The following is a 60,948-nucleotide window of genomic DNA, read 5'->3' as shown; positions in this document are numbered from 1 at the left end:
TTTGGCAGTAGCCTAAAGGCTTTCCTTGGAAGTCTGAAATATTTTTTGTAGCAGCAAATAATATTCAATGTAGAAATAATGATAATCACCCAAACATCATAACTAATAGTGTGCTTGATTTTGCATTGGAACCTGCTGGAGTCGTCACATTCTTTTTAATATAGGCTCTGAAATGTGTAAAGCCCAGTTCAGACCAAAGATTCACCTTGCAACGACTTGCAACTCGCAACTATGGAGTTAGATTCATGCCAAAACCCCGCACACACGCGAAACGTGTTTTGCTCACGCAAAACGTGTTTTGCTCACGCATAACGATTCACACGCACACAAAACGTGTTTTACTCACGCAAAATGATTCACACACACGCTCAGTGTGGTTTGCAAATACAAAACATCATTCACAAACTAATGCATTTTGCTTCAGAAACAAATACAGTATGTTTTACACAAAGTACAAAAAAATATCCTTCAAGTACACAAAACAATTCTACAAGTACGGAACACGAAAGCTGCGCGTGGATCGGAATGCATTTGCGCACGGATCGGATTGCATTTGCGCACGGATCAGCAAGGCGGAAAATTAGTGCCAAAAGTCACGTGATAAATAAATGTCCTGTGATTCATACTACACAGCAGCAGGTGGCGGTGTTGAGTCAGTTTAAGGCCGCCAGGACGATCTTTTTTCTCCCCAAAATCTTTATTTGATGCTTGAGTTGAAACATTCGTTTTGGAGCACAAAAAACGCATATAGACGCTTTCTTCAGTTGGCTGTTTTTAGCCGATTCTATCAAAACGCTATAAACTTGGAACAATGGGGGCAGTGGTTATGGTAAAAACTAAATCGCTATTTTAAACCATTTAAAATGCTAGAAGTAGCCCGACACTTCTGTGGTAGTACAATAAGGGTCTTAAGATATAAAACGAGGCATTGAGAACTTTATAAGTGTACAGATTGTTTATTAAAAAGTACATTTTATACACACAATACCATCAGTAGATCACCCGTCGACGCCATTTTGTTTTTAAGACTCGATAAGTAGATTGGCGAACACAGAGCTTGCGTGTTGCTGACGGATGTCACAATCTCTGGGTTCGTCAATTCAGATTCCGTGACAAAGGGGCGGCAAGTCGCATAGTATGGAGTTGAATCCACACACGTTTGGCCGGCATCAAATAAAGATTTTGGGGAGAAAAAAGATCGTCCTGGCGGCCTTAAACTGACTCAACACCGCCACCAATCACAGGACATTTATTTATCACGTGACTTTTGGCACTAATTTTCCGCCTTGCTGATCCGTGCGCAAATGCAATCCGATCCGAGCTTTCGTGTTCCGTACTTGTAGAATGGTTTTGTGTACTTGAAGGATTTTTTTTTGTACTGTGTAAAACATACTGTATTTGTTTCTGAAGCAAAATGCATTAGTTTGTGAATGATGTTTTGTATTTGCAAACCACACTGAGCGTGTGTGTGAATCATTTTGCGCGAGTAAAACACGTTTGGATTGGATTGGATTCACTTTATTGTCATTGTGCAGACACTGCAGAGAACAACAAAATGAGGTTTTGTGACCAACCGGAAGTGCAAAGGAGCAGTAAAGTGCAGCTTGTACATGAATTATCAGAGAATTATCGGAGCAGCATAGTTACAATAAGTGCAGTAATCCGCCCATCACCCATCACTGACCCAATCCAGCACTGAAATCCTAGTTCACTCATTTGTCACATCACGCATAGACTACTGCAACGCCCTCCTCACCGGACTCCCCACCAAACTCATCAACAGACTGCAGATCATTCAGAACTCAGCCGCCCGGATCATCACCCGCACCAAATCATCTGACCACATCACCCCTGTCCTCATTCAACTTCACTGGCTCCCAGTACACTACCGCATCCAATACAAAACCCTACTCCTCACCTACAAAGCTCTCCACAACCTAGCCCCCAGTTATCTCTGCGACCTCCTCCAAGAATACACTCCCTCCCGCTCCCTCCGCTCAACCTCTGCTGGGCCCCGTTTCCCGAAAGCATCGTTAGCCTAAGTGGATCGTGAAGTGCGTCGTAAGGGCATCGTAGAGTTTTCACCGCGTTTCCCGAAAGCATCGTGGGGAACGAACGTCTTGAAAACGCTCGTAGCTAACGAGTACTCCAGGGGTGCTCGTAGGACGCTAAGAGCATCGTCAGCTATAGCCTCAGTGGCGACACCATCGGACATTCCGTCTATTGGATGCGTTTTATTAAAACGCATTGCGCCTTTATGTTCTTAGTTTGGTAATTAATAAAGATTATTAATTTATTTATTAATAAAGATGTTAAAATGGCCAAAATAAAACGGGACAGTCCAGAAAATGTTTGCGCAGGCAGGGCACTCAAAATGTGTGAGAGAAAGTGGGGGGATTTGTGCAGACTGACATAGGCTACTCATAAAACGTAGCATAAAATAATGTAAAAAATTAAATTAAATTAAAAAAAATTAAAATAAAGAAATAAAATAAATTATAAAAAACAAGCAAAGGAGCAGGCAAAAGGCTGGGATATGGTGGGGATTGGTCACGTTGACGGGAATGTTTAGTGACATGTGGGAGGGTGGAGGGGGTTAAAAAAAAGTCTCAATCACTCTTCGACGCGCATGAAAACCAGCCGCGTAGTTATGAGGGAGGCCGTCCTCACACCGATCTTCCTCGTCGTCATCGTCCTCAGCGTCCTCCGGTTCAAGCAATGCCACCCCAGCCTTAGCTGCAATGTTGTGCAACATAGCCGTCACACATATCACGGCGCATGACTTGGCCGGCGAAAACTGGAGCCCTCCGCCTGACTTGTGAAGGCATCTAATATAGCGCAACTTCCACCTCCCGATCGTGCGCTCAACGATGCACCGGGCCAGACGGTGGGCTTCGTTGTATTCCTCATCAATACATACCTTACCCTATTTCCGGAGGGGCTTTTATAGCCAATCAAATTATCAATCAAGGAAACCCTTATGCGGAATCAGATTAAGTCGGCTCTCTTTGCTGCGCAAAGCATGTTTCAGAAATCAGCCCATTAAGATAAATGTAGTTGTCACACAAGCAATTTTTAATTTTTTGTCATATGGAATTATTTCAGGGGGGAAAATGCCGTGAAACGCACAGTGCATTCAGGATTAGGACTGATATATATGTCGGTTTAAGCCCAATCAATTGTGTTTTAATGTCTTGCTATAGCATTCATCTAATTGCAGTCTATTTTTTTCGGAGGCTACTCTGCTGTTGTCCTTGATGGGGATTTATTTTAACCCTTTTTAACACAATTTTCCTGCGACATTCCTGCGTCTCCCCCTCCTACGGAGCCCATTTCAGCACCGTGTCAGTAGACAGTTACAATCCTACGACGTCGTGAGTGCAGCGAATGCGCGTTCACGTTAAGAGGAGTTTCGGGAAACGCTCCAAAGAAATTGACGATGGATCGCAAGATCCATCGTGAGAATGATCGTACGAGCGTGGATCCATCGTTATCGGGAAACGGGGCCCTGGACTACTATGTATCCCCACATCACGACTCACCTCAATGGGTGCCCGGTCATTCAGCTGTTCAGCACCCAGGCTCTGGAACTCCCTCCCCCCACACATAAAACAGTCAGACACCATTACAACCTTCAAGTCACAACTCAAAACTCACCTGTTCAAACTCGCACACAACGTCTCACTGATCACTGTTTTGATTGTTTTTTTGTTTTGTTTTGGTTTTATTTATTTCTTATTGCTTATGTTTATTTATTTATTTATTTATTTATTTTTTCCACAATGTCTTGTTTTTTAAAAAATGTATGATGACTATATGCTCTGTAAGGTGACCTTGGGTGTTTTGAAAGGCGCCTCTAAATTAAATGTATTATTATTATTATTTAGTAAATATAAATAAATATAGGTAACCCTTCCTTTTACAGTCCCCTAATTACTAGGTATTTACCCGGTACATACATGGTAAATTATAGTGTATTACTGGGTAATTACCACTGGTAATAAGAAGGTAAATACAGAGGTAGTTACCCGGTAAATACATGGTAAATCATAGTGTATTACTAGGTAATTACCACTGGTAATAAGAAGGTAAATACAGAGGAATTATCCGGTAAATTATAGTGTATTACTGTGTATTTACCACTGGTAATAAGAAGGTAAATACAGAGGAATTACAGCTGATGTACCAAGTAAAACCTCCACTATTACCCATCAACTCAACTAAGTAGCGTGTAGTTGTAACTGTTTTAGGTTCGTAATAACTCCGACATTGTGTTCTTCCTAGGAAATTAGGCAACCAATTCTTAGAAACACCTATTATCCAAGGTTTATGTTGGTAACAGCCCACATTTAATGATGTACTATCTAGAAATTAGCATAGTACTTCCCAATAAAATACTTTTTCTTAGTTATTATTCATAGCTACACCCATTTAGAAAGGGTTTATTCGATTTACCACTATGGAATTACTTACCTGGTAACAACATCTGCAGGAATCTGTTTTCCTCTAGTGTCATGGTACATCTTCTTAAATACTGGGTACGAATCAGTTTGGTTCCATGGTATTACCAGGTTCTTACCATATCATTTATAATAGATATATTCCATTATCCATGCAGTCAACACAAACATGTACCATGTACGTTCTGCGACATTACCAAGTAAAACACGACAATTTACCCAGTAAGTAAGCTGAAATTGTACTGTAAAAGGAAGCCTTGTTTGTTTCCATGGTATTACCAGGTTCTTACCATATAATTTATAATAGATACATTCCATTGTCCATGCAGTCAACACAAACTTGTACCATGTACGTTCTGCGACGTTACCAAGTAAAACACGACAATTTACCCAGTAATTAAGCTGAAACTGTACTGTAAAAGGAAGCCTTGTTTGTTTCCATGGTATTACCATGTTCTTACCATATAATAATAATAATAATAATACATTTAATTTAGAGGCGCCTTTCAAAACACCCAAGGTCACCTATATATATATAATTTGTAATACGATATTCCCTTTTCCATCTAGTCAACACAAACTTTTACCATGTACGTTCTGCGACGTTACCAAGTAAAACACGACAATTTACCCAGTAATTAAGCTGAAACTGTACTGTAAAAGGAAGCCTCGCTTGTTTCCATGGTATTACCAGGTTCTTACCACATAATTTGTAATCCATTATTCCCTTTTCCATGCAGTAAACACAAACTTGTACCATGTACGTTCTGCGACGTTACCAAGTAAAACACGACAATTTACCCAGTAATTAAGCTGAAACTGTACTGTAAAAGGAAGCCTCGTTTGTTTCCATGGTATTACCATGTTCTTACCATATAATTTGTAATACGTTATTCCCTTTTCCATCTAGTCAACACAAACTTCTACCATGTACGTTCTGCGACGTTACCAAGTAAAACACGCCAATTTACCCAGTAATTAAGCTGAAACTGTACTGTAAAAGGAAGCCTCGTTTGTTTCCATGGTATTACCATGTTCTTACCATATAATTTGTAATACATTATTCCCTTTTCCATCTAGTCAACACAAACTTTTACCATGTACGTTCTGCAACGTTACCAAGTAAAACACGACAATTTACCCAGTAATTAAGCTGAAACTGTACTGTAAAAGGAAGCCTTGTTTGTTTCCATGGTATTATCAGGTTCTTACCATATAATTTGCAATACATTATTCCCTTTTCCATGCAGTCAACACAAACTTGTACCATGTACGTTCTGCGACGTTACCAAGTAAAACACGACAATTTACCCAGTAAGTTAGCTGAAACTCAACTGTAAAAGGAAGCCTCGTTTGTTTCCATGGTATTACCAGGTTCTTACCATATAATTTGTAATACATTATTCCCTTTTCCATGCAATCAACACAAACCATATATGTTCTGCAACATCGTTCACCAGTAGTGAAGCACTTTAATTGTCGTTATAAAATCCCAAACCAGTGTTGATGAAAGGCATATTAAAATTAAACAAAATCAAAGGCTTAGCTTTCAAACAATGCATATCTCACAAACAGGCACTGAACACTTAAGAAATCGGACAAAAAAAGAGCCGTCCACATCAACTCAATTTAAATGTTACTGATGGTGTTTTCATAAAACACATGACAGTGTTATTGCAAGTGACCACAAGGAAGACTGCTTCAAACTCTACAATTTGAATAAGTGGTGAATGCCATGCAGAAATCTGCCTATGGGAGCATCTTTGTGGTCATTCGCAAACCAATGAGTCCACTCGATGAATGAGAGATGACTCTTTAGTGTCTTCTCTGTGAGGTATCCCTGCAGTCTCCACATCTGGGATTTGAAGGCTCACCAAGACCTGACCAGGTACCTCCAAATCTCCCCTTCCATACTGTAATAAAGAATCAGAAGACAAGAAAATAAACATTAGGACTGTCAATTAATGAACATTTCTAGAACATGTATAACTCAAAGATTATTTTGTTTATTAGTTAAAAAAGGATGCTGGTCCTCTGGCCATTGTGTTTGGTCATATTGAAAAGAGAAAAAGGCATACCCATAAATACTGTTAATAGGACGGGAGGGGACAGGCTGTTAGCTCCGGTTAGCCCTTTAGCATCGAGCTAGCGGAGCTTCTGTCATTCAAATAACTCGGACATGTTGTTTAAAACCTATAACACCCAATTTATTAAATCATCCGGATTTAATCGGGACTCTCTCCCGTACAGTTAATAGGACGGGAAGAGACAGGCTCTGTTAGCCCCGGTTAGCGCGATGCTAAAGAGCAGCTCTACAGGAGCATGCCACCTCAACAGGTGCAAGTTAGCCTCCGGTTTGATATTCGGTTTACCACCCAATCGGATTCATCAACATAAGTGCAATACATTACGGGCTTAGTATGTTGAGGACGGTTTAGGACACCGTATCGGGAAAATCACAAACACATGTTGGCGCCATCAATGTCTGTGTAACGACGTCATTTACGTTCTGGCTGCTACCTGTTTTAGGGACCGTCAACAAATTACACTCACCGACTGGTGGCAGAGACGTTACCATGGAATTGTTTCAGGAAATTAATCACACAAATATATTGCAATATAGTTAATCATAATGAAGTTAATAGTTTAATATTCGACAAAAATCGACTAAACTATATTTGAAATTATTAATTGCATTCCGTTTAACAATAATGCAATATATTAGCAAAGTTACCTGCAGTAAGTAGCAGCCCACCATTGGCAACTACTACTACAATCAGGTGACAAAATGTTTTTTTTAGTGATGTTTATATTATTTTATATGATTTATTTCCAGAAACAATTCCATGGTAACGTCCTTGCCACCAGTCAGTGAGTGTAACTTGTTGACGGTCCCTAAAACAGGTAGCAGGCAGCCAGAACGTAAATGACGTTGTTGCACAGACATCAATGGCGACAACATGTGTTTGAGAAGATTTTCTTGATGCACCTTCCTCAACATACTAAGCCCGTAATGTATTGCACTTATGTTGATGAAGCCGATTGGGTGGTAAACCGAATATCTGGCGAATATCAAACCGGAGGCTAACTTGCACCTGTTGAGGTGGCATGCTCCGGTAGAGCTGCTCTTTAGCATCGCGCTAACCGGGGCTAACAGAGCCTGTCTCTTCCCGTCCTATTAACTGTACTTATGGGAGAGAGCCCGATTAAATCCGGATATTTTAATAAATTGGGTTTTATAGGTTTTAAACAACATGTCCGAGTTATTTGAATGACAGAAGCTCCGCTAGCTCGATGCTAAAGTGCTAACCGGAGCTAACAGCCTGTCCCCTCCCGTCCTATTAACTGTATTTATGGCTATGCCTTTTTCTCTTTTCAATATGACCAAACACAATGGCCAGAGGACCAGCATCCTTTTTTAACTGATAAACAAAATAATCTTTGAGTTCTACATGTTCTAGAAATGTTCATTAATTGACAGTCCTAATGTTTATTTTCTTGTCTTCTGATTCTTTATTACAGTATGGAAGGTGAGATTTGGAGGTACCTGGTCAGGTCTTGGTGAGCCTTCAAATCCCAGATTTGGAGACTGCAGGGATACCTCACAGAGAAGACACTAAAGAGTCATCTCTCATTCATCGAGTGGACTCATTGGTTTGCGAATGACCACAAAGATGCTCCCATAGGCAGATTGCTGCATGGCATTCACCGCTTATTCAAATTGAAGAGGTTGAAGCAGTCTTCCTTGTGGTCACTTGCCATAACAATGTCATGTGTTTTATGAAAACACCATCAGTAACATTTAAATTGAGTTGATGTGGACGGCTCTTTTTTTTGTCAGATTTCTTCAGTGTTCAGTGCCTGTTTGTGAGATATGCATTGTTTTAAAGATAAGCCTTTGATTTTGTTTAATTTTAATATGCCTTTCATCAACAGTGGTTTGGGGTTTTATAACAACAATTAAAGTGCTTAACTACTGGTGAACGATGTTGCAGAACATATATGGTTTGTGTTGATTGCATGGAAAAGGGAATAATGTATTACAAATTATATGGTAAGAACCTGGTAATACCATGGAAACAAACGAGGCTTCCTTTTACAGTACAGTTTCAGCTTAATTACTGGGTAAATTGTCGTGTTTTACTTGGTAACGTTGCAGAACGTACATGGTACAAGTTTGTGTTGACTGCATGGAAAAGGGAATAAGGTATTACAAATTATATGGTAAGAACCTGGTAATACCATGGAAACAAACAAGGCTTCCTTTTACAGTACAGTTTCAGCTTAATTACTGGGTAAATTGTCGTGTTTTACTTGGTAACGTTGCAGAACGTACATGGTAAAAGTTTGTGTTGACTAGATGGAAAAGGGAATAATGTATTACAAATTATATGGTAAGAACATGGTAATACCATGGAAACAAACGAGGCTTCCTTTTACAGTACAGTTTCAGCTTAATTACTGGGTAAATTGTCGTGTTTTACTTGGTAACGTCGCAGAACGTACATGGTACAAGTTTGTGTTGACTGCATGGAAAAGGGAATAATGGATTACAAATTATGTGGTAAGAACCTGGTAATACCATGGAAACAAGCGAGGCTTCCTTTTACAGTACAGTTTCAGCTTAATTACTGGGTAAATTGTCGTGTTTTACTTGGTAACGTCTCAGAACGTACATGGTACAAGTTTGTGTTGACTGCATGGAAAAGGGAATAATGTATTGCAAATTATATGGTAAGAACCTGGTAATACCATGGAAACAAACAAGGCTTCCTTTTACAGTACAGTTTCAGCTTAATTACTGGGTAAATTGTCGTGTTTTACTTGGTAACGTTGCAGAACGTACATGGTAAAAGTTTGTGTTGACTAGATGGAAAAGGGAATAATGTTTTACAAATTATATGGTAAGAACATGGTAATACCATGGAAACAAACGAGGCTTCCTTTTACAGTACAGTTTCAGCTTAATTACTGGGTAAATTGTCGTGTTTTACTTGGTAACGTCGCAGAACGTACATGGTACAAGTTTGTGTTGACTGCATGGAAAAGGGAATAATGGATTACAAATTATGTGGTAAGAACCTGGTAATACCATGGAAACAAGCGAGGCTTCCTTTTACAGTACAGTTTCAGCTTAATTACTGGGTAAATTGTCGTGTTTTACTTGGTAACGTCGCAGAACGTACATGGTACAAGTTTGTGTTGACTGCATGGAAAAGGGAATAATGTATTGCAAATTATATGGTAAGAACCTGGTAATACCATGGAAACAAACAAGGCTTCCTTTTACAGTACAGTTTCAGCTTAATTACTGGGTAAATTGTCGTGTTTTACTTGGTAACGTTGCAGAACGTACATGGTAAAAGTTTGTGTTGACTAGATGGAAAAGGGAATAATGTATTACAAATTATATGGTAAGAACATGGTAATACCATGGAAACAAGCGAGGCTTCCATTTACAGTACAGTTTCAGCTTAATTACTGGGTAAATTGTCGTGTTTTACTTGGTAACGTCGCAGAACGTACATGGTACAAGTTTGTGTTGACTGCATGGACAATGGAATGTATCTATTATAATTATATGGTAAGAACCTGGTAATACCATGGAAACAAACGAGGCTTCCTTTTACAGTACAATTTCAGCTTACTTACTGGGTAAATTGTCGTGTTTTACTTGGTAATGTCGCAGAACGTACATGGTACATGTTTGTGTTGACTGCATGGATAATGGGATATATCTATTATAAATGATATGGTAAGAACCTGGTAATACCATGGAAACAAACTGATTCGTACCCAGTATTTAAGAAGATGTACCATGACACTAGAGGAAAACAGATTCCTGCAGATGTTGTTACCAGGTAAGTAATTCCATAGTGGTAAATCGAATAAACCCTTTCTAAGAAAAAGTATTTTATTGGGAAGTACTATGCTAATTTCTAGATAGTACATCATTAAATTTGGGCTGTTACCAACATAAACCTTGGATAATAGGTGTTTCTAAGAATTGGTTGCCTAATTTCCTAGGAAGAACACAATGTCGGAGTTATTACGAACCTAAAACAGTTAACTACACGCTACTTAGTTGAGTTGATGGGTAATAGTGGAGGTTTTACTTGGTACATCAGCTGTAATTCCTCTGTATTTACCTTCTTATTACCAGTGGTAAATACACAGTAATACACTATAATTTACCGGATAATTCCTCAGTATTTACCTTCTTATTACCAGTGGTAATTAACCAGTAATACACTATGATTTACCATGTATTTACCGGGTAACTACCTCTGTATTTACCTTCTTATTACCAGTGGTAATTACCCAGTAATACACTATAATTTACCATGTATGTACCGGGTAAATACCTAGTAATTAGGGGACTGTAAAAGGAAGGGTTACCTAAATATAAATATAGTAATATAAATATTCAAGTAGAGGGATAATTGTTCAGTCAACTAGCATGGATATAAATATAAATATAAATAAAAATAGAGTACTATGGAGGTTGATACAGGGGATATGTAAATTCAAGTAGAGGGATAATTGTTCAGTCAACTAGCATGGATTAGTGCAATGAATGGGGGGGGGTAGAGTTTAGGAGGGTGACAGCCGCAGGGAAAAAGCTTCCCCTAAACCTGAGGGGAGGAGGGTGAACAGTCTGTGGTTGGGGTGAGAACAGTCCTTGCAGATGCCACGCGCCTTTCGCAGGCATCGCTTGTGCTGGACAGCCTCGATGGATGGGAGTGAGGAACCGATGATGCGTTGCGCAGTTTTCACCACCCTCTGCAGGGCTTTCCGGTCAGAGACAGAGCAGTTGCCATACCATACTGTGACACAGTTGGTAAGGATGCTCTCAATGATGCTGCGGTAGAAGTTCACCAGGATCTGAGGAGACAGATGGGCCTTTTTTAATTTCCTCAAGAAGAAGAGACGCTGGTGAGCCTTCTTGATCAGCTTAGAGGTGTTGAGGGTCCAAGAGAGGTCCTCTGAGATGTGGACACCTAGGAACCTATAGCTGGTGACGCGCTCAACCTCTGTCCCGTTGATACGGATGGGGGTGTGTGTGCCACCTCTAGACTTCCTGAAGTCAACGATGAGCTCTTTCGTCTTCTTAGTGTTGAGAGCCAGGTTGTTGTTGGCGCACCATGCAGTTAGGTGTTGGACCTCCTCCCTATAGGCCGTCTCATCGTTGTTGCTGATGAGACCAATCACCGTAGTGTCGTCTGCAAACTTGACAATCGTATTGGAACCATGTATAGTTGTGCAGTCGTAGGTGAAGAGGGAGTAGAGGAGGGGGCTCAGCACACAGCCCTGTGGAACGCCCGTGTTCAGGGTGAGGGTTGAGGAAGTGTGTTCATCCAACCTGACAGAATGTGGTCTGTTGGTTAGGAAGTCCTGTATCCAGGTGCAGAGGGAGGTGTTGATTCCCAGCTCAGTAAGCTTGGTGATCAGTTTGGAGGGGATGATGGTGTTGAACGCTGAGCTGAAGTCAATAAACAGCATTCTGACATAGGTGTTGCTGTTGTCAAGGTGGGAGAGGGCGGAGTGGAGTGCCGTGGAGATGGCATCCTCTGTGCTCCTGTTCTGGCGGTAGGCGAATTGGAAAGGGTCCAGTGTGGGTGGCAGGCAGGTTTTGAGGTGAGCCAGGACTAGCCTCTCGAAGCACTTTGAGATGATGGGGGTAAGTGCAACTGGGCGGAAGTCATTCAGGCTTGCTGCAGTGGAGTGTTTTGGCACCGGCACGATGGAGGAGGTTTTGAGGCAAACGGGGACAACTGCTTGGGCTAGTGACAGGTTGAAAATGTCAGTCCAGACCTCAGTCAGCTGCACAGCACAGGCCCTGAGAACCCGTCCGGGGATACCATCAGGCCCAGCAGCCTTCCGTGCATTAGTCCTGCTCATTGCTGCACACACGTCAATGGGGGAGAGAGTGAGGGGCTGGTGGTCTGCAGGGAGCACAGCCTTGATGGCCACCTCCCTGTTTTCCCTATCAAAGCGTCCATAAAAGTGGTTAAACGCATGCATGTTTTGTGTGAGTGTGAATCGTTATGCGTGAGCAAAACACGTTTTGCGTGTGTGCGGGGTTTTGGCATGAATCTAACTCCATACGCAACTCCTTGCGACGCCTTGCGACGAGACAGGCTGCAACGTTCTAAAACAGGGCAGTTCACACTGGCTGCAACGCGCTGCAACGGTAGGTGGTTTCCCTAGCAACTGTGAACGCAAGTTCACAAGTTGATCTGGCTGCCTTTCGTGTTTTCACGAAGAATTTATAAAAAAAATTGCGGAGATTTTCTAGGTGGGTCCACGGTACAACGAAATGAAATCCGACCTTATTAATATCCCCCCCCACGATAGTATGAGTTCGAATCCCGTAATGTATCATATTTTAAGCATTCGTTTTTCATTTATTTCGGCTTAAAACGGTTCTTCGTGACAAGTTTCTTCCAATTACACTCCAAATACGAATGAGATGGGAATGTTTTTGACATTTTATTGAAAGACAAATCAAAGAGGCATTCGCAAGGACAGCTACGTGTCTGCCCCGATTTCCAACAGCTGGCGTAGCCACGACAACAAACGACGCATTCGGCTAATGGTCACCAGTTAACACGGTCACGAGTTGAACTTAATAATAATAATAAATGAAATTTATATAGCGCTTAATATGGTACTCTAAGACGCTTTAAAACACCACACCAAGTGCCACTGCAATGTCGCCACATGCTTTCTTCTTGCTGTCCCTGTTGCTATACCCACTGCCAACGTCGTAAAGGACAGGTTGCTCCTCCAGCAAGCAAATTAAACTCTCCTCCCTCCCCTCGGACCAGAAGTCTGCCATCTTAGGATATTTGGCTGGAGTGGACAGTACGGTACCGGGACGGAGTAAGGCCGTGACGTACAAGTTGTTCTGTGCTGTGATTGGCTGAAGAGAAATAGTTAAATCGCCGCGTTCTAAAACTGGACCTTGCGATTTGACATGTTCCATCTCTGGCGACTCCTTGCAACTCCTTGCGACGCCTTGCAACTCCTTGCAACGGCTTGCAACGACCCGTTCACACCGCCCCTGCGACGTTCTAAAACCGTCTCGTTGCAAGCCGTTGCAAGGTGAATCTTTGGTCTGAACTGGGCTTTAGAAAACAATTTAGATCATTTTGTAATTTTTTAATTCGTATTGATGCATGGAATGAATTGAATGAGTTGCAATAAACTTGAATCAGGGATTGCTACTTTATTCCTCTTGCAATTCATTAATTTCGTCTTTATTTAAAAAGAAAAGCAAGTATGACACACCCCTTATTGAACTGCAAATAACTATCTGCTATGAATTTATCAGTTTTAAACAACTATTTACATAATGTGCATCAAATTATTTGTATTTATACAATACTCTTATATTTAATAATTAAGCAATCTGATGGTACAGCCCTTGAATCTGTGAGAGAGAGAGAGCAAGAGGGAGGGAGGGAGGGAGGGAGGGAGAGTGAGAGGACAGGTTTTTCTAGTTCCATGAGAGGAAAGGTTTCGCTCGCTTACGTAGCCTCTGGGATCAGATTCAAGGTTTCATTCAACCCAAGCTGTCAACCCAAGGAGCAACAGGTAGGTTTTAATATTTTTTTCTTTATCGCTAAGAAGAAATGTGTATATTGCCATCTTTGAAAATGTCTATATATGATATATTTATATATATGCGTCTAAATTAAGCAACATAGTACAAAACTATTATCATTGCATGTATTGATGCATTTTTCTGTTCACTCTCCACTTTGTTGACATTTGTGGGAAATGGCTCTGCGTCCACATATATATTGTGGACTTCAGCTGTAGACTGTCTTATCTTGTTTCAGTAAATGTAGCACCCAGTGACATAAGGACCCCATTATTATTCACATGAATACAGGGCACGGTCCAGTCCGATCGCTCTACATTCATCGAAATGTTTTGGAAATATTACATGACATGCAATTAAACCAATCTACAATAAATTCACATAAGACAAATTACATGTCATCGAAACCTTTCCCAATGAGAAAAGATTGCAAAGTTTTCAGTTTCAGTCTAGGTCTTTGTAGAGTAGGCTTGCATAGTACAGACCAATATTAAGAACCGGTATGTTTTGTTTGAAGAACAATGAAGCTTAAGAGAAAGAAAAGTGACACCAGAGGGGTATTCGTCAATGACCGGTTTTATCACATAACCGGGTAAGTTAACCCAGGGTTTTCCGTTCCAAAATAAACACGGTATGTTAGTTACTATAGAAACATATGCTCTGAATCAAACCTGAGAGGTATTCCACAAAGCCGGTTAACTGGGTAAGTTAAACAAGGGTTTGCGGTAACCCTAGGTTTTCTATTCCAAAATGACCTCACGGTATGTTAGTTACTATAGAAACATATGCTCTGAATCAAACCTGGTCGGAGCAGGTATTGCGCAGGTTAAGTTTTGAACATAACCCGGTTTTGGGGATTTAAACCTGCGTTCACCGCAGATTTCATGTGTTCACAATGGCATGCCCTTTTGATGAGAGGCCTGATGATATCGGCGTGCAAATTATTCGTGCAATCCACCAGGAGCGATTAATAAGACCACGGCTCGACATCTTGGCATATCGGATGACTTTTTGCTGGAGAGATATAGATTCTCGCGCAAGTCTTTAATATATTTAAATAGCCTTCTCGAGCCTTACAAAGCCAACACTACCAATCGGGTCCTGTCCTCAGTTCACTCCAGACTATTTGCAGCCCTCTGTTTTTTTGCAAATGGTAGTTTTATCTATAGTGTTGGAGATGCTGAGCACATCTCAGTCCTTCTAGATGACCCATCCACGTCCGGACCAAGATTTTCATCGGCCTCCTATCATACAAAGAGCAATATTGGCTGACCTATGCCGAGAGGCGCTTACAACAGAAAGTATAAAATAGTCCTAACGGACATACGTCCACTGGAGAATGTTCGATCGTAGCCGGCGGCTCCATTACAAGCACTAGCCGCCATTATTTTACTACTTATTAAATATAATCATTGAAACAGTCAAAGTAAAGCTTACACACTGCATAATTGTCAAGCTTGACAAACATAATATTGATTCTCAAAATGAAGAGGTGTGCCTCTGGTGTGCAGGGATGAAAACGCAAAAAAGAAGATGAAAAGAAAGCCCAGTATAGAGGTAAGTGACCTCAACCATTGTAGTGTCAAACTAAATAGTATTGTGCATCACCTAATATTGCCACTCAGCTATCGCTTGCGACTGTTAACCTACTTTGCTAAATTGCTACGTATCACTAGCTGACATAACTTCACTGATAACCTACATGATTGTAAATGTAAAATGACCAGTGTTTTTTTAATTGGCCAGATGCACTCAGGCAATATTTGCAGAGCCCAGCACCTGCAGGAGAAAGGACACCTGATCCTTCATGTTCACCTCTCTCTGAACTTTGTGAGTACAACTAGTACTATTGTTGATGTTTTTGCCATTAGGAAGTCTAAACGAGTGTAATTCTTTATTTTTGTATAGATGATTTATTTTTGAGATTTTGAGTATTACAGAATACATAAAGTGAAATTGAAACATTCTGTGAAATAAGGTACTAACAAAGTACCTTATTTCACAGAAATAACAGCCTGGCTTTTGTTCCAAATAAATTGTGAGAGTGAGCTATGAAGAGAATGGAAAAAGGTTTTAGGGAGGAAAATAGGTATACATTTGAAAAGATACAAGAACTTGGGCAGTAGATTCATTTTAATACAATTTATTCGACCAGCAAGAGACAGAGGCAAGAGTGACCACCGGTGGGTGTCTAGGGACAGCCTGGCTAAAAGAGGGGAAAAAGTTACATTTGAAATAGTTCGCTTTGGTTCCACAGACAGATATTTAAACTGCTCCAGAGACGTTCTGAATGGTAACTTTGCGAGGGCCTAGGCTGTGGCTGCCGCATTAACTGGCATAAGTTCACTTTTATGCAGATTTAATTTATAACTTGAGTTATGTCTTTCAATACTGTAAGTACAAGGGGGATAGATATATCTGGACTAGAGAAAAAGACCAAGAGGTCATCGGCGTACAGGAGTACTCTATGTTCAATGCCACCTCTTGAGATACCCAGCATCTGACTGGACCTGAGGGCTTCTGCTAGGGGATCAATGGCAATGGCAAACAGTAATGGAGAGAATAGGCAGCCCTGTCGGGTTCCACGTTCGAGGGAGAAATATTCAGAGTAGTCATTATTTGTGCAGACACAGGCAAGAGGGGATGGATACAAAAGCTTAATCCATGATATCAATATATTACCAAAGCCAAAACGTTTCAATGTGTAAGAGAGGGCTACTCCACACTTTGCAGCGATTCATTAAACATGTTGAGTAGCAGTGGAGACAGTGTATCTGCAAACGTTTTAAAAAATTTGGCAGGGAAACCGTCAGGCCAGGGCATTTCCCTGTCTGCATAAACATTGAAGCACTCCTAAGTTTGTTTATTGAAAATGGTACATCCAGACTAGATGCCACTTCAGAGTTGATGGAAGGGATATCTAAGGAACTAAAATAGTGTTTGTACTGTGTTTTGTCATCTGGGCTATCAGAAGAGTATAATGAAGCATACAAATCTCTGAACTTATTGTTAATCAATTGAGGGTTTGTAGCGGTATCGTATTCACTGTGTGTTGTATGGTGCGTGCCCCCTTTAAGGGAAGGGGGCGTGGCACCCACCTGGTGTTACAACGCAGGTCTTAAGGAACGCACCTCTGGCTGTGCGGGTTCTGTGTTTTGGGAAATAAATCCTTCTCGTGTTTTTCACCGGCAATCAAGTCTCCGTCTCCATTTCATTGCGATCTCCTACATTGGTGACCCTGACAGTTTCCGGACGTTTTACCGGATTACTGTTCTATGCGCTGGAAGAGCGAGGACGCGCAGATCGGAGATTGGGCTATGGAGTTCGATTCGGCGGAAGGTTCCGTGGCTGCTGCTCCGGTGATGGCAGTCTCCCTGAAGCTCCCGGAGTTTTGGGAACGGCAGCCGCGGGTCTGGTTCGCGCAAGCGGAGGCGCAATTCGCGCTGAAGGGGATTACTGCGGATGAAACCAAGTTTTATTATGTAGTCTCCGCGCTTGGTGGCTCGACGGCGGCCAGAGCGATGTATATTCTCGAGGACCCCCCGGCCCGTGGGAAGTATGCATTGCTAAAGGGGTTCCTGATGGAGACGTTCTGTTTGTCGGAGGCTGAACGGGGCGAGCAGCTTCTGGCATTGAATGGCCTCGGGGACTCCAAACCATCGGAGCTCATGGATCACATGCTCAATCTCCTGGGGAGTAATAGGCCTTGTTTTTTGTTTCGGGCTTTATTTATGCAGCAGCTGCCAGTGCGTGTTAGGGCAGCTCTAGCCAACAGCGACACCACGGACTTTCGGGCTCTGGCTAGGGAGGCGGATCGTTTTTTCGCCGCCGGGCGCGAGCGCTGCACGGCCGTATTGGCTCACACCACTGGCGACCTGGAGATGACGGACACCATCGCTGTGGCTGCGGCAACACGACGACAGCCACAGCAGTCTGCAGGCCTGTGCTATTTCCACGCCCTGTATGGACCCAAAGCTAGGAGGTGCCGCCCCCCGTGCAGTTTCGTGGCATCGGGAAATGCACGGGCCGGCACTCGCTAGCTGCCGTGTGTGTCGGCCGTTCTGGGGGTCTGTTATTCATCACAGATACAGGCTCTGGGCGACGGTTCCTGTGTGACACGGGGGCCCAGGTGAGCGTTCTGCCCGCGTCACGCATTGACAGAATAGGGGGCGGCCACGGCCCCGCCCTGGAGGCCGCCAACGGCAGCCCCATCCGCACCTTTGGGACTAGGACTGTTAATTTATGTTTCGGGGGTCAGCGTTTCGGCTGGGATTTTGTCGGCGCGGAGGTGTCCACACCCCTCCTCGGCGCCGATTTCCTCTGCGCCAATGGCCTTTTGGTGGATGTGATGAACCGGCGCTTGATAAGTGCTGAGACTTTTAGCTCCCTGACATGTGAGCTCAGTGGCTCGGGCACGACGAAGCTGTCGGGCGCACTCTCACCCTCCGATGTGTTTTCCCCCCTCCTCGCGGAATTCCCGGAGCTTACGGAGCCCACGTTCTCAGCTGCCGCCACCAAGCACGGAGTGGAGCATCACATCGCGACCACTGGCCCGCCGGTCTACGCCAGGGCCCGGCGCCTCGACTCTGCTAAGCTCGCCGTTGCTAGGTCTGAGTTTGACACCCTGGAGCGTCTTGGAATTGTCCGGCGATCGGACAGCCCCTGGGCTTCCCCGCTCCACATCGTCTCGAAGCCTGGTGGTGGGTGGCGTCCATGTGGGGATTACCGCCGGCTCAATGACATTACGGTGCCCGACCGCTATCCGATTCCCCACATCCAGGACTTTTCTGCCCGCCTGGCCGGTGCGGTAGTGTTCTCCAAGGTGGACCTCGTTCGGGGCTATCACCAGGTGCCCGTCCAGCCGCAGGACGTCCCGAAGACGGCGGTGATCACTCCGTTTGGACTATTTGAGTTTTTACGGATGCCGTTCGGCCTGAAGAACGCAGCCCAGGCCTTTCAGCGCCTGATGGACACCGTGCTGCGGGACCTGCCATTCCTGTTCGTTTACCTGGATGACATTCTGATCGCCAGCGCCTCCACGGCCGAGCACATGAAGCATCTGCGAACACTCTTCGAGCGGCTCAGCCAGCATGGCCTGATTGTCAATCCAGCCAAGTGCCAATTCGGCCGGATCGCCATTGACTTCCTGGGCCACCGCATCACCAAGGAGGGAGCTGTTCCCCTGCCCTCGAAGGTGGCTGCAGTGGCGGACTTCCAGCGCCCTCTTACAGTTCGGGCCCTGCAGGAGTTTTTGGGGATGGTGAACTTTTACCACCGTTTTGTTCCCCGTGCGGCCCGGCTCATGCGGCCCCTGTATGAGGCACTCAAGGGTAAGACAACGAAGCATATTATTGACTGGACCGCTGAGAGAGAGGCGGCCTTTGGGGACACTAAACGGGCAATGGCCGAGGCGACTATGCTGGCGCATCCTTTGCCTGCGGCGCTGATTGCCCTGACCACCGACACTTCGGACTATGCTGTTGGTGCCGTGCATGAGCAGTTGGTGAACGGCGTCTGGCAGCCGCTGGCATTCTTCAGCCGGCAGCTCCGCCCCTGCGAACGGAAATATAGCACCTTCGATAGAGAGCTCCTCGGCCTTTACCTCGCCATTAGGCATTTCCGTTTCCTGTTGGAGGCTCGGCCATTCTCCGTTTTCGTGGACCACAAGCCATTGACGTTCGCGATGGCGAAGGTTTCGGAGCCGTGGTCTGCCCGTCAGCAGCGCCAGCTGGCCTACATCTCCGAGTTTACCACGGACATCCGCCATGTGGCGGGTAAGGACAATCACGTGGCTGATTGCCTCTCCCGGGCCATCGCAGGAGCTGTCCACCTGGGAATCGACTACACCAGCATGGCAGGTGATCAGGCCTCCGACCCGGAGGTCCAGGCTCTGAGGACAGCTGTCACGGGACTCAGGTTGGAGGACATCAAGTACGACAACGTCGGTGCCACGCTCCTGTGTGACGTCTCCACTGGACAGCCAAGGCCGGTCGTGCCCGGCAGTTGGAGGCGTCAGGTTTTCGATGCCGTGCACGGCCTTGCCCATCCTGGGCGGAGGACATCACAGCAGCTGGTGGCCGGGAAGTTTGTCTGGCATGGCCTTAAGAAGGACATTCGGGACTGGGCTCGGGCCTGTGTGGTTTGCCAGCGAGCCAAGGTGCATCGGCATGTGACTGCTCCGCTGGCGCATTTTTCAGTGCCGGAGCGGCGGTTCGACCACGTGCATGTGGACCTGGTGGGGCCCCTGCCGCCCTCTCAAGGGTTCAGCTACCTCCTAACGATGGTGGACAGGACCACCCGCTGGCCGGAGGCTGTCCCGCTGGCATCCACTACGACCTCTGACGTGGCCCGGGCGTTCATAGGCACCTGGGTCGCCCGATTTGGCCCCCCTTCTGATGTCTCCTCTGACAGGGGACCTCAGTTCACTTCCGAGCTGTGGAATGCGGTCGCCGGGGGCCTGGGTGTGCGGCTCCATCGAACAACCGCTTATCACCCACAGGCTAATGGGTTGTGTGAGCGGTTTCATCGCTCCTTGAAAGCTGCACTCCGGGCCAGCCTTACGGATGACGGTGGGGTCGATAGGCTCCCCTGGGTCATGTTGGGCCTCCGGACTGCCCCTAAGGAGGACCTGCGGGCTTCGTCGGCCGAGCTGGTTTACGGACAGCCACTACGGGTTCCTGGGGATTTCATCCCCACCGCCACTGCTCCCTGGTCGGCAGCCCAGGAGCGGACCTCGCTCCAGGACAGGGTCCGGGGTTTCACGCCGGTGCCCACCTCGCAGCACGGCCTCCCGAAGGCTTGTGTGCCGCCCAGCCTGCGGACGGCGGGGTATGTGTTCATCCGCCATGATGCCCATCGGGGCCCTTTCCGTCCTCCCTACGACGGTCCCTTTCGCGTCCTGGAGGCCGGTGACAAGGCCTTCTTGGTAGACATCGGGGGCAGGCCTGACTACATTTCGGTCGATCGCCTCAAGCCAGCCCACCTGGATCTGGACCAGCCCGTGGGGTTGGCTCTGCCCCCGCGGCGGGGTCGTCCTCCGGTTTCCAAGCCACACCGCCTCATGACTCCTGCACTGCCTGCTGTGGCCCCCTCGGCCCCCGCACCGGTTCCGCTGAGTCGTTTCGGGCGGGTGCTCAGGGCTCCTTCCCGTTGGCCTTGACTGTTCGGGAGTGTGAATTCTGGGGGGGCGTCTGTAGCGGTATCGTATTCACTGTGTGTTGTATGGTGCGTGCCCCCTTTAAGGGAAGGGGGCGTGGCACCCACCTGGTGTTACAACGCAGGTCTTAAGGAACGCACCTCTGGCTGTGCGGGTTCTGTGTTTTGGGAAATAAATCCTTCTCGTGTTTTTCACCGGCAATCAAGTCTCCGTCTCCATTTCATTGCGATCTCCTACAGGTTAATGGTTTTTCCAATATCTGGGTAATCTGGGCAATGTGCATTGATGAGTAGGACTGGCAAATTTGGTGACCAAGTAATTTACTTGGTTTATCTCCAAACTCATAGAAATTATGAGGTGTTTTTAGCAGGGAATCTGCTGTTTCATTGGAGACCAGAATGTCATAATCTGGCTTCTTTGTGAGTAATTCTTTGAAAAGATCAGCATCTGGTGTGTCTACACACTTTGACTGCAGCTCTGCTATATCTTTGGAGGGAGAGACTTTCTTTGCCATAACAAGCTTTCTCTGATAGGCAGAATAAGATATTATTTCTCCTCTTAAGTAAGCTTTACATAACTCCCATATGGCTGCTGCCATTACATCCTGATTAACATTGGTAGATATGAAAAGATCAATATGACTGTTAATTGTGCTATTAAAGTTGGTGTCAGCAAGTAACAACAAATGAAAGCACCAGGGAGAGCGGGAAATTACAGTTGGATTGTAAGAAAATGACGTGACAGAGGAGATTATTAATAATAATAAGAAAGAAGTCTATTCGTGAGAACGTGCCATGAACAGGAGAGAGGAATGAGAACTGCTTTGTGCTAGGATTAAAAAAGCGCCAGGCATCTGAGACGGCATACTGTTCCATGAAAAGCTGGATTGCTTTGGATGATTTAGATGGAGCATAAGTCCTGTTAGATGAGCGATCAAGCAAAGACAGCAGTTTGAAGTCACCACCAAGGATAAGCTGGAGAGTTCAGGTCAGGAAGAGAGAAAAATTACTTCTTAAAAAAGTTCTCATTATCCCATTTTGGGCCATGCACATTTGCCAACACCAAATTATTCCCGCCCCCCTTCAAGCACAAATAAAAGGCATCAACGATAACGTTAGTTTTGCATAGGGTTGAATATGTGTTCACTGGCTTACGTTCGAGCTCTGTACAAACTTGTCAGTTTTGTGCTTTTTTTGTATCCGTGCTTGTAAAATTCCGCCATGGAGCTTTTGTACTCTGCTCTTTGCTTCAAAACTTCACTGCTGTAGTCTTCGTAGAGTCGGATCTTGTGCTCCTGGTAGAACAAATCACCTCGTCTGCAAGCCTTGCGAATGAGCAGGTCCTTAACTTGGAAGCGGTGGAGGTGTAGGATGACAGGCCGTGGCTTATCTCCTGTAGCAGGCTTGGGTGCAAGGCTCCGATGGGCACGATTGAGCTTAGGTAGTGAAGGGAGGACCTCCGTACCAAAGACATCAACAAGTAGTTTGGAAAAGAACGTGGTTGGTCGTGGCCCTTCAAGTGATTCAGGTAGGCCGATAATTCTAATGTTTTGGCGCCTGCTGCGCTCCTCCAGGTCGGCTACCTTCGCTTTCAGCAGCACGTTGTCTTGTTGAAGGGTAGAACATGCGGTTTCTAGTTGTTGAAGCCGAAGGTCCACCTCATTAGAGTGGTCTTCCAAAGAGCTGATCCGCTGCCTATGTTCTGTAACAGTCGAGTGCAAGCCCTCCAGTGTCGTTGTCAAAGCCTCGAAAGATTACCTAAAGTCTGCAGATATTGCTTTCCTCTGCTCATCCAATAAAGAGCTAAGTTCTGCTAATGTAACGCTAGCAAACGATGAAGAGGCCTATTTAGCCTGCTTGCCCTTTACTTTAGACATTGCTGTGGTTTAATAATGGTTAACACACTAACACTAGACGTTTGAAAACAAAAATACTTGAAAAAGAGAGGTTTAAAAGGTAAACTAAAAGTTCAGTCATAGGAGCGAACTGCCTGCGTATCTACTCCGCACCCTCCATACCCTCAAGTCACCTAAACGAGTGTAATACTAATGCTGCATCAATTTGGTGAATAGAAATGCCAGCTACAATTGTTCAGCTATAATTTGAGATAGGCAAAGAATGTCTTTATTTTAATTTTGTAGTGGTACTTACAGCACTTTCGTTTGTAGTTTGAGTGTATAGTTAATCCAGTTTATGGGTCATAAACTGCCACACATACAATTTTCCATAGAGTGTGCTTAAGATATTTTGCACAGTTTATGGAGTTCAGCCAGTCATAATTTGTTAAATATCCTTGAACAATCTTTGTAGCATTTTTGTATGTGCATTTATTAGACTTGATCGATTTTGCTTATTTCTTAATAGTTAATTTCATGTAAAATATTCTTGAGCATCATAAATGTATGTATGGAGATTGTTTATGTTTTTTTATATATGTATATAAGTTATTTAAAATAATAAAAAAATAATGTTCTAAAAACGTTTCTGTTTGTTGTCCATGCATCATACGTCGTTCAATTGCAACGTAGTATAGCAGAGCTATAAGTGGGTGAAAAAGCTGCTAAGCAAAGTAAAGGTAAATCAGTTAACATGTGTCTTCAGTGTTGTTTAGTATAGTATTGTTAATTAACAGGGCAAAGCTCCGCTCGCTATGGGAACAGGGGGGCGCAAAACTCAATCTCGCCTAGGGCTACCAAAGGGCTAGAACCGGCCCTGGGGGAGCGAGCGGGAGAGAAGCGATGTCGGACAAAGGTAGCGAGCTTCGTTTAGCTTCGTCATGTACCGTATCGTCATCATCGCGGTTGCCAGTTTGGGATCAGGGATCAAATCAGCGCCTGCGTTGAATCAAACATCATGTTCCTTGCTTGTTGCCCTCTCAGCAACACCGAGCATGATCATGATCATGATCAGACCTCTGTTCAGTCTATGGGACAATTCTTAATTCCACCATTGTTTTCTTATACTGATATGAGCTTTATGTTTATAATGTTTCCTTTCTTGTTAAGTAAATTGCTTTGTGTATAGATAGAAATAATAATAATAAAAAAATATATATATAAACTTAGCACAAAAAGTAAGGAAATTTGTGTTTGGTTGATTATTTCTCTGTGGTAACAATGCTTTTTGGCCATCAATCTTATACCGTTGGAAAGCCTGAAAAGCTCCCTTTCAAATGGTGCCCCATTTGTAAGGAACATGCACTTGTGGGATGAGCAGCAGAGCTGAGTATGTGGGTTGCACCCATGAAAAATGTGCCGAATCTTCTCTGCCAATGCCAAACTGCTTATTCTGCCATTGACTTGTTTTGTGTTTGGTGGAAAGGATGATTGAAGTTTGAAGAAAAAAGACATATTGGCAATTAAAAAAAATATTCAATTCACAAACAGGAGCCTCAGTAGCGTGTGGAAGAACCATAGACAGCCACAACAGCCTGGCAACTCCTCCTCATGCTGGTCACCAGCCTGGTCACACACTGCTGTGGGATGGCATTCCATTCTTCAACCAGCATTTGTCACAAGTCAGCCAACGTGGTTGTGTTGGTCACTCTGGCATCAGCCCAAGCTGATCCCACAAGTTTTCAATGGGGTTGAGGTCAGGACTACTAGCAGGCCATTCCATCCGCTCCACTCCCACATTACTGCAGTGTGACTTTTAATGCTTCACTCTAAAGGTGACTAGTTCCTATTTCAGTTTTTCCAGTCCATAACTTGTCCATATCGTCCTGCAAACCTTGACTTTAAATCTGTAGAAGACAGCCTATGGCAACTAAGTGCTGACAGGGTGATGAAACGGTCTTCTTGGGGTGTCGTCTTCTTGGGACACCCACTTCGCGGCCTGTTTTTGACATCCCCCGTTATATGGAACTTTGCCTTCAGTTTGAAGAGGGTACCAGGGCTCACTCCAAATAATGCCGCAACTTGGTTTTGCGGAACACCAGCTTGAAGTTGCACAATCAGGTGCCAATCAGGCACCTGATTGGCAGCACTTTTGGATATCAGAAACTCAAAACAAGTGTCAATAGCAACAGCAAAATAACCTGTTTGGCAATGGCAGAAAAGATTTGGCAAATTTTTCATGGGCGCAACCCACATACTCAGTGCTGCTGCTCATCCCACAAATGCATGTTCCTAACAAATGGGGCACCATTTGAAAGGGAACTAAACAGGCTCTTAGTTTTCAGCTTATTTCTCAACTGTTCGTATAGACTCTGCATTGTGTATTTTCCGTCGTAGTAGTAATTCTTGAAGTATAAATCAGAGCAACTTGACAGGTTGGATAAGAGGGTTGAATAGATGGTTTATTCCAGGATGTAATACAGCGAGATACAGACTTGAATAATCTATAGTGGACGCGGTTGAGGAGCAGTTCCGAGACGTGTTCCTTGGCTGTCAATCCCTCTTCTCACCGACCCAAAGGGTTGGGCGCAGGCCCGGTTCTACGGGGGTGCATAAGCATGCATTGCACCCCCAAAAAAATTGTTTGCACCCTCAATTAAAAAAAAAAAAAAAAAAAAAAAGTATAAATATGATACAAATAATAAAATACTTGCTCACAAAACAAATTGTAATTAAACTTTTGACAGTATCCATTGAATACCGTTGAGACATGAGCGTCCAACATCACTCTGACTGTTCACCAAACTGACAAAATCACTCCGCATTTATGTATGGTGTTTTGTTTATATGTTGCTTGGCAACAGTACGCTCAGTGGGGAACGGGGATCTATTTTTGTTGCTGGAAGCAATTTCATTCGTTTATATGATTAAATAATTAAACAAATCACAATCTATTGTCAATCATTATTATTAACAGTACATTTTACTAGTATAACTGTTGTATAAAGCAATAACACACTCGAAATATCCTGCCACAATCTATAAAAAATAAACGTTATATTTGAATTGCAGTCACATGTTTTTTTTTGAGAATTCGGTTCTTTTTTACACCTCACACATCACACATATCAAAAACCTATCTCATATTCAAAGCTATCTAAGATATCAATAAGCTAATGTTGCAGCTGAAATTTTCTCCACATCACAATACATAATATGATACCATCTTTTAAGCACAGCAAATGATTGTTGTCCCAACATGTCAGTAGAACTACGCAGAAGTGCTTGTCTATGGTAGAAAGGCCTGTGTGTAAAAAAGCGAAGTCTGAACTGAAGCTGGGGAGCTGGTTTTAGTATAGTACTGGTGCACCCCCTGTAATCTCAGATGCACCCCAAGGCATTCTGTTCTGGAACCGGGCCTGGTTGGGCGAGTTTTATATTAAAGAAAATGTGAATAACAAGAAGCACAGAAGCACTCTCACCCTTGATAAGGTATATGGCCCTGGCTATGTCCCAGACGACCAGGTTGGTTCATCCTTGTTGAGACATAACAAATGGAGGAATGAAGGAAATTACACCTTGTATCAGTGTGAGAGGCACTGGACTGTTCCTAGACTAGAAGTGTGAACACTAAAATACACCAACATTCTACAAGGCTTTCCAACAGTATAGGTTTTATTGCCAAAAAGCATTGTACCACAGAGAAATAATCTACCAATCACAAATGTCCTTACTTCTTGTGCTAAGTTTATATAGACACTGTCGAGTGTTGGCACCGCACTCGCGGTGATTTATGGGAACGATCGCGTACGACACACACACACCGCTCCGCAGGGGTGTGTTTCGTGAGTCTGGGTGTCGCACGTACGCTCCCCGGGACCAACCTAGGTCGAGCCCGCTTGTTTCCGTGAATCGTCGGTTTCACGGAGGCGCTCGGTCCGGCTCGGCTCAGTCTTAATCCGGTCCGACCCAGGTCACTCTGTTAAGTCCCTTCACAACTGTTACTCTAATACGAATTCAGACCCGTCCGTTGGGCGGGACCAAAGTCTCTCGAAATAATAATAGTTAATACGAAATGATGATGTATCTTTTTGCCTTGTCACCCCCTATACACGTCAGTCACAATCAACCATTGCTTGTACAATGCGCCACTTACCGTGAGGGGATCAGCTGGGAGAGCGCGTCGTTCTGCTTTGCCTGTGTCGAGGAGTCGACAGGGAAAAGGACTCGAACGATTGAGTTTACCTACTACAAATGTAGTCAGGTAGATTTATTCTTAGGTCCAATAAACACAATCACTTTTACAACTGAGTATAGATTTGAAAAGAAAAGACAGTAAAAAGAAGAAGAAAATAGATGAAGAATGGCCTATTAAAAATACCAACGAGCCTGAAGTTGGGTTTCTAAGTCTAAGTACCAAACGTTCTCCCGGGTGGGGCCCGAGGTTTGGGTTTCTAAAACTAAGGTTTTTTAACAACGTTTCCCAAGTGGAGCCCAGGTTTTAACGTTGACGCAACTCTCGTGCCCCAGTACACCGCACGACCCCGAGAGTTGCCTTTGTTGAGTTAATCACGCTTGAGACTAAGCTAGTGCTAAAGAGGATTCCTATTAAAGGTACCAACGTTCTCCCAAGAGGCCCTTGAGGTTGGATCTCTAAGTACCAACGCTCTCCCGGGTGGGGCCCAGGGTTGGGTTTCTAAAACTGAGTCACCAACGTTCTCCCAGGCGAAACACTTGAGGTTGGATTTCTAAATCTAAACTAAAAAGAAAAAGAATAGAGTCTGAACCGAGCGCTACGGTGTTTTGCTATGAAGGCCGCAGTTTTTTGGAAGCAGAAGAGCAGGGCAGAGCATAGCACACGACACCACACCAGCAGCAGAAGAACCAAGAAGACCGACTGAGCTTTCTCTGCCGATTTCCCTGTTTTACTCTCCTGATAACAAAAGATCTTTTGATAAACGTTCCAGAGTTTCCCTTATTTTGCCCGAGGGGCAACACAAGAAGCTTGAAGTTGTGCACATGCTATCACGCGCCGAGTGTTCATACATCATGGGGTCTAAAGGGACACATGTTCTTTGTATTCCTCCAATGTTTCTCCACAAGGAGATATGTTTAAGCATTAAATTTACTACATAAAAAGGGTATATAATGTAACCAGTTGGCTCTATGGTAAGACATTTTAAGGCACACAATTTTAACACATAAGAATATCTAAAGTAAGCAATTTACTTTCTCAAAGATATGAGGTACACAAGAAGTTATAAGGTAACCAATTTACCTTATCTTAGGATATATTTAAGCACACAAGAAATTATAAAGCAAGCAATTCACTTTATCGTAAGATATATGTAAGCACACCTATATATATGGTGACCTTGTTGACAGCATGGTGTCACAGCATGATTCTGGAGTGATTCTGGAACGGCTAGGTGCATCAATATAGTGAGTCCTATCGGGACACACGTCAACACATAAAAAAAATACAGCACTCTTGGAGACCCCCTGGCGGTCGGGGGCCCTAAGCGGCCACTTAGGGTGCACTCACACTCGGCCATCTGGCCGTGGCCGTGGCCGATTTCAGACCTAACCGTGCTCAAATCTGCCAGTGTGAGTGTGGCCAGTCTGGCCAGGCCGGGCCAATTTGGCCACTTGGGAGAGGTGTGCTGCTACGGCACAGGCCGCTACGGTACAGATGCTAATGAGCCGACACGCGCACACGCACAGCTACGCAACCTGAGCTGGATGACTTGTAGTCAATGCGACGGTCACGGACATAATAAAGGCGACGAGCATTCTTTCCCATTAAACGGTAAACATCGCGTCTAGCGGTTCAACTGTTGGTGTGTTCTCTGTGTTGATGTCCATTGTTGTTAAAACTCTGACTGGTGGCAGACTTTATTATGGTCCATGCAGCGGACGCTTGGTGATGACGTGTTACGACGTGATGACGTATGTACAAGAGCCTTCCGTGGCCAGGCCACAGCTGCGACGGCCAACGGCCACGGCCAGATGGCCTAGTGTGAGTGCAGGCCAGAGAACAATGGGGCCATTTGAGCACGGTTAGGTGTGAAAACGGCCAACGGCCACGGCCAGATGGCCTAGTGTGAGTGCACCCTTAGTTGGCATATAGGAAGGGCCGGCTCTGCGCCTAGCAGCTTAAAAAGCTAGAAATTAACTCCATTAATGCAGGTGGAAAATGCGCAGATGTTGGCTCAGCCTGGCCCTGCCTCTTCCGCTAGAGAGAGAGAGAGAGAGAGCGAGAGAGGGAGAGGGAGAGGGAGAGGGAGAGGGAGAGGGAGAGGGGGAGGGGGAGGGAGAGAGACCAAATGTATTTAAGCAATGTTTATTGCCTGACAGACATAAGGCAAAAATAAAAGGCTATAGAAACAACAAGAATCAAACTTGTTTGAATCAGTATTTGAAGCTTGGTTCTGTCCAATACAAAATGCCTATGGCTATGTAGCTTAGCTCTCCAACTTTTGATTTTGTGTTTACACCCGCACTGTGCATGTGATCTGACTTCCGTGCGTTTCAGGCAGTGTGATAATTCTGTATTCGGAGTGCAGAACGAGATTTGCAGAGGTCTTTGAGGTGTAGAAAGGTGTGTTTTTTAACTGATAGGAACACAGCATTCTAAATGAATGGATTGTTCATTTGTGGGCACTATTGATAAAGGCAAGGCAGTTCCAGCCTGCTCTCAAACAGACGAGGAACCAGCTGCATTTTCATTGGTTCTTACCTAGAAAGTTGCTGCCTTTGTTGGTGGAAGCAAGAAAGCCCCCTGCAGCAAAATGCATTTACCAAGGATCTCATCGTTTGATACAGCTTTTAACCAAATAAATACATCCCAACTATTTTAGGCACTTTTAGACTAAAACCAAACATTTCTATAGTAAAGAATAAGTCTTTGTTTTTTAATGTATTCAGTATTTATAAATAAAGTATGATGAGCATAACTGGCTAAATACTTTTTACTTTTTACATCTCGACATACACAACGCAAAATGTCAACAATTAATCTGGGGTCGGATCAAAATGGGCAAATCCTTTAACAACACATCTATCCATAATATGAATATAGCACATCTTATGTCACAAAAATTAGCCGAGATTTATACCTTGTTGTGTGACGTCCTTAAAAACCCCAAACCCATGTACATGTGATCCAGCTGGAGCGCTGGAGAGGTTGACATGGAGCAGGGCTACAAGTCAGGGAATGCAGTACAGAGTGGGGACATTCCAACCAGACCCCCGGAGAGGGAGCAGTGGGCCAATAAAGTACAGTACTTTCTGGCAGTGGCTGGAAACATTGTTGGTCTCGGAAATGTCTGGAGGTTTCCATACCTTTGCTACAAAAACGGTGGTGGTAAGTGTTTATTTGGCTGTTTCACTCAACCTAAGTTGCATTACTGATATGTGCTGAAGATCAAGAAAATCTACTCGTCTAACTATTCATTTACACACACGCTCACAAAAAAAAGACACACTGAATTTGTGTAGGGGTTAAGCATCTTGCTCTAGGATTGTAATAGCCACAATACTACCCTGCCATAGAAAATATGTATTTGAGATTAAGACCGATCAGATCATTACATTGATGAATGTCATATTTTGTTACCATCTTTCACAGGGGCCTTCTTCATACCTTACATCTTGTTTCTGATCACCTGTGGGATCCCCCTCTTCTTCCTGGAGACGTCCTTGGGCCAGTACACTAGCCAGGGGGGAATCACCTGTTGGAAAAAGATATGTCCACTATTTCAAGGTATATTTGGCCTCACGCTCTTAGTGTGTGAGATGTTAATCCTAATCAAAGTATATCAAAGTATTTAACGAATGCGTACAAGAATCTCGTCTCTAGCAGAATGGGCCCCCAAATCATACTGTGAGAGTTTTTCAACACATTTTCACACAGGAACATTATTTCTTTCCTCAAGGACAGCATTTGTGCTAGTTAGTGGGATAGTAAAGGAAGCATTGAACAAGGGTCCTTAAGAAAAAGCCAACAATCTATGTATTTACCAGTACAAACCATCTGTGTGTCTGCATCACCAGTACACGTCCACAGTTGTCGATGGATCAGGAAGGCTGAATATCTAAGCAGGGCTTAGGCTCCAAATCCACCCTCACCAAATCACAACACACCCCAGCTCCACTCATAATCATCGATGGATTCCCAGTACCCTTCTCCTCCAAAGTCAAGAGCCTCTGCGTCATCCTGGACAACACCCTCTCATTCGCACCCCATATTCACAACATCACCCGGACTGCATTCTTCCACCTCCGCAACATCGCCAGACTCCGCCCATCACTGACCCAATCCAGCACTGAAATCCTAGTTCACTCATTTGTCACATCACGCATAGACTACTGCAACGCCCTCCTCACCGGACTCACCAGTCCGGTGAGATCATTCAGAACTCAGCCGCCCGGATCATCACCCGCACCAAATCATCTGACCACACCACCCCTGTCCTCATCCAACTTCACTGGCTCCCAGTACACTACCACATCCAATACAAAACCCTACTCCTCACCTACAAAGCTCTCCACAACCTAGCCCCAAGTTACCTCTGCAACCTCCTCCAAGAATACACTCCCTCCCGCTCCCTCCGCTCAACCTCTGCTGGACTACTATGTATCCCCACATCACGACTTATTACAATGGGTGCCCGGTCATTCAGCTGTTCAGCACCCAGGCTCTGGAACTCCCTCCCCCCACACATAAAACAGTCAGACACCATTACAACCTTCAAGTCACAACTCAAAACTCACCTGTTTTTGTTTAATTTATTTATTTATTATTATTATTTTTCCACAATGTCTTGTTTTTAAACGATTTATGATAACTTTGTGCTCTGTAAGGTGACCTTGGGTGCCTTGAAAGGCGCCTCTAAATTAAATGTATTATTATTTATTATTATTATTATCTGACATTGTTTAGTTGCTCGTGGGCTGTGGCTAAGGAAACACCATAGCTACTCATAGCTAGTTTTACATTGGCTATATCCATATGTAAATTAACTCAATATTTAAATGTAATATAAAATTACATTTGTAACTCACAAGCCATGCTTTCCAAAACAAAACCAGAGGAAGAAAAGGATAAAGCAGCTGGATCTACAAGCTGAAAATTAGCTAAATATTTCTGTAATATGTGTGTGGTTGTGACCATTTCCTGACAGGCCTAGGCTTCGGTAATCAAGTGGTGGTCTTGTACACTGGTGTGTACTACATTGTCATCCTGGCGTGGGCCATTCTCTTTCTCTTCTTCTCCTTCCATGCGGAGCTTCCCTGGGCGACTTGTGGAAACAGTTGGAACACAGGTTCACATTTATGTTGTCTTTATTATTTATTTACTTTTTTTAAATTGTATTTGTTCTATTAGACACCTGTATTACATGCCATACATTTTCATTGATATGTTATTTAAGGGACAATGTAATACCCCTCATTTCCTTTTTTATTAACCAGAAACCTGTTTTGAGCATGGTCATAATCGAACCTCGGAAGGAGACATCTTGACGGACACATCTTCTGTCATAGAGTTTTGGGAGTAAGTTGAAGGAGTTATAATTCGATTAAATGTATTTGCGGTGGTGTGCACATGGAAGCCACAAGGGTTCCTGGGGGTCAACACCCATATCATGTTATTTGAGAAAATATGGATGCAATACACTGTAGAATCCCACTATAGAGAAAGCTTAAGTGTAAAGTACTTTTTAGGGTGCCTCTTTGAAGGAGAAAATGTTTTAGATTTCCATCTCTTCCCCTCAAATGGTCTATGCATGCCACATTTTGGCTTTGTCTAACTTATGTTTGTTTAACAGGAGAAGAATATTAGGTTTGTCAGGTGGAATTGAGGATCTTGGCAATGTGCATTGGGATCTTGCCCTTTGTCTACTGCTTGCCTGGGTCATCTGTTACTTTTGTGTCTGGAATGGGGTGAAGACGACAGGAAAGGTATGGTTGAATCACCAATGATGTCATATAGCAGAATATATGGTTTATTATAATATATTTACTAGAGCTGTCAAGCGATTCAAATATTTAATCGTGATTAATCGCAATAATGTCATAGTTAACTCACGATTAATCGCTAATTATTTTTCTATGCTAAATATCCCTTGATTTTTTTGTCCCATAATTCTTCTCATTTTAATTATATTATCAACATGGTGAAGTGCATCGGCTTGCCTTGTGCAAATTATTTTTTATTGATAACAACATTGGCATACTGATCAAAACAGGACGATACAAAAAAAGAGCCTATAGTGCAATTAAACGACTGCTTTGAACAAATGTCATTTGAACATAGCAGTCAGGCTACTGCTTCTTTGTTTTGAGCCAAAGAAAAAAGAAAAAAAAAAAAACTTTTTTTATTTTTTTTTATAAAGTAATTGCGTTAATTGCGCGATAATTTTTTTAACGCCGTTAAAATTGGTTTGCGTTAACGCCGTTAATAACGCGTTTAACTGACAGCTCTAATATTTACCTATACACTTTCTTCTCATATACGTTTTCCTTCTCAGATAGTGTATTTCACTGCAACTTTTCCGTATCTGATGCTGTTTGTGCTGCTGGTTCGCGGCCTGACGTTACCAGGGGCTAAAGACGGGATCATCTTCTACCTCTACCCTGACCCGTCCAGACTCATGGATCCACAGGTAGGACCATGATAACACAAGCAATGGTTCCACAAAACTAAAAATCGACTTTTAGCTTTTTCCTTTATTCATTTGCAGGTATGGTTGGATGCTGGCAGCCAGATATTTTATTCCTATGGAATATGCACTGGTGTTTTGACCGCTTTAGGGAGTTACAACAATTACAGCAACAACTGCTACAGGTACATTTAATTAATTATTTATCGATTAACAAATTGTGTATCCAGTGACATTGTTTGCAAAAGGTAATTGGACTTCCAATGGCGAATTGAACGGTAGCGTTAGGAGTTTTCACCATCTGAACAAGAGGGAACGATTGTCTGTGGGGATACTCATAAATCCCCGGCTGAGCGCCGCGGTGTTGGAGTTTACCCCGGTAGACGAGAGGGTCGCCTCCCTGCGCCTAAGGGTTGTAGGGGGGAAAACTCTGACTGTTGTTTGTGCGTATGCACCAAACAGCAGCTCAGAGTACTCGGCCTTCTTGGAGACCCTGAATGGAGTCCTGTATGGGGCTCCAGTAGGGGACTCCGTAGTTCTGCTGGGTGACTTCAACGCCCACGTGGGCAACGATGGAGACACCTGGAGAGCCTCCCTGATCTAAACCCGAGCGGTCGTTTGTTATTGGACTTCTGTGCTAGTCATGGATTATCCATAACAAACACCATGTTCGAACATAAGGGTGCTCATAAGTGTACCTGGTACCAGAGTACCCTAGGCCGAAGATCAATGATCGATTTTGTGATCGTGTCATCTGATCTGAGGCCGCATGTTTTGGACACTCGGGTAAAGAGAGGGGCGGAACTGTCAACCGACCACCATCTGGTTGTGAGTTGGATCAGGGAATGGGGGAAATTTCCGGATAGACCTGGTAAGCCCAAACGAGTAGTGCGGGTGAACAGGGAACGGCTGGAGGAGGCCCCCGTCCTAGGTATCTTCAACTCACACCTCCGGCTGAGTTTTTCTGGCATTCCTGTGGAGGTTGGGGGCATTGAGCCGGAGTGGGCGGTGTTCAAAGCCTCCATTGCTGAAGCTGCGGTGGCTAGCTGTGGCCTCAGGGTCTTATGCTCCTCAAGGGGAGGTAACCCTCGGACACCGTGGTGGACACCGGTGGTCAGGGAAGCCGTCCGTTTGAAGAAGGAGGCCTTCCGGGATATGATAACCTGGAGGACTCCTGACTCGGTTGCAGGGTACCGACAGGCCCGAAGGGCTGCAGCTGCTGCAGTGTCGGAGGCTAAGCAGCGGGTGTGGGAGAAGTTTGGAGAGGCCATGGAGAAGGACTTTCGGTCGGCACCAAAGTGTTTCTGGAAGACTATCCGGCACCTCAGGAGGGGGAAACGGGGAACCATCCAAGCTGTGTACAGTAAGGATGGGACTCTGTTGACCTCAACTGAGGAGGTCGTCGGACGTTGGAAGGAACACTTTGAGGAACTCCTGAATCCGAATAACACGCCCTCTATGTTGGAGGCAGAGCTCGAGGTTGATGGTGTTTCGTCGTCAATTTCCCTGGTGGAGGTCACTGAGGTAGTCAAACATCTCCGCAGTGGCAAAGCCCCAGGGATTGATGAGATCCAGCCAGAAATGCTAAAGGCTCTGGGTGTTGAGGGGCTGTCATGGTTGACACGCCTAATCAACATTGCGTGGGAGTCGGGTACAGTGCCAAAGGAGTGGCAAACCGGGGTGGTGGTTCCCCTGTTCAAAAAGGGGGACCAGAGAGTGTGTGCCAATTACCGGGGTATCACACTTCTCAGCCTCCCTGGTAAAGTCTACTCCAAGGTGCTGGAAAGGAGGGTTTGGCCGATCGTCGAACCTCAGATTGAAGAGGAACAATGCGGTTTTCGCCCCGGACGTGGAACTACGGAACAGCTCTTCAATCTCGCAAGGATCCTGGAGGGGGCATGGGATTATGCCCATCCGGTCTACATGTGTTTTGTGGATCTGGAGAAGGCGTATGACCGGGTCCCCCGGGAGAAACTGTGGGAGGTGCTGCGGAAGTATGGGGTAAGGGGGTCTATCCTCAGGGCCATCCAATCCCTGTACTCCCAAAGCGAGAGCTGTGTTCGCGTCCTCAACGGCCAGTCAGTTTCGTTCTCAGTGGGTGCTGGTCTCCGCCAGGGCTGCGCCTTGTCACCAATCCTGTTTGTGATATACATGGACAGGATATCTCGGCGTAGTCGTGGTGGGGAGGGGTTGCAGTTCGGTGGTCTGAGGATCTCGTCACTGCTTTTTGCAGATGATGTGGTCCTCATTGGATCATCGGCCTGTGACCTTCAGCACTCACTGGATCGGCTGGCGGCCGAGTGTGAAGCGGCTGGGATGAGGATAAGCACCGCTAAATCTGAGGCCATGACTCTTAGCAGGAAACCGATGGATTGCTTACTCCGGGTAGGAAATGAGTCCTTAGCCCAAGTGAAGGAGTTCAAGTACCTCGGGGTCTTGTTCGCGAGTGAGGGTACTATGGAGCGTGAGATTGGCCGGAGAATCGGAGCAGCGGGGGCGGTATTGCGTTCGCTTTACCGCACCGTTGTAACGAAAAGAGAGCTGAGCCGCAAGGCAAAGCTCTCGATCTACCGGTCGATCTTCGTTCCTATCCTCACCTATGGTCATGAGGGCTGGGTGATGACCGAAAGGACGAGATCGAGGGTACAAGCGGCCGAGATGAGTTTTCTCAGAAGGGTGGCTGGCGTCTCCCTTAGGGATAGGGTGAGAAGCTCAGCCATCCGTGAGGAACTCGGATTAGAGCCGCTGCTCCTTTACTTAGAAAGGAGTCAGCTGAGGTGGTTTGGGCATCTGGTAAGGATGCCCACTGGGCGCCTTCCTTGGGAGGTGTTTCAGGCACGTCCAGTGGGGAGGAGACCTTGGGGAAGACCCAGGACTAGGTGGAGAGATTATATCTCAACACTGGCCTGGGAACGCCTCGGGATCCCCCCGTCAGAGTTGGTCAATGTGGCCCAGGAAAGGGAAGTCTGGGGCCCCCTGCTTGATCTGCTCCCCCCGCGACCCGACCCCGGATAAGCGGACGAAAATTAGATGAGATGAGATGATATGCAGCATTATCTAAATCATTTTAAACTGGTCTCCACCCATACTCGGATATAGTAAAAACCATTGATGTGTTACAAAAGTTGAACCTGTATGTACAGGTACTTTCACATATAATGTAGGGATCTCTCGACTCTCAACAGTTCCAAAACTGTTGTCAAATGTGGATGATTATATTATATACCAGAGCCGTTGTTTGTGTCTTTCAAAAGCATGTACTTGCCTCTATTAGAGTTGAGTTCAAACTGACACTTGTATTTTATCTTCACAGAGACTGTATCTATCTGTGCCTGTTGAACAGCCTCACCAGCTTTGTAGCTGGCTTTGCCATCTTCTCTGTGCTTGGTTTCATGGCATACGAGCAGGGCGTGGATATTTCCATGGTAGCCGAATCAGGTAAAAAATGCTTGATAAATGTAATATCTGTCATCTTGTATGCCGCCCAGGGCGTTCTGGTAATGCAAATCAAAGGCTGACTGTGAACTTCTACTGTATGCCTGAGCCTATTGAATGAGATTATTACTGAACCACCTCCAGGTCCTGGGCTGGTGTTCATAGCATACCCCCGTGCAGTGTCCATGATGCCTGTACCTCAGCTCTGGGCTGTCTCCTTCTTCATTATGATCATCTTCCTGGGTTTGGACAGTGAGGTAAAATCTTTGAGCCGTCTATTCATTTAACGTGCACAACATATCTCTGAAAATGTAATCCATCATGACTTTCTTTGGATTTCAGTTTGTTAACCAAGAGTCTTTGGTGACTGCGTTATCCGACCTGTATCCCTCAATCTTCAGAACTGGTGTTCGGCGTAAACTCCTTTTGCTCGCCCTCTGTGTTGGAAGCTTCCTCATTGGTCTTTTGATGGTCACAGATGTGAGGGACATTTTTTTTAAATACATATTTTTTTTAGGAAGATGACCCTGATGGGTTCATCGTGAAAGTTGTGTTTGCATTAATGTTTTTTCTTTTTTATGCAGGGCGGACTGTATGTTTTTCTGTTATTTGACCACTATGCCTGCAGTGGAATGACACTCCTTTTTTTTGCGATTCTCCAGTCTGCATGCGTGGGTTGGGTATATGGTGAGATGTCATGAAGTGTACTGCATATTGAGAGAATGTTCTTCAGAATACATGTAAATAATGTGGCTGAATGAATTGCTTACATAAGTCATTCTATTCTTCTAGGTTCAGATCGTCATTATGATAATATACAGGATATGATTGGCTACCGGCCCTGGCCTTTCATGAAATACTGTTGGCAGTACCTTACTCCAGCGGTCTGCACTGTAAGTAAATTAAAAATGAATACATTAAACTAAATTAAGATAATAAAAATATGTATATTCTTATATGCACTTTATCACTGGTTATTTAACAACCTTCTGGGTTTTAGCACTCATTGTAGTTTCATCGTGGGAACTTCATCAACACCTCGTTTACATTCTGAACAATTCCACCTTATTCATGGTTGGAATCCCAAGAATGTTGCAGAATGACCAACAAATAAACAAGCGTGAATAACACTGAAATAGAAGTACCATCAGCACTTTTAAAGTCTTCATCTAAACCTGTGTCTGATTTCATTTTAGTGCACTCTGGTCTTTTCTTTGGTGAAATATACGCCTCTGAAGCTTAACAACGAATATGAATACCCCTGGTGGGGCTACGTCATCGGCGGGTTCTTGACTCTCTCATCGACCATGTTGGTTCCGCTCTGGATGCTCTACGCCTTGACGGTCACTCCTGGCTCACTAAGCGAGGTATGATGATGCTTTAGAACCTTCTGCTCGCATGATAAAGTTAAGAGTTTTCATGCATCAGGGCAAGTTATATAATAGAGAGTTAAGAACAAAGATATTTAACTAGCTAATAGTCAAAATATTATTGTTGAATTATCTTGGACACCATTAGCCTGGTCCTACCCGACTCTCGTACTTCATTTAATTTGCACAGAGAGAGACTGGACCTACTCAATTGAGAAACGTTAACTCATTTACGGTGTGTGTTGAAGTTTAAAACTATTGGATCTGCCCAGTGCCACTCTGGATCTGCCGTAACCAATCGCTAACGTTTGGCCGGGAATCAAGTTGCGCGCAGGCTGTAAACATACCAAACACTGTTCGTGAAGATGTCCGTCAACGAGCGCTGACTTTAACGTCATTCTTCTCAGCCACTCCCTCTGTTCGCTGATTGGACGCAGAAAAGTTTGACAGAGAAAACCCACTAACATACTGCAGACCCAGACGTAGTAATGAAGGGAAATTAAAATTGAGAGGAAGTACTTAGGTGGGCAGAGCCAGGCTAGGACACCATAGCCAAATTTATGAACTATGAATAGGTTGCTTAGGAATGTTTGTTGGCATGCTTTCCACCAGAGAGTCACAGCGCTGTGCATGCCAGCGAAGGACCTACCATCTCCGCCAACCAAGAAGAAACACGAGGTGTTCCAGACCTTCACAGAGCTACACACACTGCGCACCAGTTCCAGCCGATCCAACCGCTGAATCATACTAGAAATTAGTGATACCATTTTTAACAGACTTTTTTTTTACCGATTTTTTTTATGTTGTGTGTACAATGGCAATGCCTTTATTTTAAAACTGTTGAATAAATTGTGATATAATGTTGTGATAAAGGTTAAATATGTTTTTTATTCAGAGAAATAAGGTAAACCCTGGGTTCAATACCCAGGGTCTTTGTTTTGGCACGTAAACCCATCAAATAACCCCTCCAGATTCTTTTTTCATCGAAAATCGAGTATAGAGTTTGCCCGGCGCAATGTTTGGCTTCCATGTTATTAGCTTGGGATGGTGAGTTTTGCTTCCAAATCGGCATTTTTTAACCACTAATATTGCTAAAAAAAATAGCACCAAACCTTTGCAGTAGCATGACTAGGGTCCCTACACATAAAAGGAAGCACCAACAACTTATGCTGTAATCCATTTGGATGGTACGCCGGTACGCGCAAGTTGCAAGTTGCAAATCTCCCAGCTTTCTTGCGGCATTTCAATGAGGCACGCCCCCTTTGGTCGTAGTATCTCGTTTCTTTGAAAGTAGAGCGAGTTCAGTGAGGCCAAACATAGTACTCGTCAACAAAAATGGCTGCGCCCGTAAAGAGATTTATTTTTTTGTATTTGTATCACGTTGGTCATTTTAATGTAGATTTTAAATGCTTTTACACACTTGATTACTTTGCGACTTTATGCCGGTCATGCATTGCACGGTCTTGCTGTGTGTACAATACAATGTAAAGTTGTGTTGTTTGTTTTCGAGCTTGTTTGCCAAAGAGGCTTATGTAGCTAACAATAAAAATGACTAGCCAATGAGAAACGGGAAGCTACTATGCCACAAGGTCGAAGCTACTACGACCTTGTGGCATTTGCCTCCGCAAATGCCACAAGAAAGCTGGGAGATTTGCAACTTATGACTTGCACGCACCAGTGTACCATCCAAATGGATTACCGTATTAGTTAAAGACGACATCGCCACTGAAAAAAGAACTGGCTGAGTTTAAGGAGGACATTAACCAGAAACTTGTCAAAATAAACGCAGACGTAGAAGGACAAAATGATAAGATAGACGCCACTTTGACTCACACTGAAGAAGTCGAGCATTGGAGTACTGACGCAAAACGTGCAATGAAGGACATACTAAAGGAGCAGAAAATAATGATGGATATGCTGAATGACTTAGAATCGAGATCCAGGCGGAAAACAACCTCCAAATATACGGCATTCCAGAAGATGCAGAGCTAAGAAGCAAATCGGTCGTGGCGTTTATTGACAAATGGTTAAAAGACGAGCTTTCAATCGAAACAGACATTCAGATTCAACGAGCCCACGAGCCCTGGCGCCGAAGCCAAAGACAGGACAACCACCAAGGTCGATTATCCTCAACTTTCAGCAGTTTAATGTGAAGGAGATGGTTTTGAAAGAGGCGCGGGGAAAGAAAACGGTCAACCTCGGAGAAACAAGGATTTATTTTGATCATGACTACTCTGTGAGGATGCTGCAACAACGCAAAGCGTACGCGATCATGAAGAAGATTCTAAAGGGGGAAGGCATCCGCTTTCAGACACCCCTCAACAAGATGCGTATCCACTGGGCTAGTGGAATTAAGACGTACAGCAGCGTGGAGGAAGCAGTTGGGGACATGAGGAGAGCCTCGCAGGCAGGCACACGAGCGAAAGGACGACTGCAAGAATTCCAACGCGAGGACAACAAGGCCAGATGAATACCTGACTCTAAGTATAAATGTGAATAACATATCCTTAAAGTGTAATACAGGTCAAAAATGAAAAAAGGTATTGTTAAATTCGGATTTAGATATCAGACTTGTTGGCTCAAAGGGACTGAAGCACAGCTGCCTGCAACATAGTCTAGTATGGTCGAATCTATCCCTTACGGGTTACATCTTACTGCTAGTTGGGGGCCCTTCTCTTATGGAAGGTATATCCCCTCAAAACTAACTGAGGGTCAATATATGAGGGTTGTTGACATCTCTTTTTGGAGCTAGCTTTTTCTGTTTATAGCTATGCTACGTTATTTTTTCATATGTTTGTTTCATATGATGTCAAGTGCCTATGGTTATCACACTGTTAGCCTGAGGGGGAGACACCCCAATGTGAACAGACCAAAAACCGCCAATGACTACCAAACAAGAATGTATCAAGCTTATGTCTCTAAATGTTAATGGCTTAGCAAACCCAGTCAAAAGAGCTAAAATTATAAAAATTATAACAAATTGTGTAGCTATAAAATTATAGCAAAAATTAAAAGGAGAGTAGGCAGATTAACTTTCTGCAAGAAACCCACCTTTCACAAACAGAACATGAAAAGTTGAAAAGATTTGGATTTAAAAACACTTTTGATCCCAAAATTGAGCGGAAGTACGTTGACTCCCATTCTATCACCCACAAAAGAGGTGTTGCAATGCTAATTCGCAAATGCCACCAAATTTGAATATCAAAAAGACATAAAAGATAAAGAGGGACGTTATATTATTGTAAAAGGAACAATTGACCAAGCAATGGCAACATTGGTGAGCATATATGCCCCACCTGAAAGCGATAAACACTTCTTTAAATCCCTATTTGATTTGATTGCTGTAGAAATAGAAGGTGTATGTATATGGAGGAGATCTCAATGTGATAATGAACTATGACCTAGACACAACTAGTTGCAAGAGAAATAGGAAACCTATCACAAAGGTAGTGAAAAGTACATGGGAAGAAATGGGCTTTTTTGATGTATGGAGGGAACTACATCCACTACAGAGAGACTTCAGTCATTATTCAGCAGCACACTCAGTATACTCAAGAACTGACAATTTTTTTATGCAGAAGGAAGACAGGGATAGAATACAGGGATGTCAAATTGGAGTTGCCAATTTGTCGGACCATAGCCCAATCTATTTAAAAATATATGTGAAGTCCAGACGAAAAGACACATTTTGGAGATTAAACGTAGGGATATTAAATAACAAACAGGTGGTCGAACCAATCAAAGCTGAAATACAGAAGTACTTAGAGGAGAATGATAATGACGAGACAGACCCAGCAATACTATGGGATGCTCTAAAAGCTGTCATACGAGGAAAATTAATTGCAATTACAAATAAACTTAAAAAAGAAAAAGAAACTCAGTACAAGTCTCTGTTAGCTGACCTGAAACAATTGGAACAAAAACATTAAGAGAAAAAAGACAAAACAAATAGAGCAACAAATGAAAGAGGTGAGAAACCAAATTAATATAATACTACAACAGGAAATAGAGATAAAGGCTAGGTATTTAAAACAAAATTTCTATGAATTAGCCCCTAAAGCTGCCGAATTATTGGCGAGAAGATTACGTAAGAAACGGGCAGGGATTACAGTCAATAAACTACGTGATCCTAACACCAACCAAATTAAATATGAACCAAAATAAATTTGGTATGCTCAGGGATTATTGCAAAGATCTTTATGCCAAAACATCGACCACAAATCATAAGGAAAAAATTCTAGACTCCCTGGATCTGCCTTCTATAGGTAAAGTGCAAAATGAACGCATAACAGCAAAGTTAACTACAGATGAAATCCATGCTGCTCAGAGGTATTACGTTTTGGTGCTCATTGTTTGATATTACACTGTGGAACTAAAGTGGGGGACTTTAGCGGGGGACGGACACCCTGTTTTTCCAATGTGGGAACAGTGGCATGTTCCGACATCCATGCTTCCCGTACTTACTATACTTATCTAACCCAGTTCCTGTTAGGGAACTGAAGGGGCAGAACGGAAGTGTTTGCGTGTGGGTCGCTGTTTTGACTCTGTGTTGGTAGCGCTGAAAATAAAGTGGGTTACATTGGTGGCAGCGGTTAAATTAGTTGAATTAGTAGTCGAAAACAACTGAAACGGATGAAACTGTTGGGAAAAGTGGTGAAAAGTTTAGTTAAGTAATAAATCACTTCTAGCGCGGTTAGTTTAGCTGTAGACAGTTTAGCTAGTACGCGTGGAGAGTCTGTGATGCGTCCAGCGTGAGGACTTCAGCCTGCATCTTATTGTCGTTGAGCCCCGTTAAAAAGAGCTACATAAATGGGGACGTTTAACGAGGAACCGTTGGAATACAGGCAGCGCTGCAGGGAAAGACTGTTCTCCAGCAACGTAAAGATTGAACTTCCACCGCCCATTGCGGGAGAGGAAAAGCAAAGTTTCCCCTGCTTGGCCAGGCAGTTTGAGGTTGCCATGAAGGTATTACGCCCCGTGCCCACTGCCTCCGTCAGTTGTCCGTTGCCCATTGACTTTGCATGGGGACGGACGCGCAATGCATTGTGGATCCGTCCGTTCAGTTGGAGCGTTCGCCACCGTCAGAAAGTTGAAAAATTTTCAACTTTTTCGGCAGCGACGGATCCGTCATCCAATCAGATCGCGTATGCAAATTTAAGCACTGTGACGCGACTCGGGCTCGATACTGGAAAGTGGGAGAGCGGCGGAGAAGTTAATTTAAAAAATGGAGGACAAACTGATAATCGCCGTTGGCTCTCGCCCGATTTTGTATGACCAGTCCCTGTACACATACAGGGACACCACATTAAAAGATCGGGCATGGCAAGATGTGTCGTTGGAGGTGGGGGAAACAGGTAATATGTATTTATTTTCTAATTATTTTCGATGTATGTACTACTTTTCAAATGAATCAGTGTTGAATGATTGCTAGCAATACAGCATGCATGGTCCAGCATTAGCATTCTCCAAAATATATAATTAACTGCTACCTAGAATGTATAGTTGCAATTGCTGACACATGTTTAAACATGCACTTTCTGTATACATATGCGTTTTGGAAACAATATCCCTGTATTTATTAATTCGAGTTGGACAGTGTATGCAGTGCAGAATCCAAAAACGAAACATAGCAGCTACAGCATAGCTACTGCTACATAGATTATAAAGAGTACATAGACATAAATGTTCAAGTCTTTACAGAAAATAATAATGAAAAGAATGAAGTAGATTGTAATGTGATCAATAATTTTATTTCATATATTTATTTACAGCGGCTGAATTTGTGAAGCGGTGGAGATCCCTCAGGGACCGATATCGGAGGGAGAGGGTGAAGGAGAAGGAAGCCCAGAGGAGTGGGGCAGGGGCCGACAAGCAGCCTGTGTGGAGGTACATGGCGGTGATGGGCTTCCTAGCTCCATTCCTGCAAAATCGAGGGACCACCTCCAACCTCCCTCATCGCAACCCATCCCCGGTGTCGGTGATGGTGGTGATAGAGGAGCATGGAGAGGCAGGTGCGCTGTCACTAGCAGCAGATGAAGCAGCCCCAGCCCCAGCCCCAGCCCCGGCCCCGGCCCCGGCCCCAGCAGCGGACGGTGGACCTGTGGGCAGGAGCCAGTGGCGCGTGCAGCCCCCAGAAGAGGGCAGGGGTAGGAAGCGGCGGAGGCCTGAGATGTCCTCCTTTGAACAGGGCATGCTGGCATTCATGGAGCCGCTGGCTACACTTGCCTCACAGCCGCAACCACAGCCACAGCCACAGCCGCAGCCACAGCCGCAGCCCCCCTCTGAGGACGAGGCTTTCTTTATGTCCCTCCTCCCTGCCATGAGAAGGCTCTCAAGTGCTAATAGAGCCATGGTGCGGTACGAGGTGTACCAGATCGTTTCCAGGGCAGATATGGCGGCGCTACAGGGGGAGGTTAGGGAGAATGACAGTGACTGAGTGACTGAGTGACTGAGTGCGTGAGGTTATGTTTGTTATGGTGTTAAATTATGGTGTTTCTGTCGTTTTGTTGTTCTGTTGTGTGTTCTTAATTAAAAAAAATGACTTTGATTGTGATGTGTTCCTTTTATAATACAGTTATAATACATTATAATTTGGAAGTGGAATTATGTTGTATTAATATTAGCACATTAATAATTATTCAGTACACTTGCAGAAAGACAATAGGGATTCTTGAAAGCTGGCTCGGGTCATCTGTGAAAAACAAAACCAAATCATTATCAATCATTATTACATTTACTTTTAAAACTTAACCTTGAGCAAATGTACAATGTATACGCAGGTATAGGAAGGTGCAGGTGTAGTTTGAATATGCTTCTTTTCTTAAGATATGGGTAGCTCTTAAAAGAGCTGTTTGGTTGAAGAGCCTTTGTGTTGCTAGGCTCTTGGCTGCCACGGCACTGCACCCTCCTCATTGAAGAACGCACAGTAGGCCTCCCGCATCTGGATGGTCAGTCTGGTGGCGTTGTTGGAGCCCATCCTGGGTGCATCACGCAGGGCTTCAGGATCAGTCGATGGCTCGATGTTCGGTTCCACCCCGCGTCTTCTCCCCTGCAGCTTCTTCCTCTCCAGAAAGTTGTGCAGCACACAGGTGGCCCTCACACACACCTCAGCTACCTCAGGACTGGTGCCAATCACGCGCCGGTACATGCGCCACCTAGATGCCAAGATCCCGAAGGCACATTCCACTACCAGACGAGCCCGGCTGAGGCGGTAGTTGAACACTCGCTTCTCCTGAGTGTGATGTTGTCCAGGGAATGGCCGCAGCAGGTGGGTCATGAGTGGGAACGCCTCATCCCCCACAAACACGTGAGGAAGTGGCCCCCGCTGCTCTGCGCCGGAGATGACGCGGGCGGGAGGGAGGTCAAGGGTGCCATCGCGAAGAGCTTCCCCAAACGCGGAGTTACGGAGGGAGCCGCTGTCACTCGTCCTGTCGTAGCCTCCAACATCCACAACCCGGAAGAGGTAGTCGGCGTCCACTACGGCGAGGAGGACCAGGGAGAAGGTGCCCTTGTAATTGTAATACAAGGAGCCAGAGTTACCTGGAGCTTGTATCACAACATGCTTCCCATCAATCGCTCCGATGCAGTTGGGGAAGTTCCAGCGCCACTCAAACTGCTCGGCCATGGTGCTCCAGTCCGCCCTCTTGGGAACAGACATCTCCTCCTCCACCAAAGCAGTCCAGATGGCACTGGCTACCTCCCGCACTATCCTACACACTGACGAAGTGCCCACACGATAGCTGAAGCCAATCGTGTGAAAGGAATCGCCAGTGGCAAGATACCTAAAAAAGAAAGCATTAAAGAATATACTTCAAATATACTTTAAAATATACAGGGCATGAGTCATGACAGTTTAGTTATATTTATTATTCATACATGGTTGCTTGCATACCATGTTAATAGAAAGGCTTTATGATGGAACACATTTATCTGCAACACTCTTCATTGATACATAAATAATCCCATGTGACATCCACAACTAATATGACTAGATTGTTTACAGATAGCTCTACCACATAACCTGAGATTTAACAGGAACACTCTGCACACTACTATGGCTATAGATGGGTAGATGTCTTCCCTAATTAGGAAATCTTATGCAAACAACACCGTGGATGGAAATGGGCACCTTTTCTATAGCCTAGCAGTATGTGCACACCAATGAGCTGTATGGAAACACTAGTTGTGTGATCATTAAAAAAAAAAAAGTATCCTTACCGTAGGCAAATGGCGAGTCGCTCGGCAGGGCCAATTGCAGAACGAAACTGTGTGTCTGCCACGGTAATGAGAGGACCGACCTTGCCAAGCAACTCGTCAAAGTAGTCCGGAGGCATCCGAAAATATTGGTGGAAAAGGAGAGCATCCAGACGCAACTCCTGCACAAGTGCGTGATACTCCCCTCTCTGGTTGCGTGTCCGGAGAATGGGGTGAACCCACCAACGCCGATGCACTTGCTTTCCACGTCGGTGGACCAAAGCACCAGCAACCTGAACCAACACCATCCTTGCTACAACGGGATCCATCTTGCAATGACAAGTAACACAACAAGCAGGAAGAAGCGGAAAGAACCCGGCTTTGTTGTTGTTAGCGGGAAGCGATTTGATTGGCTGACGGATGCCTCTGCAAAGACTACTCCCCCATCCGTCAGCCACGCCTTCTGACGTCCGTTGACTGACGGTGCAGTGGGCATGAGGCGTTAGTGGGAGGCACTGAAGGTGACTATGAATTTGAAGTCGTCAGGATTTTACCAACGCATCTGACCAAAGCAGCTTTTTCTGTTATGGGATAGCCTGCCCGCAGCCGTGTAGGCCGACTATAATGCAGTAAAGGAGAGGTTGCAGGAGGCATTTGGACACAAACATTTTCTGGACTGTTTCAGAGCGAACATCACTGCCCGCCTCCGTGCTCCGGGCGAGAGCTTGGATGTGTATGCAGCAGAAATAAGTAAACTAGTTCTGGAAGCATTCCCAGGCTATGGCGACATAGCTCAGAAACAAGACAAGTTTTGCAGGTTTCTGGCGGGGCTCGACCCGGCCCTGAGAGTTAAATATCACGAGCAGGGGGCTATTGATCTGGATGAGGCCCTTATCATTGCCGGCCGATGTGAGATGGCTCGAGAGGCTTTACAGATTGCCTATCGCAACACTCCGATACTCCAGATTCCGACTGGAGGCGGCGCAGCAGCAATGGTGCACTCCATATCTGGAGGTGGCTTGTACAGAAACCTGGACAGACTGACTGAAGATAGGAGAGAAATGAGAGTGAAAATGAGACGAATGGCAGATGAAAACAAGAAACTGCAATCCAGCGGCTGGGGAGATGAACAAAGAATCGCTCACCCAGTGCTTGGAGGCCAGTGCCAGTGTGGTGAGCAGGGCTGCCAGTCGCCTCGCCAGCGGGGTGACCACAGGTGGCGCTCACCCGACCGTGGCTGGCGGGAACAAGAAGCGGAAGGAGGTCCCGGCAGAAAACAGAATTACAAGGCATCCTTTGGTGACCGAACCCCCTCTCCAACTTGGCGGGATTCTAGACCTACCAGAGGCTCTTTCCAGGGTGATTCACAGAGTAGAAGACGGGTGCGTTTTCTCTCACCCAAGAGGGAGGATCCTGCCAACCGTTTGGGAAAAAAGATTTGTAGCTGATGTTACGGCCCAAACGTCAGCTACCGCACTTTGGGGCCCTTTAGAGTGAGAAATGCTTCTCTCCTCAGCATGTAACATCCAATTACATGACACAACAGACCAGCAGCATACCTCATATGTAAGGGGCAGCATCGAAGGGACCGAAGTCTATATATGAGTGTTCTCAGGAGCCATTTATCAGTGCTGATTTTCGCATGTCAGTTCCGGCACTACGTAAACGTCCCTTAAATGCAGACTTCATTGTCGCACGTGCTGTGAATGGCCAGATGCTAGACACATTGGCCACCGTTACTGCGACTCTACATCCTGGCAGCATGTTTTCCATGTGCTTAGGAGGTCCACACAAGCAGCACTTTTGGGACTTGACTTTCTTAACGTCAACCATGCACTACTGGACTATGCTTGTGGTAAACTACAATTATGGGACACTGTAATTCCCTTTTTGAGTGCCAAAGACTTGATTCCAGAGTGTTGCAATGTTTCCATTATCACAGAAACAACAATATTGCCCCTCAGTGAGATGCTGGTTCCAGTAAATGTGTCCCCAGCTGGCCTCGTTGACCAGCTCCCGGACTTTGTTGGCTACTTAGCACCGAACCTCCAAAACAATTGTGGGTGTGTTGTGGCTCACACAGTGATGTCAGTGAGAGATGGGGTTCCTACAGCCCGTGTGTTAAACCCTACAGATCAGGACATTGTACTCAGAGAGGGTATCCACCTTGGAGTTTTTCTCAGTGGATGAGTCTGAGCTTGTATCACTCCCGCAGGTTGCTGTCGAGAGAAGCGCGATTGGGTGCTCTGCTAGTAGAACACAGAAGGTTGACACGCAAATGTACACTTATAAAACACCACATCAAAACCGACCACCATAGTCCCATGCGACAGCATGGGACCTCACCAGACAAGCGAGAAGAGATAGACAGGCAGGTGGCGGCCTGCTAGCTGATGGGTTGATTGAGGAAAGCTGTAGCCCCTGGGCCTTGCCTGTCGGTCTGGTGAAGAAAAAGAATGGTGAGTGGAGGTTTTGCCTTGATTATCGTCGCTTGAATAATATTACCGTCAAAGATTATCATCCTCTTCCCAGGGTGGATGACACCTTGGATGCGCTAGCTGGCTCCCGGTGGTTCACCACCCTGGATTTCACAAATGGTTACTGGCAGGTGGAGGTCGTTGAGGATTTCAGGAAGAAAACTGCCCTCACCACCGGCAGGGGTCTCTATCAGTGGCGGTCGATGCCAATGGGCCTCAATAACTCACCTGCAACATTTCAACGTACTATGGAGCTGGTGCTAAGAGGGCTTCCCTGGCAGGTGTGCATGGTCTATCTCGATGATGTGCTGATCTACAGCCCCACCTTTGACGGACATCTTTCCTCTCTGCGTGAAGTGTTTTCCAGGATTCAATCAGCAGGCCTCAGGAAGGAGAGCGAGATGAGTGTTAGAACTCAACCCTTTTAACTGGGTCATGCAGCACAAAGAGGGTCAGCAGCAATACTGCGTCAATGCTGATGCTCTCTCAAGGCGGCCTCAAAACCCAGGGTCTGGTGTGGTGAACAACACCCATTGGAGACAGCTGCTCAGGTGAATTCTGTTGGCTCAGACATGGAGCCATTGGTTCCCCGGTCAGACATTTTGTCATCTCCGCCATCTGCTGTGGACCCCTGCACCTCTGACCTCACCACAGGGCAGCAAGTGGACACAGACAGTGAGTCTGACATGTCTTTCATGCATGCACTTCACATGACGGGACTAGAATAAGAGAGCTGCAAAAGACCGATCCTGACACAAGTGCAGTGCTGCAATGGATTGAGGGGAGTGGTTCTCAACCGACGCGGGGGAACATGAAAGGTAGCTCTCGGCAATGTTGGAAATTATGGACTGAATATCCCTGCCTTTCTGTAAAAAATGGACTGCTCTGCCGGACAGTGAAATCTTCCCGCACAGGGGGTGACATGTGTCAGGTGGTCGTGCCCTCCTCGCTGGTCCCTGATGTGCTGCAGCACCTACACGGGGCTCCTGCTTCGGCACATTTATCACAGTATGGGAACGGGCAAGGCAAACTTGTTATTGGCCCTCTATGCTTAAAGATATTCAACAGTGGTGCGAGCAGTGCATCCCATGCCAAACCCGCAGAGCCCCAGCGCCCAAGCATAGGGCGTTGATGGGGGGTTCTCAAGCTACTCTACCATTTCAGAACAACACTGGAACAACACTGATATCTGGAACAACAGTGATATCTGAAAATCTGCGCACTTTGAGTGTGATTAATGTACTATGTTTAAGTGTACTAATGGAAGTATGCATATCGGAACACAGCACTGTGTTTTTGAAAGGGAGTGTCCGGGATGGTAGAACAAGCTATAAACACCTTTAAAACGTAATGGAATACGAAAGTCGGTTCTATTTTAGCGGTATGCAATTGATTCTTTCCCCCACAATGCATTGCATTAGGTCACATTGGGGAGACCAAAAACCAAAGCCCGCCTTGAGACCCTTGAGAGAGACGAGTAAAGAGAGACTAGTAAGAGAGTGTAAAACAGATTACTGTATACAGATAAATAGATGAATACAAAGATATATAGATAGCCTCGATAGATAGATAGTATAGAGAGAGAGAGAAACAGAGAGAGAGAGAGAGAGAGGCAGACAGCCAGATAGCATAGCATAGATTGCAGATAGATAAATAGAAATACAAATTGTTAAACTTCAATAATTGTTCGTAGTCAATTTATGTAGTCCATTTATTTAAGCTCTCAACAGCATAACCATATAGCATAGCGACATCGGCGGAATAACACGACACACGCAAAGTAGCCTACATCCAAGGAATCAGCCATTCAAAGCTAGTCTGCATGAATCGTCCGACAACTGGATGGCAAGGGATGCGGACAAGGAATACACCGCAGGAGGGAACATGAGAGCCCCAGCTCGCCGCATACTTGTAGCCTGGGTACTGGAACAAGCGTGGAACAAGCTGGATACGGAGCGGGTGAAGAACTCCTTCAAGGTGTGTGTGTGTGTGTGTGTGTGTGTGTGTGTGTGTGTGTGTGTGTGTGTGTGTGTGTGTGTGTGTGTGTGTGTGTGTGTGTGTGTGTGTCACCCTCTTTGAGCCTGCACGAGAGTTCAATGTCATAGCTGTTACTTCTTTCTTGCGTGTGTCCTGAGCGAGTGAGAGGCTGCGGGCGCACAGCTCAGGCTGCCGGATGGCGCAGCAAGGAACTTTCATAAACGCAATATTGTTATCCCGCAGTAATCAGCCCGGCGGCCCCGAAACGTTAACGGCCCACCGGGATTTCTCCAGACTCTCCAGAAACCACTCCGCCACTGTATTCTCGGCACTTCCTCATTCAACCTCTCACGTCTGACATTTTCAAATTATACGGTCGCGGGCCATCATACATCTCCGAATTGCGTTAAAAAACCCTGTTACTACCAAAACGACAAACTGTAGGCCTACTGGACTTTAACTCCATTTTGGTGTTAAAGTCCAGACATTTTTTAAACTATATACATATCTTGAATGCTTTATGTACCCATTAATCAACAATGGTGGTTAACCTACAACACGGCCTTTAAATCAACCTGTCTTCTGTTTATCCAAACGATAAATACAGCCTGCTAATGTATTTTTTTATACAAAAATAACTTGTTTTAAACCTGCGTTGCGTGCATTCCAGCCCCACACCACTAGATATCGCTGTTACTTTAACAACGACAAGGCCTTCGATGGCGTCCTAGAGAATCACAGCGTTATTAGCATTATTAACATGGGTGTATCGATTCATATTTAAAATTAGGCCTATAAATCATTATTCAAATATTAAATATATGTATGAATCCACAAAAATTATACAAAGCATTTTTCCACAATCATCTTGTTTTATAGCATAAAGTTGCGAAAAAACACGACAGGGCTAGTAAAGTACAGTGTTTATTATTATGCAAAACACTGAGCAGCCTTCCACCGGTTTGGCATCTATTTCTCCATCTTCGGCCACAAATCTGGGACCTGTTTTCATGTGTGCATCGGTGGAACCTCCTGCTCTTATGGTTGTTGCTAAGCAGCAGCCACTATCAGTAAAACCAGCGCGAAGGGCTCGTCGCTTTTAAACTAACGGCGACATCCAGTGGTGAGGGACAAGACTGCAAGCAAAGTTGGTTTAAAATTGAATATCGTAATTGCTGCGCTGTACGGCCGAGTAGTGCATTAGGATATGGTAGACTCACGCGTATTTCTTTCTTAATTTCATAACTTTGGTTTGCCTTTAGCCGACCCTGGCCACAACTTTGAAGAGCAAGTCTGAACTTTTAATCAGAATAACATCTAGTATGGAGTGCAGTTCTCAGAACAAAAATTAGGTCCCATAGATCTGTGATCAGGTCTCATTCATGAAGAATTCCTTCTCCTCTTGCAGAGAAGAAAAAACACCTAGAGAGAGATAGAGACCTAGATAGAGACTGAGACTGAAACACACGCAGACATACCAGGACCCACTAGGATCTCTGGTGGTCCCCGCCGGTCCGGTGTGGACAGACCGGTCTGAGGCAGGGCCGTAGCCGGGGTTTAACCAATAGTGAGGTCCAGATTTTTTTTTCTTTTAATAAAGCTTATTTATTGTAGATATGGACTAGCAAAATGAATATCAAAATGACACAGGCCAAGCTATACACTACACAGAAACTCATTATCTAAAATTAAATAGATACAGAGCGACTTGTTGGCAAAAACTTTTATTTTTTCATATTTTGTGTGTGTGTTCCATGTGCGTAATGTTTTATATTGCCAATTTGTAAATATATAAAAAAGTAAGATAAAAAATATCTCAAATTTTTATCAATAAATTATTTTTAGCTGGCTACAGCTGTGGACGGAGGAGTCCTGTGGAAGCGCAGCACAGACAGCCTCTCGTTGTGGGCCCTCCTGGACAGACAGGGCCCCGCGGTGAGGCCCCCTTCACCCAGCAGTCGGATGATCTCCTCTGTGGAGGGAGAGGGTAGGGGCCGAAGAGAAGCTCATTGATTAATAATGATAAGTTGCTTAAAATATAATTATAAATAATATAAATAATTGTTATTTTATTTACAACGTTTATAAAAAGGTGCAACTCAAATAAGAATATTGTGAGAATAAATAATTAAATTGTGAAACTCCTATATAATATAGATTCATTACACCCTAAATGTAATATTGCAAGCCTGTGTTTTAATCTGGAAGATTTTGGCTTGCAGCTCATTAATATACGAGTTTCACTTTAAGTTAAATTATTGAAATTAATTAACTATTCCAGAATAGTCACATTATTGAGATGCATCCGTTTTCGAGTTGTCCTGCGTACTGCAGTGAGAGTTTCAATACGCACTAACAATTAATCCCCCGTCCCCTCCATCGTCCGTTCAATTTGGGAACATGTTTTGTATGCATGTTTTATTTCGCTTGTCTCATAGTTTTATTAATTAATTAAGGGCGCCACCGCCGATCGCGATCAGTTTGTCGTTGCATTTTATTCATAACCACTCGTTGCCATGGGGCTCCAGGCCAGCTCGGGTCTGAGTCTTTGGACCGTGCACATGATTCTATCATTTTAAAAGGCACCCAGTGCAACTTTATGTAAACATTCAATGAAAAATAAACATTCAATTTCTAGTCTTTTTTACACATAGTAAGTTTCAATAACTCCATACCATTACATATCGACATTCAAGGAGCAAAGATGAGACGTCGTTGTGTGGTGAGAACTGATAGAAAATCGTAAACAACAACAATCGCCGGTGGGGAGAAGCCTGCTTTATTTATTGTAGGTTGCAAAAAATAAAGAAAATGGTGGCATTGTTGTTGTTATCGATTTTCTATCAGTTCTCACCACACAACGACGTCTCATCTTTGCTGCTTGAATGTCGGTGTGTAATGGTATGGAGTTATTGAAACTTACTACGTGTAAAAAAGACTAGAAATTGAATGTTTATTTTTAAGCCTCGAAAGTTGCACTGGGTGCCTTTAAGTTTTCACAACATTTAAAAGAAAGTTATCTCGTCTTGTCACTAGCGTTGCGAATGCTGTGTGAGTCCTACTCCGACAAGTGGTACACTGACCGAAAAGAAGAATTAAACGAAGTACAACTACAGAGAGAGTTCATCATGATGATCACCCTATAGGAAATATTGCTGTGCTTGAGAGAGTGTGTAATTATATTCTATATTTTCAGATGTATTTTCCACTGCTTACATACTAAAAAGACTGCTAGTGGTTCACATTGTTAACCATTTAATTTATCTGGAGAATGAATCGCTAGCCTCATAGCATAATTGCCATATTTTAAGGTTCATCTTGTATTAAGCGTCAAAAATAGATTGTCATTATTATATTCGGATATAGCCAATGAGCCACTGTGAATCAGCAGTATTAGAGTAGAGTAAGGCTCAACATCACAATTTGGCTAACAATATCAATTATCCTACAATGCTCACAAATTGGATTAATGTTACCACACTGTCCACGATATGTCGATCTACTTTATGGCTATGATTTAAAATAAATATTTAAAGGGGACATATTATGAAAATAAAACTTTTCCTGGGATTTGGGGTGCTGTTTCAGGTCTCTGGCGCTCCCACGTGCATACACAATTTTAAAAAAGTATGTATATACATGATTTTTTTAAGTGAGATATGCATTCTGAAAGTACCCCGCCTACATTTACCAAACGAGCGAGTCCGTTTCGGCGCCCCCTCCTACGTAGGAAGGGGGCACATTTGATTACCTCCCACTTCCCCCCCCCATTCAGAGCATAGCTACAATTTTGTGGACCAGCGGACGAGCACTGGGGGGAGACGTTCCCGCATTTCAGGAGCAGGGATGTTCGATACAAAAATAGATGTCTAATTTGTCAGTTTGCCATGTGACTGCCTGGCAGGGAGTCCGGGGGAGCTGCCGGACTGCTACTGAAGCTCTGACGGCAGTCCGGCAGCTCTGGCGGGTGAGCTTCGGCTGTAACCCGGCAGCTCAGCTCCGGGAGTACAATCCCCTTCTCCACTGGAGCTGCCGGACTGCCGCCGAGCTCCCCCCGCCAGAGCTGCCGGACTGCCGCCGAGCTCCCCCCCGCCAGAGCTGCCGGACTGCCGCAGAAGCTTCGGCAGTCCAGCAGTTGTACTCCCAGAGCTGAGCTTCCGGCGGGGGGAGCTCGGCGGCAGTATGGCAGCTCAGCTCCCGGAGTACAATCCCCTTCTCCACCATATCGCGGTTCAAAATGGACTTCAGAGAGTCAAAGCCAAAGTTCCTTTCCCCCAATTCTTCTCAACCATTACCGAGATATCCCCCACTACGAGTCTTTACTTATTGTGGAAGTACCAGAGACGTCAGACGCATTCTTTGATTCATAATATCATCCGAGGCGCACATAGCTTTTGGCTGTGATATTTATGGCTGGCCCGAATACCATTTTTCAGGGTTCGAATACTCATTGGTTTTTCCGAATACTCGTTCCAGAAAAACACATCAAAAACAACATTAATAATCCCTATATACTCACTGGGACCGATTTAGACAGTATCTGCATATTTTGTTGAAGATCTAATAGCTTTTGAATGTTAATTATTAGGCCTAAGTAAGTTCGAGTTCCTTAGTTTTTCCCCGTGGAAGCGAACAGCTGTTGCTCCGTTCCAAATCAGCTGTCCTCTGCCATCACAGCCCTTAGATGGCAGCTTTTCAATTCATCGTGGAACGTGCATATTTTCAGGGAATTTGTACAATAAATCCATAACAAATACTGAATATTGATTGTCTTATGTGTCCATATTATATCCATTATATTGACCGGGTATTCCCAAGACGCTCACGCTCTGCAGCAAGCCAGTCACAGTTGATTGGTGCAGCGCTGTACAGCGAACGTAAACAAACTAAGCTAAGGTTAGCATTTCGCTAAGCATTACTTTTCCTCCCGAGATCCCGCTAATGTTGTGTTGTAAAGTAAAGGGAAACAAGATATATATTCTTCCTCCACCTCTCTCGCTTCTCTGCTTGGTGTCTCTTATAGTTTGCCTCCCTCGCTCTGGTAACGTCAGGTACGTGGAAAAAAACAACAACGAAGCTCCGAATACTGATTTAAGCTTCGAATACAAATTTTCCGAACGAGTATTCGAATATTCGAATAATTCGGGCCAGCCTTAGTGATATTAGATATATTATATACATACCTATATATAATAATAATAATAATAATAATAATAATATTTTTATTATTATAATACAGATATAGAGCTCCAGGAGTCTGCAAATTCAACAATCACTTCTCCTCCATGCTGTGGTTCACTGATAGCTGATTGGTCAATGGGTTACAGCTCATTTGCATTAAAGCTACAGACACCAGAAACAGCGCATTCTGAAGGGGCTGAAACAGAGAGGTGGGTCTGTCTGCGTCCTGCAAGACGGAGGCGTAACTTGTAGTAGGAGGCGTAACATGTAGTCGGAGGAGGCGTAACTTGCACTAGGAGGCGTAACATGTAGTCGGAGGCGTAACTTGTAGTCGGAGGCGTGTCTCGTACTTTTCTAAATCGCGGAAGTGATCTGTATGTAGCAATGGTGCGCGGGTACATAAATGACCGTAACTCGGACCTCAAATATTAGGCCTTATATAAAAATAATGCACCCGACCCGCTCATTTAAAAATATGCTCTTGATTAGCTTAATCTTGATATGCTCTTGATTAGCTTAATCATAGCCTTACGTGAAACTGACATCCTTGAGTCATATGCATTTAAGAAAAGAAGCCTATTACAATTTTACAATGACATATAATGCATATAGCAGTTTAACGTGGGGAACCTGCTTAATGTTACACCTTTCCTGTTTCTTGGCTCTCAGACCGTAGTCCGGGAGCACAGGGGAGACATTCCCTCCAGGGCCGATGTCCTTTCGGGGGTAACACCCTTCACTATAACCGGCCGTGGGTCTGTTTATAGGTCGGAAGACACGGGCACGGATTCTCGGCGTTTGGTACTTTATTCAACAGTACAGTACACACGTAACTGTTTAATTCCTCCTAGACTGAAACTCGCTCAAGCGCTCGTTCACTCATTCGTCGACTCATTCGCTGACGTCACACACACACACACACACACAAACGCACACACACAGACATTCTCGGGCACACACATACGCCACTCTCGTAACAATAAGTTTAGCCCACTTTATCCCTTTATACCTTTAACAAAAAGACAGCAGATAAATAATTAAAGAATTAAAGACAGCAGTTTAATAATTCAAATAAGTTATCACAACGCTTTTTATTTTCCCGCGAAAAGAGAAAGATCTCGCGTGGACCGCGATTTAGAAAAGAACAAGTTACGCCTCCTAGTGCAAGTTACGCCTCCTAGCCTCTGACTACATGTTACGCCTCCTACTACAAGTTACGCCTCCGTCTTGCCGGACGCAGACAGATACTATTGGAAACAGAGGGGAATAGCAGTAGGCGAAATAATTTTTTTTCTCCCTAAAAGCTATTTCCAGCAAACAGCTTCAAAAACATGTTTTCTGAACTCATATACTACGTTTACTTGTTGGAAAAACACCATGATATGTCTGCATTATTTTTTTTCCTGCAATGTATTCTATGTGTATTCTATCCAGTTTATTACGAATGTGATACATAATTACTGCGGGTCATACCTGGGCAGTTCTCCACTATGGTGACGAGGTAGAACAGCCCTTGGTTGGACAGCAGCTGGGTTACCATGGGGAGGAACCTGTCAATCACCTCTCTGCCCCGCCTCCCCCCAGCCCAAGCTGCCTCTATGCCACTTCCGCCCACCTTAAAGACCAAGAAAAAACAAGACTGAAATGACATTAAAAGGGCCCCTATTGTACCACCAGGTTTTAGTGTGATTGGCCGTTACAAGCCCTTTGAAAATCTGCCTTTTCCTGTGTTTTAGTGACATCACAAGTGTGCGTGTCCAACTAGATGTAAAATGGATATATGAGCAACATTCACAACAGTCTACTGGGTAGGCTGGCAGACTGATCTATCCAGCATACATCTAGGTGGACACGCCCATTTGTGATGTCACTAAAACACAGGAAAAGGCGGATTTTCTAAACTGCTAATCACATTCACACATGGTGGTATAATTAAAACAAGGTGGACCCCTTCTAAAGCATTAGAAATATATGATTCAGTGTTGGCTCTGACCTCTTCCGACGGGGTGACCACATAGGGAGGGTTAAAGAGCAAGACGTCCACTTTTCCACACAAGCGGGGCAGTAAACACTGCACCTTTAAAACAGGAAATGGCTCATTGAGAAAAGAAAACACTGATTCCAGACGTGGCCTAAACTGTGTACTGGTTACAGAACGGGGGTCTGGCACTGGGTCAAACTGATCCAGAGTCAGGAGACGATTCTCCCATGTGGTAACCTGGCGGTGGAACGCGGGACGGCAGAATCCCAAACTTTCAAAAACAATCAAAAACCCAAAAGTCAACCGACTTGTGGACTTCGACCGTTGAATCAGAGCACATCTTGGTTGGGACGGATGCCGATCCTCCCTAACATTGTTGAGAATAAAAAAATGTAGATTGCCCAGACTACTGTAATGAATTAATGCCCTTAAATATGACTACTTTAATGCCTTAATGTTTGTTTCCCTGGGTAAAGGGACATTTGTTCCCCCTATCGCCTATTGACAATTACTTCAGGGAGGAAGGTCCTCCCTCAGCCTCCGTTGACTCCCATTCATTTCCCCAAAAGTACTGGCGGCCGGTGAATAACATGGGTTACAATGGGAGAGAGGAGGAAAGTCCTCCTCTGAGTGGGTGTGACCTTAAGGCGTCTGATTCGCGCAAAAATCTATTCGGGCTGCGCTATGAACCAATAAGCAGGATCCCTGGCTGGGGAGCAGTATTGCCAAATCGGGCAGATTTCCCACCCAATTGGGCTACTTTTAACCACGTTAGGCTGGAAAAATGATCATTGGTCGGTAAAACTGCCCAATCTGGCAACGCTGTCGATAAAAACCCACTCTGCCTGCAGTGCGTTCAGTCTAAGAGAGGCAAAGCAGCTGAAATCATCTGAAGGATAACGAAATTCTAACATTTGCGAATAAAAGTGTACAATGGAAACATTGGAAACAGAGGACATTGTTCCTGTTTAATTACAAAGCATTCCAATCATTGAGTTACAGTGTTAAGTTAGCGACCAAGGTAAAAAAATCGAGATCACCAAAAGTAATGGCAACGTCAGTATTGTGGGTGCTACATGGTTTGCTAGGTACTCATGGCTTACTGGTAGCATTACTAGCAATCAACTGTATTGCTGGCCCTGTTTGCTAATGAATAATGACGCCACGACAAGTGTCAAGTTCACGTTGGTGCTGCTATGCGACATTCCTTGCTAGGCACCATGACTATAGATCAGGTTGTTTGAAATAATGTTCTCGTTGTTTTACTAGTTTGTTACTCTGACCGTTCTGTTTGATATTGTGGAAAGGGTGTGGAAAGGGTGAATGATTCAGAGCATGATGCATTTTAAATGGCATCACTTTTGGTCTTGAGTCTTTTCTTAAAACAATTGTAACTGAAAATAAACATAGGTAAATTACAACCAATAACTTCAGTCATTGAGGGCAAAAATTGGCCCAGGATTTTTTATTTACTTGTACAAATCAAGAGTAGGCCTGATTTGACTAATGGGCTTTGCATCCTTTCCTTCGGCCCTTGTAGTCCATTTCAAAGACATGCTGCCCACCAGCTTTCAAATTACAGTGATGCCACTGGTGGCTTTTTATCAATTTTATTCACATAACTATCCCTCCCTACTATTTTGTAGTTCACCAAAACAACCTGAAACAACTTGAGTCTCACATTCTTATGCCACCATACACCAACAGTGCAAACAGGCCAATTGCAACCAAGCGTGCAGTCCTTCCTCCCTCACTTTAAAAACCACCAGCCGCCACTGGTGTGTATGAATAGGTGTATGTGTGCATGAATGTTTGAATGGATTTGTGTATGGATGGGTAAATGTGTGCATGAATGTGTGTATAAATGGGTGAATGTGATGCAATATTGTAAAGCACTTTGAGTGGCCACTGGTTAGAAAAGCGCGGTATAAACGCAGTCCATATACCATTTAATTGTTGACAATGAAAAAAGGAGACTTTTGACAGGGTTAGCATAGCATTAAACAGCTTGTTCCATTATGAATCAGGAAACGGGGCGAGGCCATAGGACTCCTTCCCAGTTACAGTGAGGCGTTGGTCTCACCAGGTCTGTGATGACCGGCTGTAGAGCTACGTTGTTACAGGTGGCCGTCGTAGCCGTGCAGTTCGCCGCCAGGGAGTTCACGTCTGTGCACCTGCAGTGATACACACACACGCAGAAACATTCATAACACACACACAGGGAAACATTCACATACATACACAGAGAGATATAGATATATGCAGACAATAACAATATAAAACAGACACACACACACACACTTGCAAATAATATATACATACAATTTGTAAAGATATATTGGGATGAAGAGCTTTAAAAATAAATAAGTCACGTCAGTTTCTACAATGAATTTCAACGTGAAAACCAACTTTAAAAAATAATCACCCACAGGTATAACGCTGACGAGCCAACAACCGACGCCAGGAACGCAGAGACCACCCCTGAGCCGCTGCCAACCTCTAGACACACAGACGGGCTGGGAGAGGGACCGGTCCAGAGACCAAAAATTCATAAATATAACAACTCACCTCAGATTGTTTAAGTTTAGTTTAGTTAAGTTACTTGGTCCA

At 44.5% G+C, this 60,948-nt stretch overlaps 3 protein-coding genes across 5 annotated transcripts in view; 1 reads left to right on the top strand and 2 right to left on the bottom strand.

Moving 5' to 3' along the window:
* Positions 1-13,944: 13,944 nt before the first annotated feature.
* Positions 13,945-42,620, top strand: LOC130405589 (sodium- and chloride-dependent GABA transporter 2-like). 3 transcript variants are annotated; one of them, XM_056610798.1, is made up of 16 exons: positions 13,945-15,627; positions 15,817-15,900; positions 30,230-30,426; positions 30,691-30,825; positions 32,246-32,386; positions 32,535-32,616; positions 32,891-33,023; positions 33,593-33,727; positions 33,806-33,909; positions 37,038-37,162; positions 37,304-37,416; positions 37,502-37,639; positions 37,744-37,846; positions 37,952-38,052; positions 38,356-38,526; positions 39,142-42,620. In XM_056610798.1, exons 3-16 carry the CDS (start codon positions 30,252-30,254, stop codon positions 39,268-39,270), a joined length of 1,785 nt encoding a protein of 594 aa, XP_056466773.1. In that variant the 5' UTR covers positions 13,945-15,627; positions 15,817-15,900; positions 30,230-30,251; the 3' UTR covers positions 39,271-42,620. The 3 variants fall into 3 exon arrangements, with proteins under 3 accessions (XP_056466773.1, XP_056466834.1, XP_056466894.1); XM_056610859.1 differs by lacking the exon at positions 15,817-15,900 and having other exon boundaries at positions 13,945-14,060; XM_056610919.1 differs by lacking the exon at positions 39,142-42,620 and having other exon boundaries at positions 13,945-15,900; positions 38,356-38,532.
* Positions 42,621-45,403: 2,783 nt separating this feature from the next.
* On the bottom strand, positions 45,404-47,182 carry LOC130391829 (uncharacterized). Its single transcript, XM_056602138.1, has 2 exons — positions 46,747-47,182; positions 45,404-46,310 (listed from the first exon to the last, which is right to left on the bottom strand). The coding sequence occupies exons 1-2, from the start codon at positions 47,049-47,051 to the stop codon at positions 45,404-45,406; spliced, it is 1,212 nt and encodes a 403-aa protein (XP_056458113.1). The 5' UTR covers positions 47,052-47,182.
* Positions 47,183-52,851: 5,669 nt separating this feature from the next.
* n6amt1 (N-6 adenine-specific DNA methyltransferase 1) overlaps positions 52,852-60,948 on the bottom strand; it is a 9,025-nt gene continuing 928 nt past the window's right edge. The window contains exons 2-6 of the mRNA XM_056610682.1: positions 60,768-60,854; positions 60,422-60,512; positions 58,351-58,434; positions 57,831-57,972; positions 52,852-53,148 (exon numbers count right to left, since the gene is read on the bottom strand). Coding sequence (XP_056466657.1) covers positions 53,018-53,148; positions 57,831-57,972; positions 58,351-58,434; positions 60,422-60,512; positions 60,768-60,854 — 535 coding nt within the window. The 3' untranslated portion in view covers positions 52,852-53,017. The remainder of the gene's footprint in view (positions 53,149-57,830; positions 57,973-58,350; positions 58,435-60,421; positions 60,513-60,767; positions 60,855-60,948) is intronic.

This window comes from Gadus chalcogrammus, chromosome 1, assembly GCF_026213295.1.
Source record: "Gadus chalcogrammus isolate NIFS_2021 chromosome 1, NIFS_Gcha_1.0, whole genome shotgun sequence".
Taxonomy (NCBI): domain Eukaryota; kingdom Metazoa; phylum Chordata; class Actinopteri; order Gadiformes; family Gadidae; genus Gadus; species Gadus chalcogrammus.
Note: the sequence above shows the minus strand (reverse complement) of the source record. Positions and strands in the feature narration are given on the sequence as shown.

What these genes read in the sequence shown, in the direction of transcription:
- LOC130405589 (XM_056610859.1), top strand. Translation starts at nt 30,252, where the DNA reads ATGGAGCAGGGCTACAAGTCAGGGAATGCAGTACAGAGTGGGGACATT. An exon ending in TACAGCAACAACTGCTACAG is followed by an intron (nt 33,910 to 37,037) that starts GTACATTTAATT and finishes TTATCTTCACAG; the next exon opens with AGACTGTATCTATCTGTGCC. An exon ending in TTACTCCAGCGGTCTGCACT is followed by an intron (nt 38,053 to 38,355) that starts GTAAGTAAATTA and finishes ATTTCATTTTAG; the next exon opens with TGCACTCTGGTCTTTTCTTT.
- LOC130391829 (XM_056602138.1), bottom strand. Translation starts at nt 47,051, where the DNA reads ATGGATCCCGTTGTAGCAAGGATGGTGTTGGTTCAGGTTGCTGGTGCT. An exon ending in CGACTCGCCATTTGCCTACG is followed by an intron (nt 46,311 to 46,746) that starts GTAAGGATACTT and finishes TTTCTTTTTTAG; the next exon opens with GTATCTTGCCACTGGCGATT.